The sequence below is a fragment of the Chiroxiphia lanceolata genome, chromosome 5 (genome assembly GCF_009829145.1).
Source record: "Chiroxiphia lanceolata isolate bChiLan1 chromosome 5, bChiLan1.pri, whole genome shotgun sequence".
NCBI lineage: Eukaryota > Metazoa > Chordata > Aves > Passeriformes > Pipridae > Chiroxiphia > Chiroxiphia lanceolata.
Window position 1 is genome coordinate 60,080,750 of NC_045641.1, and position 60,948 is coordinate 60,141,697.

Below are 60,948 nucleotides of genomic sequence, written 5' to 3' on the forward strand. Positions count from 1 at the left end.
ACACTACCCTTGTTAGCTTAAGGGACCACCAAAAAGACTGCCAGGCAGAGTGCTGCAAACTGTGTCTTTGAAAAAACGGTTCAGAACTTTGTCACAACGAGACTGGATGATTATTTGGCAGTGCAGGAATACAAGGTGACAGCACAACTTTTGGAAGAGAGGAAATGCACACATTGAAATGTTGATTGTAAGCTCAGAGCTGTAAAATGTGAAGTCTTTGAAACTGAATTAGTAGGTGAAGAGTACAGATGGAAAGGTCAAGAGAAAACCTTTAGTTTACTCTTTGTTACTGACCTATTCACTCTACACACTATCACATTCAGTGTCATAAAGAATACAAAGTGCAAAGTCACTCTATTATGAGATTTGTAACAACAACCTGTATAGGAGGGCATTTGCTTCAGCGTGGAGAACAACACTCCGTTTTACATATGGAGTTCTTTGGCTCTTTCTTCCTGCAGAGGGCAAGTTTGCATATAAATGCCAATGGGATATCCATTATAACCTGCTCCAAACTGCCAAAAAAAACAAATGAAACAAAATAATCAGAAGTTAACAAACACTTCCAAAACATTTTAACCTTCTACTAATACAGCTTCAAAACCTAAATATATGCTGTCTAAATATTTCTAGGTACACATAACTTCTAAGTTTTATAGTGACTATATCAGATTTTTAATCAGCTTTAATACCTTGTCACAGACATCATACAACCCTACCATGTTACCTCTTTAACACAGTCAAGAGCTAATTTTGCTTCTGCATGCAGTGAAGTCATTGTTCCCCATCAATTCCACCACCATCTCTTGTCTCTCCCTCTGCAAGAAACTTAGGATCCTCGTATTAGTGACCCCCATGGATTATTTTTTAAAGTTAAATTTAAAATATGTTATTACTATTTTTATTATTATGGAGAATATGTTCATGAGGAAGGTTCATCTCTCTTAACTTCTTTACATGTTTACACCCTGACTAGTCGCCCCTGGATCCCTTTATATTAAGAGAGAAATCAAGTCTGTCTGGCTATTCAGACTCTGGATTGGGATGAATGACAGTCCTAGATCTCTACTGAGTACAAAGGGAGTCAGGGCAAATAACTCAGAAGGCAGCACTTACACTGCAGATACCTACATTGTGGTCAAAGAAACAACCCCCTTGGAGCACTGAAAAGAATTTTACAAAGTGTAAAGAGAATCCAAAGTACTTACAAAATATCCATCCTGACTGTAGAGTGTACACCCCACACCTCGTGTCCTGGATCATCTTTTGGAAAAGAGAGATTTCGTGTCATTAAAAACATACTTTTTTCATACTTAAAACCATATTTTACATATTAACATGTAGTACTTAATGATATAAAAATGGAAGGCAGAAATGACTGCCTATATGTTGAAAGAATTCCTCATGCATACACATTATGCAATTCCAGACAGATATCCATATATAGTAGCATAATGAAGCATAACCAGTATCAAGTACAAAAATTGTCATAATCCAGAATACAAAAACTTAAAATCTGACTTATGGTACACTTACTCTTTGATTAGTAATTGCAGGGTATTAACTAGATTAAATCCTGATAACAGAATTGTTTCCTCCCTCCAAAATGGATTAGTGACAAAATATCTTTTCTAGGTTTCTATAATATGTAGTGCCATCTTCTCTTTATGTTTAAGCTTGGTACTGCAGCAAACATCATAAACAATAACATTAACATTAGTGTAACAAATAAAATAATGTAACAAATAAAAAATGACAAATATTTTACCAGTTATGTACGAAAACATGCAATTTCTCTGATACCACCTTTGTTTGCACTAGCTGAATGAATCATTGGCAACAGTAAAAAACAAATATACAGTAATCTATGCTTATATTGGTTACTATTCTTATATAGTCTCCTATCATAACTTACCGAGTCTTGCTGCTAGAAAATAACAAAGCTGCAATGCATGTCGATGGACACATTCCTCCGGGTTCCTTGCTGGAGTTTGGAACATTCCATTAAAAAAAAAAAGCAATGAAAAGCATTTTTTCACCCTTTTGACAAGCACATCTTTACTGTCTTCACTGATACATATATTAAACAATGAACAATATTCTTCAATTCTCTAGCATGATCAGTGACCAACTTGAAATTGATGTTTAGCTGTTCTTTGCATCGTATTTTTGTGGTAATATTTTTCACCGTTTCAAAGCTTGTCATGGGTAAGAGCACAGTGCTGCTTATATGACTTCTGAGGAAGAGGCTGTCAGCTTGTTCAGTATCTTCCTTAATCACTGAATCATCTCCCTTTTTTCAGGAGCTACTGGCCAGTAACAGACTGAAGAAACTGAACCTAGAAAGAAACACTGAAAGTCACTTAAGTGCCACAGAGTTGGGGTGAGACAGCCAATTCACATGTTTTTTGTTTGAAACGGTGGGACAATTTTCTATTGCATTGCAATTCTGTGTATACACTAGTGTCCAATGGCTCTATAGTCACTCACATCTTAATCACTCCCATTCCAATGGGATCTCAATTGAACATAGAACTATTGCAACAACTGCTTTTTCACTTTCCAAATGATCTCCCACAGTTTGCCAATCCTTTCTCAAGCTGGAATCCACACTTGTGAGAGACTATTACATTTTAAAAAAAATGATTACATGACGAAGAAGGGATTTATTGGACTGAGTCACCTATAACATCTTCTGGACATGATGTTTAGAGGGGTCATTTATGAACTTGTTATTCAGGTAGAACTGCAGTTAAAAGAGATTTATTAAAAATGTGTTATATACCTTGAATGAGGAATGTGGTGCAAGCTGTGCATGGTTCCTGGACATGTACACAGTGCAGCCACGCAAAGAAAAGGAAGACATCGAATGATTTGTTGTACAGCATGCAACCCAGATTTGGAGAAACTCAGGGCTACTATTTTGTGGACTTTGTCAGACTCACATATTACAATCCCAGTCTTATTGAACTGAAGAGGAAAAAAAAAAAAAAAGCTTATTTTTCCTCCGCAAATTGGATTTTACAAGTATGCCTGCTTATACAGATTCAAAATACACTATAGGTTTTGCCACATTGTATTACATATAACTGCACTTAGTCCCACAATCTTTAGATCACAACTTCTCTTTATGAAAGTTAATGCAAATGTGGTATGAATTGATTTCTTTCTGTGCTTTAGTTCTCAAAAACTCCAGTGCTGCTCCAATTAGAGAACACATAGAACCAGAACTGCAATCAATCAGAAAGATCAAACTATAGAGTGTTTCTAAAACACTCTCAGAGTAACTGGGGGCTTTAGCCAAATTTCTCCAAAACCATTTATATTCACCCCAACACACACATACATATAGCTGCATTCTTTGTAAATACCACACCAGGTGGTAGGAAAAAAAAAGACAGGGCTATTAAAGTTGATAAATGGTTGTCCAGGTTATTTAAATCTTTTGCACACTAATGCCCACTGTTGCTACAATAGTGCAAAACGTAAATTATACTATCGCTGGTTGCAGCCATCCCTACAAACCTGGCAGAGACACAATGTGGTAACAGAACCTCTGAGTAACTTAGATTTGAAATGAAAACCTGGAGGTTTAATCCACCTTTCTTCAGAAAAGAACAGCAGCTTTGGGATTCATTGACGCCTCTCAATGAGACTGCAAACATGTATTTCCATAAATTTCCCAAAGAATCAGAGCATTAAGCAAAGCAGGAGTGAATAAAGCAGTATCAATGATCTCAAAAGAGATCTGCTGCTGACCATCTGACCAAAAGGTAAAGGGGTTTTTTTAATACTTTAAGCAATCATTGAAGCATTCAAGGATCTTTTGATAATGGTAGACTAACTACTGGAGACAGCAGCTAGAAAAGTAATATGTTGATGATACACCTACAGCTCTGGAAATATTCCAGAGCCTATTTTCATTACAGTAACGAATGAGAAAAGAGGTATTTTACATTTGATTCTAACACAGAAGAAATTACCTTAAATCTGAAAATTGAAAGCTATTTCAATAAAAATTATGTTGATGCGATACATAGAAAAGGATTTTGTAAGAACAGAATTATGCTAATTATTTCAGAAACACATACATCAGCAAATTTTACGGAACTGTAGGAAGTTTCTTGGTAAAACAATCCTAGGACTAAGAGAGTCTGACCTAGTAGAAGAGAAACAAGAGTGAGATATCCTAATGTAAAGGAAAAGTCAGTGAGACCCCTTTGGTTGAAGCAATAGGTCTTATCCAAACCAAAATCAGATAAAAGAAAGGAAGTACAGGCAATATGAAAAATAGCATAAAGGAATAGTATAGCATGTACAGAATAAAATTAGAAAGACTAAATTACTGAAAAAATACAGGCAATTTTACTAGAAATGCATACAGAAGGCAAAAAAAAATGGATAGATACAAATTGCAGAAAGAAAATCAGAGGAAGCATAGTTAAATTATACAGCAGGAAAGGAGAGCAAACAAGAATACAGAAAAGGCTGCACAGCAACGAGATGAAACCAAAACCAAGCAGAGCAAGATCCTGCTTTGGAACAGAAGAAAACAAGCAAATACAATATAGTATATCTTCTAGCTACAAGAGTCAGGACACTACTGTGCTTCAGAGACATTCATATGAAGAATTGTACTCCCTAAGATAATAGCTCCAAGGAACTGTTTATGTGCTCCAAAGAGGATGCTGTCTACTACCATCCTAGATAGGCTGTTGATTTGAACACATGAATATTCTTTTACCAGGGTTCTTCACTGGCTTTGTGCCATCCTAATGGACAATGACAGCTCTGGCTAAATAACTGAAACTATGTGCATCTCTGGATTATCGGGAACAGAAACTGAAACTGGTTCAGCCCTCACACAAAGGACAGAGGGAGGAACTGGCTCACAGACCATTTACTATTTTAAATCACGAGTAAACACAAATAATCTTCACTATAACCCTACATGTACACAACTGCACATCATTGTATCCTCATCTTTCAAGCAGGCAAAGTAAATACAACCCTTGTGCCACTTTTCCATGGCAATCTCCTTCCATTTCATTAGAGGGTTCATTAACAATTAGGGCATCTTGGTATGCCCCAGTGATATCACACAGTGATTGGAAATGAAAAAATTAGTATTAATTGATACTTAGGAATCTAGTATCTTTATATAACTTCATCAGATTACAGTGAAAAACTTAACAGCATTGGTTATTACCAGTAACTTTTAAAACACAGGACTGGAATGGGCCACCTAACACATAAGTCCTCACTGCAGCACAAAAGTGGCAAGACATTTATGTTACAGAAGTTTTGCTTGATGGATATCATTAGATACTTTTAAAAGATAATTCTCAGTAAAACAACCAGCATAAATATTTCCTAGCAATGATAGCCTGTTACATACCTCATCAGATGGGGCGTGACACTCTGGAGACTCCTCCATAGACGAGCTAGAAACATATACAAATCTTTCTTTTCTAAGCGTATGCCTGAACGATTGACTGAAGGACTGACTGAACAGATTACAAATAAGGTCATAATTAGTAGGCAAGTTCAATAGGTTCATGCAACAGAAAGATGCTGCAGATTACTGCACTTTTGATACATGGGAAATGAAGGAAGAGTGTTCGGTTTAAGGAAAACATAGAAATATGTAATTTTTTTTTGTATGTACATGCACATAAAGATTAACTGTCAGAAAATGCAAGTGAGGCAGAGAAAAGTTTGTGGTGTTATCTAATGAGTGCACCACGTATTGCCAAGGAACACTGTGCTAGTTAACAGGCAAAAAGTAATACCATCATCCAAACAACAAATATAAGAAACCCCACAGAAATCAATACCAAAGAACAGCTCTAGGCTGTGGTTAAACTCCTGTTGCTCATTCCATCTACAAAGAAATATCTCAACTTCAGATGAAGTTGTTATATCGTGGTTTTGTATTATTTCCTAAAGCTGAAGAGATGTGCCTGTTTTGGTTGACTATATTGAGATGATTAACCAGAGCAAAGAAATACAAACCAGTTGCCATGCCCTCAACTCCAGGTGTCCTCTTCCAATGAAAAAACAAAAGCCTTCCTTTTAACTTATATTTGAAGTATAGCACTGTAATAAAGAGAATATATGTGTGTGTGTATATAAATTTATATATAAACACACTACATGAGTTTATTCACATTTTAAAAATAATAAACACTCTTCACCTCACGTAAGTGCACACAAAATATAAAGGAAATTCTGGCATCTTGCACTGCCATTCCTCTTGTCTTTTGCCAGAACAACAAATCTTCAGAAGAAACAAAACTAATTTGTACCTTCTCCGTTATTATGCATCTTACCAGTCCCAATGACAAAGTACTTCACAGCACCTGTTCTTGCAAAACACCATTAGCACAAGCATTAGGTATTTACCATTGACAGATAACTCATCACTTCAGGATTCACCTTGTTTTTCTTCTTCATATATTTCCACCAAATCCTGATGTGTTTACCCTCAGTGTGATACAACAGAACAATCTGTACTTCACTTACCTGCAGGTCTGTTACCTGTCTTCACCGATAACAGCTTTCAAAGGGATGAAATGAATGCTTGTATATCTTCCTTCTCTTCTGTGAGTCACAGGCATTGTGGCATTTTGTTTTTGCTTTCAATACTACCTTGAACCCACCCTGTCAAATATTTGTATGCCATGTGAAGATCAGCGTGATGAATTAGAGAAGGTGGTCAGGACAACTGGACAATGACCTGTGACCAATATGCACAGGTAAATGCTTTCCCCTTAACCTAAAGTCAATAAATTAAAGATAGATTTGTATTGGTATCGCTGTTTAGCACTCCTCAAATCTCTATAAAACTCCTCAGGCAGGTGAACAACTGGACAATCTAAACACCTTTTTTATGATGTATATTCCCCTATGAAATACAGTCTGCCAATACTTACCTATGTCAAACATATACAAAGCAGCACTGTCCAATATTGGAAGGGTTTGTTATAAAAACCACCATAATTTCTCTAAATTACTTAATACCTTATTTTCCATATCATTCCTGCTGTTCATACCTTTTTCCTTTTTTAACTACTACAGAATTTCTCTTACTACAGTGCTTTAGGGACACATCAAAATGTACCAAGCAGATGGAATTTCAAAGTTTTTCATTATCTTCTAATACTGTCACTACATGGGAGCAGACTCGTCATTCTGTTAAACTGAAGCAGAAAGTCAGTCAACAGAAAGAGTAGACAGTTCTGAAATTTGATAGAAAATAACTCTTTAAGTGTTCTTTTTCTTGGACTGGTAGTCCCTCTGGGCAACAGGTGACAGATGCAAGCCTTCTCTCTGCAGCCATGCCAGCAGAGGGGATGTAATTCTAAACAATGCAACTGGGAAGAATGAGGAAGCTCATGGGAAAAGAAAGTACATATGAAGACGCTGGATCCACTTTCCTCTTAAATCAGGCCAAGACAGTGCTTTTTTAAAAGGCTCCGCTTTTAAAATTAACAAATTCTGGAGTTTGTAAGTTCTAAAGCTGCAATGTTACTAATTTAAGCATCAGGTATATCCTTTCTGCCAGGCACCCTACTCAAAACTGAGGGCTGGATTTCCAGTGCATGTATTTAAACCTGGAAGTGGGGTGGCTCTGCATTGGCCTGGGCCAGCAGTTCAAGAACCACAGCTGACAGAATACATCATGGTAGTTCAGCTGGTTTAAAACCACCCCCTGTGAGAAGAAACGGTAACAAGTCTCAAGAATCCAGCTATTCTGTAGTTGGGTGGGGAGTTTTTGTTATTTTTAGGTGAGGGGTTTTTTTGCCTTTTTTCTTTTTTCTTGATCAACTTGATATTGGCTTTATTTACAGTGTCATTCAAGATTACAATGGTAATTAACTATAGGGGCTTACTGCTTCTACATCATAGTGTCTTCAGACTATCAAACTGAAATAGGGTAGTACTTTCAGTAGCTCAGCACATCAAGCTATTCATACTAATTTCAGCTTCCAGATCCCACTTATATGCCTGATAATGAGACACCTCTATCCTAATCTCTGTTTCATAAAGAAAAATAAAAATAGTGGAATAATTTCTACCTTAAAAAAAAAAAAAAGCCTTACATATCCTCTTGGCTCTCAGGACCAGTTTCTGCTGCTTGTTAACTTTACCTTGAGAGAAACCATATGGAGGAAAAAGGTGAAGAGAAGGGGAAGTGAAGTTTGTCCACCTAATATACCTGCCTTCTTCCTTAAATGACAGAAGCATTAGAGCAAATTGAAATATACACTTGGGAACACCAGTACACACCCACGTTTGCCTCCAGAGAAAAACAACAGAGCAGATTTGACAGTTCCTTCCTGGCTGCAGGAAATAAACTCCCTGGAATAGAGTAAGTTATGTTTCATATCTGATCTGTTTCCTGCCTTTTTTCAGTAATCTCTAAATGGTGCAGATAACATATATCCACAATTTCAACTTTTTGGGGTTTTTTTTAGGCATTAGGATGCATTTCTAATACATTAGTAAAAGGGTTTTTTTTCTTCTTTTTACAAGTAGAAAACAAAAAGGGGAACTAAGGTAAACACTGGAAAAATTGAGTATTCCTTCTTAGCCTGATCTTGTTCTCGTATACCCTAAAACAGGTATGCTCAGGTAATCAGAAACAGAACTTGTTCAAATGTGAACAAGTAGTAACTAACGTTAAAGCATTTAACATGGCTAGAAAGGGGTGATTTGGAAATGAATAAGAAAAGCAATTTGGAGCAGATATTTAAAAAAAATAAATCACAAACCAAAAGCATCTGTACAGCATTGGAGGTCAGCAAAACCTAGAGGACTTGAATTAAACCTTATGGTGGCTGCTAGCAATGAAGAGGTAAAGGGTGAGAGGCCGTGCAGGAGGTAAACTCAAAGGGAGCTATTGGAGCATGAAAGCACATTCACTAGTTCAAACAGTGACACTTAGTGTAAAACAATGTTCAAGTGGTCTTACACTTTGAAGAATGAATAAGTAGCTTCCTTTTGCAATTATCATTTATTTTTGTTTGGGGTTTTTTTTAAGGTACCAGAAAATTACAGATGGAGGAGTTTCAATAAATGGGAATCGTGTAACTAATCCTGAGACTGTTCTTATTCTGGACAGCATATTCTCAAGAATGGAGCATCATTACTTAAGAGTTGGAAAGAAAAATTACTACATTATAAAATGGCTGCAGCTGTGACAACAGAGAATCTCCCTAAACAACAGGTCATTTCAGCTCTGTGGCTTGAAGACATACTTGAAGATGTTTCTGTCCTGTGCATTACTATGCAGCTCACAAACTGCCCAATACCATCAATTTTTCAAAATGCACCAACAGAGTTCAAATAAAACAGCTGAGGTTATACCAAGAAGAGGTTTTAGATATTCTGCCTTATTCAAAGCACCATTCCTAAGAGGAGCTGCACAAGAAGACAATGAAAAGATCATTGCAGAGTCCAGAGATGGAGATCTTTGGATCTCAAAGGAGGCTTCCCCTCCTTTAACAACCGTGTGTTGGAGGAGAACAGTGGCTGGTTACTCCACAGGAGAACCCACAGCAAGATGAGCAAAATCATCCTCCAACCCAGGACTTCTCACAGCCAAGGTGTGCTCACCTACCAGAGAACCTGTGCCAGTGGGCAAGGACAACCAACCTGCAATCAACCTGTTTGTTCAGAACAGGTTTGCTTTGAAGGAACCTGCAGGAAATTCACAATAAAGGAAAAGAAGGATTAAGCACTAATGAGCTTCTTGGTTATGCACATTGCACCAAAGCTTTCCAGCCTTCATGTGGGAATGCACAGCAAAATCACTTTTGAAGTGTGGTTTTTTTAATTTAGGTGCCCAAGACTTGTGAGTGAACAGCACCACAAGGGCCTCTGGACCAGGAAACACATGAGGGAAGCTGTAGTGCTTTTGCATATAAATAAGACCCTTCAGACGTACAACATACAAAGTTGCACTTCTGAATGGGAGAACAGAAAGTGATTCTACTGCTTATGGCCTAGTCAGCATTTGGGATCATTTCTTCCTCATTTTCTTGTAAAGATGGCATGAAAGACGGAATGAACTTTAAGAGCTGGTAGAATTGCAACATCTACATTTAAAAGTAGAAGTGCTTTACTGCTCCAACACACCTTCCTTCTTTTTCTTACTAGCCACAGCTCCTTACACACGTGGAATCAAATAAGCATGGAATACAATGCCTTGACAGATTCCCTTCCCCTGGTGAGGTTTGAGATTGGGTTGCTTAGGCAGTACAGGTGCATGAGTTGCAGTGCAAGCCCAGATTTGGATTATGTCCAACTGTTTAGTGACTTTTAGAATACACTAATATAGTTGGCTGGCTCAGAGCTTCTTTAGTAAGGGACCCTCAGTCTGATATAGTGCTTTGGGTTTTGAGTGCAGTGTTGCTTTCAAGGATTAGGCCAGAGAGAATTATTTCCTGGTCCATAAATTCCCTAGACAATAGTCTGCAGTCACAGCAGCCACAGGGGAGAGGCCTTAACCCGAGCTTCCTGAATGTGGTAACTCAGCACCATCTCTTTTGTCATCAGCTGGTTTAAAACCACCCAGGCTACGAGAGGAATGGGGAACTTCTAGTAAATTGCAACAAGTCTCAAGAATCCAGCTATTCTATACCTGGGTGGGGAGTTTGTTATTTTTTTTTTAGGTGGGGTTTTTTTGTTTATGTTTCTTTTTCCTTGATCAACTTGATAATGAGACAACTCTATCCTAATCTCTGTTTCATAAAGAAAAAAAAAAGCTGAGTCACTTCTAACTTTAAAAAAGCAGCCTATACATTGTCTTCGCTCTCAGGACCAGTTTCTGTCGCTTTACCTTGAGAGAAACCATATGGAGGAAAAAGGTGAAGAGAAGGGAAAGTAAAGTTCATCCCCTAATATACCTGCCTTGTTTCTTAAACAACAAAGCATTAGAGCAAATTGAAAACATACACTTGGGAACAAACTACATCAGTACACAGCCATGTTTGCCTCCAGAGAAAAACAACAGAGCAGATCTGACAGTTTCTTTCTGGTTGCAGGAAGTAAAATCCCAGGAACAGAATAAGTACTGTTTTATGTCTGATCTCTTTCCTGCCTTTTTTCCCTTATTACCAATGGTGCAGATGCACACATATACCCACTTTTAATAAGTTACTAAAAGGATTTTATTCATTTTACAAATACAAAAGTAAAATAAAGAGAGTCACTTCTTTGCAGACAAGGGTTTTAGTAACATCCATAAATTCTTAAGAAATTCAGTCTGTGCTTCCTTTTGACCAATTCCTAGCAAACCAAACCCTTCCCTAACTCTTTCCAAAGAAACAGCTGGATACAACCACTACTTGCCATGACTGTAAGGTTATCACAACCATCTGAACACTTGGCCAAGGACAAGGATGACCAGAAAAACCAAGTATCCTTCTTAGTCTGGTCTTATTTATCCTATACCCCAAAACAGATATGCTCAGGTAATCAGAAACAGAACTTGTTGAAATGTGAACAAGTAGTAACTAATGTTAAAGCATTTAACACTGGCTACAAAGGTGTGATTTTAAACTGCAAAGTGAAAAGTAATTATTTAAGACAGATATTTAAAAAATCACAAACCAAAATATCTATACGCATTTAGGGTCAGCAAAATCTGGAGGACTTTAATTCAACCATTGTGGCATCTAGCAATGAAGAGGCAAAGGGTGAGAGGCGTGCAGGAGGCAAACTCAAAGGGAGCTACTGGAGCATGAAAGCACATTCACTAATTTAAACAGTGTCAATGAGCACAAACCATATCAATGGTTTTACTTCGAAGAATCAATCATCTGGCTTTCACCTCAAAGCACAGAGTTTGACTTGCAACAAACGCTGACACTGGAGATCTTCAGTAACTACTGAAAACACCAGCTACCCATCACCCTCACAGCTGAAGGATAAAACTGCAGGAAGAAAACCTACTCAAGATAATTCCATTCAAGTTACCAACAGGGCAGGGGCACAACAGATGGGCAAGCTGCTTGTCCTGCTGTAGCCCATAAAGCAGGGACTGAGTCTACTATATACAATCTGGCATCATACAAAGCATTGAGTAAAGGCAGGTTTTACACAAGGTAAACCTTTCTGCTCTGTTTGCTTCAGAATGAGGTTTGAAGCTCACAGACCCTGCCCTTGCCCATCTATTCCACTAAGTGAAATTTTAACCTGACTACTAAACACTGACAAACTCTGTTCACACAGTGATACTGTGTTTTAGTTATAGTAGTACCACACAAAGCTCAGGTACTTGTCAGACATTTACTAATCTGAACTTGGCTACAGTGGTTTTTCCCCTCCATGATCGTGTTTTTCACCGGCGAGCACATTTAATTTATAAGGTAGCTAAAATTTGTGTATTGATGACACAATTATTTCTAGTTTGTATTAAATAAGGTGGACTTGAAGACAATTGTAAAACATCAGACTAACTTTTCAGTTGCTGATCTCATTAGGCTTGTTCCCATGGCTGGCAGTAACAGTGGCATTTAAAGTATTCTAGTTTAATTCCAGAAAACAGCCTCTTTCAAAGCTATCAGCAGTCATGAGCATCCTGTCTACACTACTAGTTATGCAACTCTTCAAGAAGTAAGAATGTAGAATTACATGAGGGTGTAGAAATACAGGTAGAATGGACTCTCAAAGTTCTGCATTAAAGATTATAAACTGTGTTCATTTCTTGGCACTCAAGCATTGAGTCACAAAAAATTGAATTTTTTTTGTGAAAAAGTAAACATACAAAGTCTTAACATTTCAAAAAACAAATTAAAACTGTGAAGAGAAGAAAAGCTACTTACAGCACACAATAACATTTCCTCAAAACAACTCTAATCTCTGGTATAAATATTCCAGTTTCACAGACTTTCTTTCATACTCTCATATATCCAAAATTTGAAGAAGTCGTGGGGACCCCTTCTCCCTGGACAACTTCATTCTTTCTGAAAGAAACACTTATTATCCCATTACAGTTTTGAAAACCATTTTATTTTTTAGTTCTGCCAGAACAAATTTACAGTAGATGGTCCAGGGGCTTGGTCCCAGGGGGGGGAGAGGTGCCCTTGTAACTGATTCAGGGAAATGTATGTGGACACACATACATAGTAATACAGTTGGCATCTCTACTGTGCTGTAAAATAGATACTTCTATCTGTGCATACAACAGCATTGATTAGCAACTCTGAAGCCTTCCATCTGCAAAAGATTACGCAAGTGGAAATTACCGCAAAGCAAAAAGCAGTAAAAACTTAGCATAGGTGTCATTAAATCATTTCTGTAGAAAGACAACAATTAAAATTAATTGAAAACTGAACTTTCAGTTTGGAGCAAAAATAGCTCACTGTCCTCATTTTGAGCAACTTTTATATGATACAAGTAAGTACGGTCTCCACTTGGACCTGATGGTGTTGACTGCAATTCTATGACTGCAACTAACCAGACAGTTCCTTATCCACCAAATCCACGTCTTTCCAATTTAGAGACATGGATGTTGTGTGGGACAGTGTCAAATGCTTTGTGCAAGTCCAGACAGATGACATCAGCTGCTTTTCCCTTGTAACCTTGTTGCAGAAAGCCATCACATTTGTCAGGCACAACTTGCCCTTAGTGGAGCCATGCTGGCTGTCCCCATTCAATTTTCATGTACCTTAGCATAGTATCCAGGAAGATCTGCTCCATGATCTTGCTGGGCACAGAGGCATGACTTCCTTTTTTCTCTTTTTAAAAAGGGGGGCTATATTTTCCCCTTTCCAACCAGTGGGAACTTCACCAGACTACCTTAGCTTCTCATATACGGATAGCGGCTTAGACACTTCATCTGCAAGACCCCCCAGGTTCTGTGGATGCATCTCATCAAATCCCAAGGACTTGTGCACCTTCAGGTTCTTTAGACAGTCTCAAACCCGATCTTCTCCTACAGTAGGTGGTTCTTCATTCTCCTCATCCTTGCCTTGCCTTCTGCAGCTCTGGTGGTGTCACTTGCTAGTGAAGACTGAGGCAAAAAAAATCGTGGAGCACCTCAGCCTTTTCCATATCCCAGGTAACCAGGTGTCCCATTTCCCTTTTGAGAGGGCCCATGTTTCCCCTAATCTTCCTTTTATCACCCATGTGCCTATAGCTGCACACCAATATAGTTTAAGCGTCCTCTTCCCAAATACTCAAGCTACGTAACACAGCTAATAAATTCTGGTAATGCAGCTTATAATTCTAGAGTCCGTAAGCTCTAAAGCTCTGATGTCACTAATTTAAGCATCTGCTACCTGTCCTGCCAGCCACCCTAATACCAGCTGAGGGCCTCATTTCCCACGCAAGCATTTCAGCCTGAAAGCATCATAAATCCCGGTATTTCGGGTTGGGGAAAGGAAAAAAAAAAAAAAAAAAGAAGCGGAGGAGGAGAAGCCAACAACACACGGTGTGTCTGTGTGAATTTTCTTTAATACCGTGAAGGAGAACCACCAGCCAGGCGTTCAAGCCATTCTCGACCATCCAAGGCTCCCTCCGTGCTCACACACCCCCCCCCCCCCCCCCCCGGTCATGACGGTGATCCCACGCCGATTGTTCCATCCCGATTGTCCTGTCCCTGTTACCCCCTCCCGACTGACCCACCCCGGTTACCCCATCCCGGTTGTCCCATCCCGCTTATCCCACCCCGATTGTCCCAGCCTGGTTGTCCCATCCCGCTTATCCCACCCGATTGTCCCAGCCTGGTTGTCCCATCCCGCTTATCCTGCCCCGGTTATCCCACCCCGGTTATCCCATCCCGGTTGTCCCACCCCGCTCATTCCACCCCGGTTAACCCAACATCGATTGTCCCATCCCGCTTATCCCGCCCCGGCTATCCCACCCCGGTTGTCCCATCCCGCTCATTCCACCCCGGTTATCCCATCCCGGTTGTCCCATCCCGCTTATCCCACCCCGGTTCCCAACCCCGTTGTCCCATCCCGCTTATCCCGCCCCAGTTATCCCACCCCGCTCATCCCACCCCGGCTCCCCGCGCGGGGCGGGGCCGGCGCCTGAGGGAGCCCCTCCCCGCGCGTTCCCGGCGTGCCCCGCGCGCGATGGCGGCCCCGGTGGTGGCTCGGCGGTGCGGGCGGGCGGCGGGGCTCTGGGGCGGGCTCCGCCGGGCCCCGCTCCCGCCCCGCCGCCGGGCCCACGAGCAGCCGCGGCGGGCGCGGGGCGCGGGCGGGCTGCTGGCGGCGCAGTGCGAGCGCGGGCTGTTCCAGGAGGTGTTCCCGGCGCAGAGCGCGGAGGAGCAGCTGCCGGCGCTGCTGGCGCCGGGCCGGCCGCCCCTGGCCGCCTACTGCGGGTTCGACCCCACGGCGGACTCGCTGCACGTGGGGCACCTGCTGCCCGTCATGGCGCTGCTGCACTTCCAGCGCGCGGGGCACGACGTCATCGCCGTGGTGGGCGGGGCCACCGCGCGGCTCGGGACCCCAGCGGGCGGGAGCGCGCGCGGGAGCCGCTGCCGGCCGGGCGGTGCGCGCGCACGCCCGGGCCCTGCGCGCGGGGCTGGAGCGGCTCTTCCAGAACCACCGGGAGCTGTTCTGGGACCCGGGGCCGGGCGGCTGGGCCGGGCGGAGCTGCTGGACAACGCCAGCTGGCTCGGCCGCGAGCCGCTGCTGCGGTTCCTGGGCGGGGCCGGCGGCGGCTCCGCATGGGCACGCTGCTGAGCCGGCAGAGCTGCCAGGCGCGACTCCGCAGCGCCGACGGGATGAGCCTGGCGGAATTCCTGTACCCCGCGCTCCAGGCGTACGACTTCCTGCACCTGCACCAGCACCGCGGCTGCCGCATCCAGCTGGGGGGCCACGACCAGATGGGAAACATCATGTCCGGCTACGAGCTCGTCACCAAGTACGGCGGGGCCGGGGGTGGTGCGCGTGGTCTCGGTACCGGGAGACCTGCGTCGGGAATAGTGTGGCCAGCAGGACTGGGGAAGGGATTCTCTCAATGCTTGGCAGTGGTGAGGCCGCAGCTCGAGTGCTTTGTCAGTTCTGGGCCACTCAGTTCTGGAGGGATGTTGAGGTGCTGGAGCAGGTACAAAGAAGGGCAGTGGAGTTCCTGGGGGAAGGGTCTGGAGTGCATGTCCTGTGAGGAGCGGCCGAGGGAGCTGGGGCTGTTTAGCCTGGAGAAAAGGAGGCTCAGGGTGACCCTGTAGCTCCCTACACCTACCTGAAAGGAGGTTGTAGCCGGAGGGGGATCGGCCGCTTCTCGCAGGTAAGAAGTGACAGGACAAGAGGACACACTCTTAAACTGCACCAGAGGAGGTTTAGGTTGGACCTTAGGAAGAAGTTCTTCACAGATGGAGTGATTAGGCATTGGAACGGGCTGCCCAGGGAGGTGGTGGAGTCACCTGGTGGTTTTAAGGAAGGAGTGAATGTGGCACTGAGTGCTATGGTCTAGTAGATGAGGTGGTCATAGGTTGGACTTCATGATCTCAGAGGTGTCTTCCAACCCAGTTGATTCGTGACCAAATGCTGTGCGACTTGGTGCTGACAGTCACTAAAGCACCAGGAGCAGACGTCAGCCCTCAAGAGATTTGGCCTTACATAAAACTGTGATTGGAGAGGAATAATTAATTGGCCTGACCATAAGCCTGACACATATGTACATTTTGGCCAGGGTTTAAGTGTTTTCTATGAATTGTTAATGAATTAACAAAAAGGATGGATTTTTTTTAGTGGATCCAAGAAACAAAATCAATACCCTGAAGCATGGGACAAAATCAGGACAGTCCTCTGCCAGCACGTGGATCCTGGTGTGATCACACTGAAGTAGAGGTAGTTGTGGTATATTGGTCAAGATTGCTCCTTTCCTTCTCAGAAATAAAATGAGATGTGATGACGCGCTTTTTGTTATCCACCAAATTAGTGCAGTTTTAGAAGGTTTGCAGGAGTATAAATCAGTGAGGATGTGGTAATGCTTCTACTTCAGTACGGGCTTGATTATTACAAGACAGAGAATGGGCACAGAGGAAAAGCTTACAAGTGTCCCAGCCACACCAGCAGCTTCATTAGTACTTGGGCAGAAACAGCTGGGCACAATGAATCTGCTAATGCTGTTGCTCATGAAACTACTCGAGTATGTCAACTTCTTTGATACACATAAAAGAACTTAAAAACTTGTTTTTTTCCCTAAAGCACTCTTTTCAGAACATCTGTTCGGGCATCTTTTGCTCCTCACTCCCTGTCTTATTTAACTGCTTTAATTAAGGATAGGACCTTGCAGAATGTTTGTATTTTAGTCAGTTTTACCAATGTTATTTTTTTTTAACATGCGGTGCATCTTTACTTTTTCAGGATGACAGGAACAGATGTGTTTGGAATTACTGTACCTCTTATTACCAGTACTACTGGAGATAAACTGGGAAAGACTGCTGGAAATGCAGTTTGGCTAAACAGAGATAAGACTTCTCCATTTGAGCTGTATCAGTTTTTTGTCAGACAACAAGATAACGTAGTTGAAAAGTAAGTTGTTCTTCATCTTGCTTTTTATTATTGTTTATAAAACCCGATCCTAACTGTTCTCCGTAACTGTTTCATTTGGATATGTGCAACACAAGCTCCATGTAGAAGTATATGTTTTATAACTGTACATTCATTAAACAAACAAGCATAACTGGTTCCTAAGTATAGGATAGTGGAACCCGTCATATGCACAAGAAAATTAGGAGGTGGATGAACAAACAAGTGACAGTGCATTTTGTTTGCCTGTGGGGTGATCTTTCTTACAAGGTGTGTTAGTTTCAGTACTGAGCATCTCAGCATCAATGAAGTCTCTCCTGCTGATTAATAAGCAACTGCACTTAAATATATATTAATTACTACAAGTTTTGACTTAGAATGAGGTATCCAGAAGGACCACATTCTAATTGTGAGAAGCTGCTTAACTAGTTATAAACACACAAGAGTTCAGCTTTTAGAACTGCAACTGCATGACATTCAAATCTGCATATCCTTAAACGGATCTGAATGTTGCCTTGTTAAGAAAAAGCCAAGAAATTAATATTTACGATTGTATTAACTGTAGATCAGTGATCTCCAAACTTTTTGATCACAGGCTCTTATCAGTGAAAGAAATTCTAAGCATTCACTCCCAGTACATGTATATTTTTATTTATTTATAGAAGTGTAGTAGTACTGAACTTCTGATACTTTCTTCCTGTACCCCAGTGGTCTTGCCTACCTCCTAGGCTGCTGTCACCCCACTTTGGAGACCACTGGCCTAGATGAAAACATGCCTAGGAGGCAGTGACACTGGTAGTGTCTTTACTGGCAGTAGTGCAAATAAAAAGGGGAGAAAGCTATACCATTTTAAACTCTTGGCAGAGAGTATACAAGGAATATAAATACAAGTATACAAAGTAGAGGTTTTCAGGCACCAGTTTTGAGTCACTGTTGAAAGCAGTTAAAGCAAAAACTAAAGCAGAGGAGAAAAACGGAATGAACAAAATTCATATACCTGGTTAAATTACTAGTTCCATAAACCTCTTCAAAGCTAGTAGTAGTCATAACTTAGCCCACCTCTGGACAAACATACCATTTATTTCTATTCATGTACCATAACTCACACAATTAAGCATTAATTTAATATGGCATATGGATTTCTTAAATGGATTAAGAATCAGTGAGTTAGCGAAGTTTGAATGACAAAGGCAGGAAATCTGTAATGAAGGCTATACAAACAAATATTTTTTTTCTCTGCTCATAGATACCTGAAACTATTCACTTTCCTACCTCTTGAGGAGATTGCCCACATCATGGAAATGCATGCTAAAGAACCTGAAAAATGGGGCCCTCAGAAACGACTGGCTGCAGAAGTTACCAAGCTTGTCCATGGCAGAGAGGGGCTAGAATCTGCTAAGAGGTGAAGTTGGTTTTGTCAAGCAGTTTTGTTTCAGATTTTTTAAATGGTAATGATTCTCTTTTCAGAGACTATTTAAATGTATTTAGTTGTTGCTTAGATGTTAAAAGAGAAAAATGTAATAATTCTGTAGACTTAAAAATACATTAAGAATATAAAAAAAAATCCAGAGGGCAGTGGGGTACAATAAAAAATGGGGGTGTATTTCAAGTAATTCTCTTAGTTTGTGGACTCAGGAGAAATTGGGGAGAGGAATCTGCTTGTTTGAATAGCACTTTGTGTGGAAATGAGTCTGGCTCTGTATTCTGAATGATCTTTGTTCTCACAGGTGCACTAAGGCCCTTTATTACAGTAGTGTGGAGGCTCTGGAAGAGATGTCTGACCTAGAGTTACAGGAACTTTTTAGACAAGCTCCTTCTGCTGAACTGATGCTTGAACCTGGAATGAGTGTTCTTGACTTGTGTCGCAAAGCCAATGCCATTCCAGATGGACCTAGTGGGTAAGTTCTCACCTGGTGCTCTACTCACCTAAACAGTTGTAGCAGTCTGGGGTCAGAAGTTAAATGATCAGAACAGCCAAATCAAGCAGAAACAGGCTGTGATCTACATAGCAGCACTAAAGAAGAGGTGAGCACACAACCTCATTCTATTTTGAGTATATGCTAACACAGCCTTATGTACCTCAGCTGTAAAATCTACACCTGATCAAGGGACAACCTAAAGCAATAGCCTAGGTTTCCCTACACCTCTCAGACAGAATTGGAGTAGTAGAGGCTAAGGTTAGTTTCACTCACTCTTGACCTGGACTGAAAATGAAGTGCAAGAGAATTAAAATTTACTCAATTATGGATCCAAGAAAAAAAACCCCTTAAGTGGACTTTCAATACTTAATGGCAATAAGTAGTTTCCTTTTGCAATTATCATTTATTTTTGTTTTGGTTTTTTTTTTAAGGTACCAGAAAATTACAGATGGAGGAGTTTCAATAAATGGGAATCGTGTAACTAATCCTGAGACTGTTCTTATTCTTGGACAGCATATTCTCAAGAATGGAGTATCATTACTTAGGGTTGGAAAGAAAAATTACTACATTATAAAATGGCTGCAGCTGTGACAACAGAGTATCTCCCTAAAACAACAGGTCATTTCAGCTCTGTGGCTTGAAGACATACTTGAAGATGTTTCTGTCCTGTGCATTACTATGCAGCTCACAAACTGCCCAATACCATCAATTTTCAAAATGCACCAACAGAGTTCAAATAAAACAGCTGAGGTTATACCAGTGAAGAGGTTTTAGATATTCTGCCTTATTCAAAGCACCATTCCTAAGAGGAGCTGCACAAGAAGACAATGAAAAGATTCATTGCAGAGTCCAGAGATGGAGATCTTTGGATCTCAAAGGAGGCTTCCCCTCCTTTAACAACCGTGTGTTGGAGGAGAACAGTGGCTGGTTACTCCACAGGAGAACCCACAGCAAGATGAGCAAAATCATCCTCCAACCCAGGACTTCTCACAGCCAAGGTGTGCTCACCTACCAGAGAAACCTGTGCCAGTGGGCAAGGACAACCAACCTGCAATCAACCTGTTTGTTCAGAACAGGTTTGCTTTGAAGGAACCTGCAGGAAATTCACAATAAAGGAAAAGAATGATTAAGCACTAATGAGCTTCTTGGTTATGCACATTGCACCAAAGCTTTCCAGCCTTCATGTGGGAATGCATAGCAAAATCACTTTTTGAAATGTGGAAGTATAGAGCCTCTCAAAGCTTAAATCAACCTCATGAATCCCTTTTAAGCCTTCTGTGTGCATAGTATGACTTACCAGGTGAGTGATGCTCATTCTGCTTCTCAGCCCTGCGAATTCCTGGACACATCCCTGCTATCTGCCATCTTTGATAAAAGGTACATCCTGGCACTAATTGGGCTCTACAGTCAGTTGCAATATAATATATTATACCACAAGATCTTAATCTGACCTTCCTGGATGTGGTCACTCAGCACTATCTCTTCTGTTGTCAGAATAAGTCATGGTAGTTCAGCTGGTTTAAAACCACCCAGCCTATGAGAGGAATGGGGAAATTAAAATTATAATGAGACATCTCTGTTTCATAAAGAAAAAAAGTAGCTGAGTCATTTCTAACTTAAAAAAAGCACTCTATACATTGTCTCAGCTCCCAGACCACTTTCTGTTGCTTATTAACTTTGCCTTAAGAGAAAGCATGTGGAGGAGAAAGGTGAGGAGAAGGGAAGGCTAAGTGCATCCACCTAATATACCTGCCTTGTTTCTTAAACAACAGAAGCATTAGTGCAAATCAGAAGCGTATGGGAACAAACTACACCAATAGACAGCCATGTTTGCCTCCAGAGGAAAACAAGAGAGCAGATCTGATAGTTTCTTTCTGGTTACAGGAAATAAAATCCCAAGAATATAGAAATTAAGTAATGATTTGTGTCTGATCTCTTTCCTGCCTTTTTTCCCTAATTACCAAATGGTGCAGATGCACACATATACCCACTTTTAATAAGTTACTAAAAAGATTTTATTCATTTTTACAAATAAAAAGTAAAAAAAGGGAAGTCACTTCTTTGCAGACAAGGTTTTTAGTAACATCCATAAATTCTTAAGAAATTTAGTCTGTGCTTCCTTTTGACCAATTCCTAGCAAACCAAACCCTTCCCTGACTCTTTTCAAAGAAACAGCTGGATACAACCACTACTTGCCATGACTGTACAGGGTTATCACACTTGAACACTTGGGATGACTGGAAAAATCAAGTATCCTTTCTTAGCCTGATCTTATTTATTCTATACCCCAAAACAGATATGCTCAGGTAATCAGAAACAGAACTTGTTCAACTGTGAACATTAGGTAGTACAGAATGTTAAAGCATTTAACATGGCTACAAATCTGTGATTCTAAAGTGCAAAAAGTAGTTTTTTTGGACAGGTAAACTCGAAGCTATCAGAGCATGAAAGCACCTTCAGTGCCACTGAGCACAAAACTATATTCAATGGTTTTACACTTTGAAGAATCAATCATCTGGCTGTCACCTCAAAGCACAGAGTTTGGCTTGCAATAAAAAGCTCACACAGTGGAGATCCTCAGTAACTACTGAAAACACCAGCTACCCATCACCCTCACAGCTGAAGGATAAAACCATAGGAAAAAAAATTACTCAAGATAATTCCATTCAAATTACCAACAGGGCAGGGGCTCAACAGACTGGCAAGTTGTTTGCCCTGCTGTAGTCTATAAAGCATTGAGTAAAAAGGCAGGTTTTACACAAGGTCTGCTCTGTTTACTTCAGAATGAGGTTTGAAGCACAAAGACACCCTCCCCTTGCCCATCTATTCCACTATGTGAAATCTGAACCTGACAACTAAACACTGACAAACTGTTCACATTGGTACACTGTGCTTTAGTTACAGCAGTACCACACAGCTGAGGTACTAATGTCAGACATTTACTAATCTGACCTTGGCTACAGTGATTTTCCCCTCCATGATTCTCTCCCCACTGGAGAGCAAATTATTTTAAGTTAGCTAAAATTTGTGCATTAATGACAAAATTATTTCAACCTTAAATTAAATAAAGTGGGCTAGAAGGCAGCTGCAAACCATCATTTTAACCTGGGAGTTTTTGGTTGCTGACCTCATTAGGCTTTTTTTCTGTAGTTTACTCATTATTTCTTTTAGTGCTGGCAGCAACAGTGGCATTTTAAGTATTTTAGTTCAATTCCAGAAAACAGCTTATTTCAAACCTAGCAACAGCCACAAGCAGCCTGTCTACACTATTACTTATGCAACTATACAAGAAGTCAGAATGTAGACTTGAACAAGAGCAAGTGCAAACTTAAGTATGGCTGTACAAATACAGGCAGTTACACTATTAACTAAGTCCTGTCACTTGAACTACAACTCAGTTCAAAACTATTTCTTGAATAATTCATTTTGTGTATTATCTGTTTATTATATAACAGGATTATTACAGCATGGACTTTCAAAGACTTGCATTAAGGATTACAAATCAAGTTCATTTCTTGGCACTCAAAACATTACCAAATTGAAACTTCTTGTGAAACTTAAAAAAAGTCATAACATTTCAGAAACCAAATTTACACTGTGGGAATTTTACATGACATTACAGAGCCAGGTTATCACTTGCAAGAATTTCTTAAATAAATGAAATTCATTTGCTTTATGCAGCATTTCAAAACTTACAAGTCAGATTACTTCTTCATAAGAGACTGTTGACTGAACTTTGGGAGTTAAAGCTTAGGTAGCAGTTCACTTATGGACGGCACTACCTTGTTGAAAACATACTTCTTATGTGTTGAAAGTAAAAGGTAATAGAGGTGTCAGGTGAATTCCAAACAGAAATGAAATGCTTTTGACAAAACTATTAAAACTTTCCACTGATCACCAAAGCTGATTACAAAAGTGGTTTGCACTTCAGTCATATTTCTTAAATCTGAGAACTACCATCCCTGGACACAATGCAAGAAGTTAAAATTACTTGCTTTGTATTCATTACATGTAATACATACACTGTGACTTTTTAGGCTGTTTAAAAATGCATTATATATTTCTGTGTTCGGCGTGAATTATGTCAGATTATACATAAAGTATCCAAAAGTTGCACCTGCCAGACTTGTGCTTATATTGATGCAAAACTGAAGATTACCATGAGAAAAATGCATTTTTAAACAGCTTCTTGTAAACTGAATTTTTAAATTTTCTATCTTTAGCAGCTTACAAAAGGAATTCCATTTCTAACTGATTAAAGGCAGAAGGAAGTGCATTTGGTAATTAAAAAAACCTCATTATACTGGCCCAGTACCACAAAGCCATGGAGGTTAAGGGAGTGTCCTATTTTCATGCAAGTTGTGTTAAAGATAAAATATCAGCAACACTAGAGTAAACATTTTCACTTTATACAAAAAGAGTGAATCTGCTTGAAAAGTACATGCAAGTGCGCTGGCTGGAGTTTAAATAAATTTTTATTCATAAAAATTAAAATGTTTACTTTATAAAGGCTAGTGTGATCAATAGTTATCTGTAAGAATTATAATCAGAAGAAAAAAAATCAACTTAATTTCCAACCTAAATGTCATTATTTTATGATTGTCCTCCAAAAAAAAAAAAAAAAAAGCGCACTACTTACAGCACAATAAAATTTCCTCAAAAGCAACTCTAATCTCTGGTATAAATATTCCAATTCCACAGACTTTCTTTCATACTGTCATACATTCCAAAATTCAAAGAAGTTGTGGGGATCACCCTTCTCCCTGGCCAACTTAAATCTGTTTTAAAAGAAACACTTATTATCCATTACAGTTTTGAAATCCGTTTTTATTTTTCAGTTCTGCCAGAACAAATTTACTATGGGATGGTCCAGGGGCTTGGTCCCAGAGGGGAGGAAGGGGGGAGATGTGTTTGTACCTGATTATAATCCCCAACATTCATACACAAGCTCCAGTGTACATGAAAACCTTTGCACCCACTTTTAGCAGGCTGCTATTGTTCACAAGCTCCAGGCTATTCTTCCTACATGATACTCATTAAATCAAGTTCAACGTTTTGTCTGCAGTTTAAACATTTGGGGGAAAAAAAATAATGTGGACACACATACATAGTAATACAGTCGACATGTCTACTGTGCTATAAAATTGATACCTCCATCTGTCACAGTGCATGCAATATATTCATGAAAGGAAATACTCGGTGCTTTCTTCTCTTCACAGTATTTAAACTTCTATTGTAAAAGCAGCTTAAAACTATGCCACAAGACTACACCGGCCGTCTTAACCACAGGCAACCTGTTTAGCAAGTCAGGCACTGGAACTTGAACGTTTTTTCCCAAGTTCAAATGAGACTGTCACTGAGACAGAAGACTTGGTCTGCTTTAATTTGCACCAGAAAGCTGGTAAGGAAACATTTAGAGCCATTTATTATGTGGATTAAATACGACTTCTTTTGCAAAATACAGCATATTTTCCTGTTTGCAAATCAAACCAACTGTCTTTACATGAGCAGATTTACACAGTTGCAGTACACAGATAAGAGTTCATAAATAAAAATTCTACTCCGTATACCATGCCTAGCAATTTTCAAGCCAATGGAACCTCCAATGCATATAAATAGTGTGGCTGATACAGTCTTCACCAAAGATGTGTCTCACGAATCTCTGCAATGATCTGGCTGCTCGCTGCAGGGCCTGCACACACAAACACACAGAAGCCAGAGCTAGTTAGTTTTTCTGTAGAGGTTTTCTCAGGGAGGTAACAGCAGCAGTCTAGGAAGTGTAAAGTTAAAAACTGATTTTAAGCTAATCAGTTCATTATGAAATGAGTGGCAACCCATTAAATTTTCAAGAAGGGCAGGCTTTTTCACCACACGCAATTTTAATGTTTTAAACCCTCTTCAAAATAAAAGAGAATCTGCACCTACTTTTTATGACTTTTAACATTCTGTAGCATTCATTGCAGTGTAGTCTGCTAAACTGCAGATTTAAAAACTCATAATACCAGCTAATACTGACATTATTTAAAGTATTACTCAATTTGGAGAATCTGAGCTATGAGTTTGTACAAGTGGTATGCCAGGGTATCTGGTCTCAAATAGGCACTGTCTGACCACACTGCATATGAAAGAGAAGCACCTCTTCAGTGAGCTGAACTGGCAGAGGGACCCTTTTCTATGCAGCTGAATGCAAAGTAGCAGATTTCTGATGCAGGTGATGTGGACACTGACACACCACATAACTGAACGATGAAGAAATGAAGAGTTCACTATCATGGACACGTCACCAGGACTGTCATACAGATGTACACAGAGTCACCATAGGTGAGTGCAAACATTCCCACTGTTACATTATGAGGCACTGTCTAGAGTCACCAGCCATTGGCCATTAGGCTCTGCATGACACACATGAATGGCACTTAACTCTGTAAGCTTAATCCCCCAAAAGAGCACTGCTTAAACTACAAAATTAAATAAAAGCACATTATTAAAACCAAATGTATAATGGAAGATAACACCGGATTTGATCTTCTGCTTTATGCCTAAAATATAGTTTAAGTTACTTCTCCCCAAGTACTCAATCTACATAATACTTTCTGGTCACATATTAGTTTTAATCCCTCTAGCAGAGAGAAGTAATACATTGGCATATTCTTAAAAAAGCAGCGAAGAAAAAAGGAAAGCAAAAGTCTTCCAAAAATCTCACATTTATATAGTGAACTACTGCCATGAACTCCTGATCTCTTCCCTACCTTTAGCATGTCAGCTGCCTCTTTCCTGCGCTGAGCCATGTCCTCTGATTCCGTCAGAAGGTCATCCAACAACAAGGATTTATAGAGCTGGCCTACCAGCTCACTCTGAAGAGTGTCCTTCACGTGGTTCACTAGAAAATGCATCACTGCCTTTGGCACACTGCAAGAACATAAAGATTGTGCCTTTATTCAAAACCAGGTCTGCTCCAGATTGAAGAAGGTACTAACATAGTACTAACACTGCAGAAACATTAAGGTAAACATAGCACTTCCCTGTCATCAAATACTAAAAATTATATTGAGGGTACTAGTTTATTGGGTAGACTAAAACTTCCCATGACCTCTCTAATCTGCTATAAACTCTGGTTTCCAGATTCCTGTATTCCCCTAAATTTTCCATATACATAAAATCTAAATATATACAAACCTAGGTCTTTCCATAAAGATACAAGCAAAGCAAAGTGTTATATCATTCTTTGTTAAAAGAAAGTATGACAATTTTTAAGCAAAATTTTTCTGCTGACAGCAGAAACAACCCTTTATGCTATTTCCATTCTTATAGCCAACTACTGGAAAGCTCAGTCACAGTAGTTCCTATCTGACCTTCCCTTTTGAATGACAGGATGGCAAAGCTAAATTCTGTCAGGGCTAGACAGCACCTAGAGTTCATTGCAATAATTTGCTGCAAATAATCCATCTGAATTGAAGCATCCTCCAGAAGAGCAGGCATCTCCTAAATAATTAAACCTTTTACTTAATATTATACAGAACTGAAACCATTAGAGAAAGCAAGTGTTTTCTTCAAACTTGTTAGTTCAAGTTTTGAGTGAAGGCTCAACTTTTTACTGCTGCTCTCCCTTCTAAAAAATAAATATATTTTCTCTCTTGTTGCTAACATAAAAACAGGATAAAAATAACAAGATTAATATGTATGACTCTTGAGATACCACAATATCTGTACGGCTTCAATATTTCTAGAAAGTTCTGTCTTACCTGTCCTGAATGTTCTTCCTGACAATAAGGAAGTAGGATTTAATAAGTCGTTCAATCACTTCACAATCTCGTTGCTCACGGGCAGAAAGTTTGCGTGCAACAGGTACAGGCTATGTAAAAAAATAAAACCCTCAGATTACCAATTCTGCTCATTTGCTGTGTAAATAAAACTCAAACTGTGGACTAAAATAAACTACTGCTCTTTTAGTCTGATAGTTTGGTAGACATAACCTGTCTTGCAACAAACCTCTAATTCTTCAGAAATAAAACTGGAGATATATTAAAATCCAGATCTGTGAGACAAAGTTAAGAGGGCACCACTACTACATTTTTTTTTAAAGCTCACTAAAGGAACTAAGCTCCAAACATAGGTATCTCCATCTAATTTAAGTTTCATCTTTAATTCATTCTTTTCCTCTAATATAAAAATTGAACTTCAGCAAAGAAGGTGCAGGAATTTGAGATGAGATTTGTTTCTATACAAGAATGATCTAGACAAGGAGTTCATTTGCACAGGATTTGTCAAAGGAAGCCAGTTATCCCAATCATAGGCTGAAATTGGGATGGGCAGGGGGGAGATGAGGGACTGAGCAAGGAGGGAAGCAGAAGAGACTGGCTAGAGATCCCTGTTGCTGTAATGGCAATTATTTTACAAAGATATCACATATTAGTAGCAAAGTTACAAGATCTGGAATTCAGATGTTTTCTTTGCTGAGCCTGAGCTACAAAGAACAGGTACTTGTCTTTCATGACTCACCACATCTAACAGGTTTACAGCATGTCCTTTTTGAGGACTAGCAGGTAGGGCTGCAGCTGGCTTGGATTTTTCCTCTGCTGATACCTCTTCTGCTTTTGAGGGTTTCAGCATTCCTCTCCAGTTGCCTGTCCCAGGCTCCTGAGATGTATCTGCTGCTCCAGGAGCAGCCTGCACAAACAGCACATTGAGAAAAGCATTGGAGAATTAGAACTTGGGCACTGTAAAGCAGTGTCTGATCAAATCACTACAGATAAGACTCAGTAAAAATGAGATTTTCATATGTATATTCCCGCCATTCTGTTCTTCACATTCCCCACCTTTGTTCTCCCTTTGCTGCTTACAGCTGACACAAGGTCCCAGTAAAATGAAAGCTTTTAAAACTCGTATTCTTTCAAATAATGGTATAAAAATGTCTCACATAGAGAAGCTCCCCAGCATTTTAAGGGTCTACAAATAACTTATGAAATACGGAGTGGTCTTCCTAAATCATTTGGCTTTTACCACTTTGACCAAACATCCTTGGAGCAATAAAACTTATACTATCAGGATCATCCTGAAAGTGTGTTTTGAAGATCACCACAGCTCATGCACTACTTAAACTTAAATTCTTTGGTATTTTATTTAAATACAAACTGAAGTTTCTTACAATACGAGCTAGAAAACATGCACATTTTTTATTTCCAAGTACCACAGCTATGAACACATTTGTGCTGCCAGACCTCAATTTACAGAAGGCTTTTTTTTGTACCAAATCAAAAACTAAACAAAAATCTCCATCCTCTGGAAGTGAAGATCAGAGTTTGTGGGAAGTTCCAGAGAAAGAATGACTTGCTGATCTCCTGAGAAAAGGACATATCACCCAGCTCTTAAATATTGAGAATCACTGGGCAAAGAAATATTAGTGGATGGTATCCACCATATGTTAATTAGTATTAAAAAACCCAACAGTTTATTTTTATATGGAACAGGAGCAATTTTATTTCATACCTTTCCATAAGCCTAATATCTGTTCTATTTACTACTGTGCTTTAAAATCTATTGCTGTTTGAAAAACATTCAAGGCTCTGTGCTACTATTTATGTCTTCCTTCAGATATAGGAGGAAAAAAAGCTAAATTTATCTAGTGTTTACAATTAAACACCACAGGCTGATCTTAAATCTAAAAAAAAAAAAAAAAAAGTGAGAAACAAAGCATAGAATATCAAAAAAAAAAAAACCAGAATAGCAACAGTAGCACACTAGGAGGAAGCCCAGCTAAACTGTCCACATCAGAAATTTTATTTAAATTGCACAACTGTTCAGAGGCATTGCAGAATACACTGTAAGAATTCAAATCAAACTCTGTTAATAAGAGAGAACTACTGGCAAGGAAAGCTCCATTGCATTATTTCTGATTGCAAGACAGCTACTCAAAATGACAAAAATCCCTACGCCACTCTCATTCTGTATTACTGTGGAGCCTGGTCTATCTCCAAAGTAGTTTCAGAAACAAAGCTACACAAGAGAAAGCATGAAACCAGCTAATATAGGACAGGTTTTATGGGAAATGCAAACAAATCTGGTAGCTTCCTGCAACTTTTTAAGTCACACCAGTATCTTCACAGTAGCTCTTGATTTCTTTTTAATGTTTTGCAGCATATCAGAACCTCTAAAACACTGATGAAATAATAGTTAAAACTCTACTACTGACTAGATTTTGACTTTAACCACTTTGTTGAAGACAGAAATGGCAGCTTTGCATTAAAAGCTGAATGTGCATATGCAGTGAAGCAGAAAGCCTGAGTCCTCTTGGTACTCCCAATACACAAAGACTTCCCATCTTCTCTGACTGCAAGCGAAGCCATTAGCAAAAAAGCCTTCACAGTAATAATGAGCTGTTATTTTAACACAAAGACATCACACCTGAAGTGTAAAAAAACACTGCAGAACACATTTCACAAATATAAGTAAACCAGGGATTCAACAATTATGAGAAACAACACAAAGGAGGTTCAGTTTGAACAAAGCCTGTAAGGATTCCCTGCAGGAAGCAGGAAACTCACATTTTAGCTTATCTTCTGTCCTCCTTCTTTAACTGTCAACACATTAAAAACATGCAGTTTAACAACCATGCTGAACACTTCTGATTACAATACTGTTGCACCAAACAATCTATTGACAGTTTGAGGCAAATTATGCTGCATTCTTGCACCACAATAATATTGCAACCAAGAGCTCAAACAGAAAGCAGTGACTTTGCCACCTAATGGCACATCTTTACCTGCCACTGCACGTGCTGAAATCAGCAGTGCCAAGTAGTCCATAGTGGGGAGGGTAACTTGTGTCAGTGACAAAGCACTAAATCCAAACTGCTTTCCTTTCTGCGGGGCACCACAACAGAAACGTGCATGCAGTGCTTAGAGGAGAAATCAAGACAGACCTTGCCATCAGCCTCAGCAGAAGCAGCAGTAACAGTCTCCTGGGAAGCAGGTGGCAATGCACCTGGAGCCTTAGTAGACTAAGGAAGGTAAAAAATGCAGGGAGGGGGGGAAAAAAAAAATTCAACTGAAGACCACCAAATCTACCTAGCGAATTTCATACACTTTTACCTACTAGCGTCTTTCAAAATCCAGAAAAGAAATATTTTGAATTTGCAAGAATAACTGTTATATAAGCAGAAAAAAAGCAAAAAAAGGACATCTTCAAGACAGTTAAGAGACTTTTGAATTATGTGACTTTCAATTTCATTTCAGCTCCTACACTGATGATATAAAGATGAAGTCAATAAAAAGAAGGATCAAAGAGCACTGAACGCAATCTCTAGATAGTTACCCTAAATTCCCAGTTCATCCATCAGTTGTCTTATCCTGAATAAAGGCAGTAGTATTAGACCCATTCTGGAACTTGGTCTCACTTTTAAAGCTAACAACCTTAATGAACCAATTTCTATCAGCTGTAGAAACTCCTGTTACAACCTTGTGAGGAGTTTAAACTATGCTCTGTATCTTTGAATTCTAACTACTTCACATAATGTTAAATAACTGTCTAAAATTCCAGCTTATTGTCAGACCACTCTTCTACAGCCAGGCAACATTTTCCATGACACTTGGTTGGTTCTTCCACCCATGTATGTACCTGTCATTGCACTAATCCAAAACCTGGTAAAATTAAGCAAGCTCCAGAGACAGAATACAGAATACTGAAAATGTCACCTCCACCAGCTTCTCTCAGAGAAAGCAGGACTGCAATAACTTGCAGTTTTAAGAGTGACTTAAAAAAAAAAAAAATCAAAAAGCAACCACGAAGTCATTATGCTGGCACACTGGATACTTTCAATCATCTGTTAATCTTTAGAAATCAGTGTGTGTCAGCTATAAATTTAAGCGTGCAAGTTCTGACTCCATCTTTAACATCTGCAGGCATTTTACACCTTACCTCAGATGACATTCAAGTAGTAAGTGTAACATTAAATTTATAGACAAGTCTTCAGAAATGCCAGATTTAAAACCTCCCCAAAAAATCGCATCTTTATAAGAAAATGACATTCTGCTTTTATCTTATGAAATTGAAGGAAAAAAGTCAATACTTGGAAGCTCCCAAGACTGTTACTAGGGTAGCATATCAAAGTTTCCAATACTTAGATTGGATCAAGGAGAATGCATTAAACTTTAAATGAATAAATAAAAAAATCCAACATTTACTTACCTTGTCTCGTGGCACAGCAGAAGGCAATTCCCGAGCTAACCTGTTACGCCTCTGTTCCTTTAAAAACAATCCAGCAAGACCTCAATTATGTATTACTCTGTATCAACACATAGGCAAGATTCATATTTTACAGACTTAACATTTTAGAGACAAAAACTAGTAATTTCATCTCAGCCAGTGTCATGCAATTATACTATGGTCCTATGAAACCTTGGTTATTTGGATAAAACTACTTTAATTACCTGGTCGAAATGAAATTCTCATTATAAAAAGTTTTGCAAAAATTTTTGCAACAGGCTCCATAATCAAAACCTGAGCCTTTAAAAAACAACATCAAAGCTACACAATTTGGCTCAGCATAAATACCCCTACAGCTCTCACTAAACATTAAATATTCAAAGTAATCTAAAAGATTTGATTCCGTGGCCAGCACATGATTAGCCCAAGGGAAGAAGGAGGCAAAATTCGCTTTATAGCAAAACAGGATTTGAAGCAACCAGGACAAAAAGATCTCATTTTTCTTGAAATTAAGAATTGATTGTCCAGTAAATAAGGTTAGGGTGTTTTACATGGTTTGGTTCTTCAAAAATTCCAATGTCCTGTTCAGAAAAATGTTAGGAAAGAACTAGTTTAAGTAACACACGATAATACAATAATTTTCTAGTTCAACTTCACAAAGTCTTCACATTTGTACTCACAGCAGTTTCCATACACATTGTTTCAGAACTAGATTAAAGAGCAGTCTGTCAAGGCAAATTCAACTGCATACCCAGTTAAAACAAGATTTATGCAGAGAAGAAAGTAAAAGATTAAAAATAAAGAGTTTAAATTTTAACAAACATTTAAAAACAGAACACTACAAGAGCATGTAGTGACAGAACAAGAGGGAAAGGCTTCAAACTGAAAGAGAGTAAGTTAAAATTATATATTAGGAAGAAATTCTTTACTGTGAGGGTGGTGAGGCCCTGGCAGAGGTTGCCCAGAGAAGCTGTGGATGCCCATCCCTGGAAGTCTTCAAGGCCAGTTGGATGGGGCTCTGAACAACCTGGTCTAGTGGAAAGTGTCCCTGCCCATGGCAGGGGGGTTGGAACTAAATGATTTTCAAGGTCCCTTCCAACCATTTTATGATTTTGTGATATGAAAACAACATGTTGGATAAACACAGAGTATTAGTGAGCTCTTAGCCAGATGGATGACATACTGCAACAAAACCAGATTGGAAGAATCCATTCAGCAGAACAGTTCTAGAACTGCTTGTACAGGATGATGACAGCAACAAGTATTATTAATCAAAGCTGGGCTTGAAAAACAGAAAAACTACTGATGAGAGACTGATGGAGAAAATGTCTTAGGGAGACTGAATTTTTGTAACACAGAGATTCAAGAACAATGCCAAGAGCAAGCAGAAATTATAATCTGAACAAACAAAACAATACTTGTATTATCCTTTCAAGAATGAAAGGAACATTATAATTATTGATACATTGTGTCAGAGACAAAATGCAGTTACTTCAACATTATGTGGTAGTTCACAACTACAGTTTTAAATTTCCTCTTACAAAAATTTCATTTAATAGCCAGTACTCAATTAGGTGCCTATCTTATTTTCCAGACTGAAAAACAGGCAGAATTCTTTCAATTAAATATCAACCACTGTTCCTCAATGTAATAAGCAATAGAAATATAACAAATCCACAGATCACAAGAGTATACACCATATTTGTAATGTATCACATTTTTATACCTCAAAATGTAGAAATGTGCTTCAATGAAAGAACTTGAAACATTTGTTATTTTATCAATTTTACTTTCATTTAAAGGAGTCAAAAAAATGTTTTTTCTTACCTCTATGTTGTTATTCATTAAACCACAGGCATCAGCAAAGTCTGGATGTTTGGTATTGATATAAGCTAACTCAATGGCCACGAGATTATGAACCTGCAATGCAATGACATTCACAGTCCAAAAATTCAGTTGGCAAATCTAATGCTAGGGAGGAGTAAAGATCTACAGTGCTGGGAAGTGTGGTCTAACTGTCCATAGCAAAAGCCATTCTCACTGCCCAAGGACACTTAAATTCTGATCCAGAAGGCAAGAAGAGAATTCATTTATTCATCACAATTCAGTCCTTCAGCCACTTGGGATGTTACATCAGTTTAACTTGTTACCTTCATCAAGCTAACTCCCCTCCAGCAATAAAAAAACCAAAACTCAACAATCTAATGAGTGTAAACTATATAAAAACCACAGATAACATGTGAACCAGTGGGAGATGGCTCACTATGGGGGATAGTGAGCATACAAAGCAAATTTTGCTTTTCACATCAGAGTCAATAACTGAAACACTTTGTTTCCTTCTCAACAAGCAGCCCAAATCAGACTTTTATATTAAAACATATTTCCTCAAAGCTAGAGGTTGAATTTCTAGTTCTCACTAGCTAAAGGGCACTACAAGTCCCTAAAACACACAGAATAAGGTTTATCATTTAATTTTCATCACTGCATCCCAAACTTCACAGTTAATGCACAGCTTCTGTTACAAGGGAGGGAAATACACTATATCAGAGAGACCAGGAAGTGTAGAATTGAAGTTTTAGTAAAATTCTTTTTGGGAAATTGTCAAAGGGGACAATAAGCTGAAGAGGAATCCCCCCCACCCCTTTGCTTTTCTAAATCAATATTCTAATATAGAAGTTGTTTCAAATCATGTAGATGTTAAATAACTAGCTATTTAACAAATATAAGTTAAGATTCCTTTAAAGACCTGGGTTCCTGACACTACAAACAAAAGCAACAAGGCTCCAAAAACCACACATTTTTACCAGCAAAATTAGAGTAGATGGAAAATTACCATTTCATTTGTGACAGGAAGTCTTCTACGCAAAAGACAGGTTACTACTTCAACTATGGCATCGTGCAATTTAGGAAACCTCAGTAATTCCTGAAAACAAACCAAAGATTTACTGATATGACTTCCTGAAGTTCTTAAGCAAGTGGGGGGACAAATCAACGAGTACAAACCTAATTCTAAAGCGTGCATTTTTACCTGGGTACTGTAATTACTACAATGCTGGATAATCCTCTGCATTTCTTCATGAACCAGCTCCACACAGCGCAGGCTGGGCTCTTCTAAACGTTTGATTTGCCTTTTTACCAGCAACTCAAATGAAACTTCAGGAACAAACAAGGCAGGACGGGGACCCTGGTTGAAAAGGAGGGAAAAAGCTGCTAAACTGTGAATTAAAACAAGATGCATTTCTAAGCAGCATCTGATGAAGCCCAGAATAAATCAGGTCACAGTGCTCACACCCAACACTCAGAACAGGTCTCAAGATCTGTTACAAGAATAATTAAAAATAAAAGCTATAAAGTTGTTATCTTTAAGACAAACTCTGTGTTAAACAATGATTAACAAGCATCCTTACAGAATCTTGGGAGATTTCCAGCTACTCCTGTCACCCTAGGCTTACAACTCTGAACAATTCTTTTCACATTTGTGGATCCAAGTTTAACTGAAATTTATTATAAAGGCAAAGACATTTTCTTATTAATTTTGGAGAGAAATATTGCCATTATTTATTTGACACTCCTGGGCATACAATACCACACCAACAAGATAGGTGGGTTTCAGTGTCACTGATTTACAGTGTTTGGGATAATTTCATTTATGACCATCCAGATTAATGTTTAGCTACACACAAAACATTTTTTATCTGAATTTCTTTTTTTTTTTAATTAAATAAGCTTAAGAAACACAAAGACGTTATATGTCACATAAAAACATGACTTCTTTCCTGTTACTAAACACTATTTTTTAATTTTACATTTATAAAAGGATAGAACATGCACACAGATCACTGTTGCAGAGTACCCCACAAGCTCCAAGACCATGCAGAAACCTGACTGTCTGTCCACACCCAAGAGGACACAGTACAAAAGTAGACTGACATGTCTGACACACAGAGTCAAGCTCTAAGGAGTGAACATTCTATACATAATATTCTACAAAATTTAAAAGTGAGCTTACTGTGTTAATTCTTAGCAATACCAATTCCCATATTCTCAAGAAACCAAATCTGTCATGCAAACACTGAACCATTGCAAAGTTGTGTGCCTTATACAGAATTAAAATATCTGACTGTGCTAGCCCATACATTTCAGACTGAGTTGTCCTAACTAACAGAAGTGCTAAATGCAGTATAAGACCAGAGGCAGTCTTCCATCACCATTTCTGTAATATATAACAGCTTCAGCACAGAGTTGCCAAAGCTGGGCCTGTGCTTTATTTCAGCCTGTAAATAACAGCGAGAAGATGTAACCATTCACATTAAACTCATTCCATATAGAATAATGTCTCCAAATTTGGATATTGTAATTTTTCCACTTAAAGTACTAAAAAAATCAGGATTCAGCCTCTTTATATTAACTCATCCAGCTGAGATCGTTAATTCACAGGACTGAAGCAGCACAAATTTGTTGAAACCTTATCTTCCTATCCAACATACAGCCACAACACTTAGATATACAGAAGAACACTCACAGTAGCATTTCTAATGGCAGTCAGAATATCAATTGTATTAAGGCCACCCAGCGGGTCGACAGATTCCAAAGTTCTTCCAAAGGTCTCATGAAAAATATAGCAGATTCTGGCTCCACCACATCTGAAAGAGTAAAATAGCAACTGAAGCAGCAAACAAGAAAAAAGCTCTAATTGCAAGCATTTTTTACAGTTGCTTGGATTCAAAATATGTTTGAGATTGTTATGCTCCAGTGTAATACTATTGCCAACAAAAGCCAGTAACAGCCACTGGGTCAGTCTAACTACTCAGTCAGTGTTCTAGGAAAACATTTGGTACTTACAGCTCTGAAGTCTCTATGTACTTTGCTGTTCCTTCAATAGTGTTACAATATTCTGTGGCAAATTTGGTAATAAGCTGCAATAAAGTAGCACTTTTGTCTTCAACGGGTTCCCCGTAGCTGTTCAGTAGAGACTGGTACTGAGCAGCTAAAACATTAATTCTGGTTTTCAGTTCTGGCAAGCAATCCCTGATATGATGCATCAGTAGTCTAAAAATAGAAAACAGTCCCTCATTAGCAGGAAGGAAAGGTTTCAGTATTATTATCTCCATCAGAACAGAGAAGAGACAAAAATAATCACCAAAGGAAAACATTTACTCAGAAAAATTACAGTAAATTTAAAAACTCAGAGAATCAGAGTTTGGAATCAGAGTTTTCCTCAATGTTCTACAGCACCAAAAGAGAAACTAAAGGTAAAAAGAAAGGTCTGCACATATTTCTAACATATCAGTTTACAGGTTAGAGTAATACCTGTTCAATGTTCTAGCAAGATACTTGGTTCCGTTTCGGTTGGCTAGGGAAGGGTACTTCTTCTGGAGAAAACCATACTCATCACGAATGGAATCAGCCACACTCTTCTTGTTGTTAATGTCCAACTGACTCCTGAAGGGAAAAAGCAGAGTTGCACACCAGTGAACAGATGCAAAGTAAAAAAAAAAAATAAAAAATCACACTTCTGCTTGTCTGGACAGGACATCTAACAACTGATTTTTTTGCTTTACATACATAACTAACATTCTTTAGACTTCAAAAGGTTTTATTTCTTGTTCCATGCAGCATAGTCAACAAATCAGTATGGGGAGCAGTTGTACACAGACTAAGCAATGCTTTTACCAAAACCACATGAGATTTGGCCTTGCTAAAGCAAAAACTGAAGTGAGCAGTGCTGTAGCCATATGCAGTTAGCACTAATGTACATGGGATCTGTACTGGATCAGTGCTAATTAAACAGCTGAGCAGAAGAATTCCTCAAGCTGAAGAACAACACTGGAAAGAAGTGGTGACACTACAGTTCTTTTGGAAGAAGTGTTTCTACTCCTTTCCAAATTAGCAGCTGGTTCAAGGGAAGAACAAAGGCTTTTGAGAAGTGAGCAACAAGATCCTTGCTTGCTTATTCAGTTTATTTCAACACTCTCACCTTATTCTTAAAACTATGTTCATGGTTAAAAAGGCTGAAAGCATTACTTCATAGTAACACAGTTTTAAAAATAGCATCAACATGCCCAGACAGACCTATTCACTACTCCAATGATGCCAAGTTTGACTGGAATCACTCTTCCCATGAGGACATCCATAGCATCAGTGCCAGCATCCATGAGATCCAGCTTTGTGATAACAGCAAGGGTTCTTCGACCTACCAAAGGGAAAAAACACTCACAGGGATGCTTTGTTTTGATCAGAGTAACTAAAACACATAATACAGCAAAGTAAAGAAAAAAGTGACCTCAGTTCATTAGACAGGTAAATACTGCACATCTAAACCAGGAAGGAGGCTAATATGCACAGGATTTGTCTGGGACCTTAATATTTCCTGAGCTCTCGGGTTGAAAAAAAGTGCCGAGAACTTTTTCATTAAAATATAACGCACTTTTTGAGTGTAAAAAAAATAAATGAACATCTCAGCAAAATCAGTAAGTTCTTGGGTCTTGAAACTTTCATGTTTTACTTCAGTAATTAATTACTTTAGTAATTCAAGTTCTCCTTACATACCACTACTCCTACTGAACCTGCAACGTGATCTGCCACTCCAGACCTTTAAGTTTCAGAATTCTGGGAAGTGATCCAAAAGACACAGTCAATAATCTTTACAGGGATAAATTAAAAGAAGTCTGCTACCTTGAACTAGGAAAATTTGACTAAGCAGACTGTCAGAAGAGATTATGTGGCAGACAAGCCAAAGCAGATTTGGAATTTGAAAAATTCGAGGGTAAAGCATAACACTAAATTTTAGCCTAATTTCTGTATATCTATTTTCCAAGTGTTCTATTCCATATTCTTTCAAATCACACAGTGCCATTTGTTAGCCAGTGGTGCTGACAGCACTTTCCAAAACCAAAAAGCAGGCATCTAGCAGCTTCAGACCTGTTCCAAAGTAATTAGGAAGTAAATATAAAATGATAATCCTCTTTTTAGATTAAATCAAATCAGTCAGTTCTGTCACATAAATGCAGGGCATAAAAATGGATACTAACAGTATATATTAATCTTAATCTTACTAAAGTCACTTAACTAACAGCTAGACAGTCAATTGCTAGCTGCAGAACAGGATGGTGTATTTTCTCTACTAAAATAAACAACACTGAACAATAAAACAGGAAATTGCCCTAACAGACCTCTGTAAACTACTAAAACTCTGAAAACCCCCAATATTCTGTAATATCATTTGCTGCAGTGAAAACAGAAGTAGCTCTTATGACTACATGTTCATAAGCCAGAAATCTGTCAGATATTAATTCATCCCAGCATTTCCCGAGTTGCAGGCACTGCAGCAAAAGGCCTTTAAGAAAATATAAAAATCGTATTTTCTAGGAAACGTGGTGACATTTGCTTTTCTTACTACATTTTGCCCAAACAACTTCAGTTTTACTTTAGGATCTAATTTAAAGAATAAGTTGAGTTACAGCATCCAGTTTTGCTGCTTACCATCTGGATCCACCTCACGTGCTATTTTAAGTGCTTCTGAGGTGGCCATGTCCGTGTTAGCGGCTGTGACTGCCAGAATAATCGAGTTTGGGTTGCTGATGAACTGAAGGATTAGCTCTCTTATTTGAAGTTCAATGTCCTTAGGCTGATCACCAACAGGCACCTAGAGAAAAGCAAAACAGAACTGTTCAAAATTGTGTGTTTATGCCTGTGTGAGACTTGGTGTCCAAGAACCACCTGCACAACTGGCAGAGTGGGGGGTGTGTGCATGGGCAGGGAAAGTAGTCATCTTGTCACCTTCATGTCACAGAATATGATTCCATATAAAATCTGAACAAACAGGACCTCAACATTTCCTAGAGTGTATCCTCACTATGTACAACTTCTTACACAAAACACACATGGCAACTTCTGGAGGAGCAATGTGGAAAACATTTTCAAACTTGCCAAATGCTCATCTACCTGCAGGAACAGCTCTGAGACTCGGAGTGCTACCTCTTCTCTGAAAAGGAACGTGCAGCCCACACAACGCTTCCAATGGGTTGCATATAGAAAGAGGAAGACCTTAAGCAACTCTACATCCTACATCAGCAAAGAGCATCACAAACCCAAATCTCACACCAGAAGATAGTGACATGTTGAATTTATATAACACTATTTAAACCTGGGGAAAGCTGTCTATCTAACAATACAGGATAATGCCAAAGAGTGAACATGCACACCTTGTTCAAAAATACCACTCACAGTGAGCCAGAAAAGAAGGATTCTGCACCTTACCTTTGTCATTCCAGGTAAATCCACAAGAGTCAGATTCACAACATTAGCTGAAAAAATCTTAAGATGAATAGGTTCAGGACTGATCCCCTAGAAATATATTAATAATAAAAAAATAATTACTGTACTGGGTTATTTAAATGCATCACTGAGAAAACCAAAAGCTGTAGTTACATACTAGAAAACTTTCTTTCATCAGACACCTACATGGTAAGGAAAAGAAGCCAGAAACATCTGTCAACTAATTTCTTTGTATTTGGCAGCAGCCCTGTTTCCTCCATCATAAAATGCAAAAAAGCTTTTATATGTGAGCGATTATATAGATATGCAAGAATAGAATACTCAATTTTATAATTACACATTAAGCCATACATGTGGAAAAATGAAAGCAAGTTTAACTAAAAGTTCATTTTTTGCACTATTATCACACAAGTTTGAAGTAAATTAACAATTCTCTGTCTTTTATCTGAAGTCATTTATCTCATGGACACAGTGAAAAAACGTCAAGACAGCAAGCAGCATTGCTTGCAGCATTGCGTTGTTAAATGCTTTTCACTTCTAGCTGCCAAAATTGTTTAAAAAAGGTTTAAATAGAGGTTTAAACAGCAAGAGAATTTATAGAAAGACAAAGATGGACAGTACATTTACCTTATTATTTCCTGAAATCCTCTCCGTTTCATTTTCTATTTCCTGACGAATTTCATCAAAATCTGTATAGATCTGAAGTAAGGAAGAAACAAAATGTTTAAAAATCAAAGATAGCATCCAGTTACCTAATTGCAAAACAATGCTCTCTTCTCCAAGAGACAGCGAAAAACTCTCTTAAGTATACAGAATATGAGAAAATATAAGAATTACTATTAGTCCTTAAGCTGATGTTAACAGGAATCATCAGAGCTAAAAATTACAGAAATTGGAATCTGTTAAACAGTATTTACTCTGTTGACTAAAACTGTGAGATGGTAGTTGTTAGTACTTTGATGCATCAATGTCAGACACATTATTAACTAGCATTCACCTAAAGAGAATGCAAACACTTAATTCCACTTAGAACCTAATTGCAATCCTTTTAAGTTAAAAAAAAATGTAGCCTGAACCCCTTCTCATCTTGAAGAGAAGAGAATAAGGGCAGAGTTTCATTTTCACATTTTTCTGCTCTTGTCAGAACTGTTCTCCTTCCACCAATCCAAAATAAGTTAGCACAGAGCTACCCTTGCACAGGTTCCCTCTGCAATCCTCTCTAGCTTTCCTTTCATTCCTAGTACTGTTTAAAGTAATAAACACTTATGTAATTCATCTGCCAACAAGAATATGACTTTCTTCAAGCAAAGAATTAAGCTTTGACTCTCTTATTTAAGTCCTTGGTCATCTCAGCTTCTGCTCCTCGACCCTGATGCACATTCCTTCTTTTTCATAGCTTTCTAACAATCTCTGAAGTTGCCAATTCTTCAGTGGACTGAAATGACTTGTGATTATACATATCCTTGTCTCTGCCATGTCCATTCTAATTTTACCAATGCATAAAATAGAATAATCAACAAAATAACACATAAGGTAAATAACTCAGCAGAATCAATGACCTGCACAACAGGTATTTTGTGTTTCCAAAAATTTTCTACTCATAAAAAGTAAACCACAAAATCCTCAGTACTCTGCCATATAGTATAACAGGCAGAATAATCTCCTTTTTGGGAAAGTCAAGGAAAGATATAATAGAATTACATATATATACGTTAACATATTTATGACAGTGCTACTCCATCATCAGAGTAAACATACCTTATTTTTGGTATGAAGAAATTTACCCCATTCTGCAGCATCTACCTCTGAAAACAAAGAATTGATACATGAGGAAGAGGAAGTAGATATTTCAATAACATTTTTCCAAGAGCCTGACTGTTGAAAGCTACAATGTGATTTTATTTTTTTAAAGCAGTAAAAGAAAAATTAGTTAGCTTTCTACAGTTAGATGTTAAATAGCTCAGTATAAATAAGTTTATGATTCTGCCTATTGAAATCTCATTACTATGTTTAATTTGTCTCTCTTACATGAGGTCCACCTTCCTAATTGTGACTGAGCCAATCAGCTATCCTACAATCTTTCAGAAATGGTCTAGTTCAGCAAATATCAGCTTGTAACAGAAAACAAAAGAATTATTAGCAATAGCTTAAAAAACCTGGGAAAAAAAAATGATGGCTTGTAGCTTCTTTTCTTTTACCATGCAAGCGAGATCAAATTTCAGCTGAAAGAAAAAGTTAGAAAAACCTGTGGGACCAAAACCAAGCAAACAGAAAATACATAAGAATTCTGCATAACAAAGAAGCCTTAGGAGAACGTGTCTCTTCCCAAATCTGTCAAGGACCAAACATCTTCACTCTTGTCAGTCACCACGTTAAGTCCAGAATTATTTGGGGGCTGTGCAAGAGCAGTCCCAGAAACAGCAAAGGAGGTTTTGTCAATTCTTGCTTCATAGCACAGGCAGCAATTTCAGTCACACTGTGAGATATTCACACTGTCACAATTAGGTTTCCAAGTACTAGTGGTAAACTCTATTTCCAATTTTTAGTTTGTGGTCGTTTCCTCTCTGCTCCCTGACACAGCAATCTGCTCTAGAAGAATACTCTACTAGAAATCTGGCCATTTGGCAAACACACAGTTTAACTACAATCAAGTCATCCTTTGAAACATTCTTTTCACTTAAGTTGAAATTCAAGATACTGATCAACAAAGATTTTTTTAAAGGATTTGGGAATTCAAAGTGCAGGAAGCTCTATGAAGCAGAAGCAGCACAGAAGAAAAGCAAAAATCATCTCATTTTAATGCAACAAGGTCAGAAAACTAAAAATCAATCAGATCACAAGACTCAGCAAAATAATCAATCAACACAGGAGCTGAAGTGTAAAAGGAAAAGTGTAATCAACAATAAGGTGGCATGAAATGTATGTGGTTAGTGTATATAAGCATGCATTTTATGTGTAGGGAGAAAAAGCAAGTGGATAAAGGCAACCTTTAGAAAGGTGTCTTGGATTTTTCCATGTAGCAGGGTCTGCAGTTAAAAAGAAACAGCATTGAATGGTATTTAACATTTTTTACATCATATTTAATATAGCATTTTATTAACTTTCAGTACCAGATTCTATTAGGAAGATCACAAATGCATGCAGACAGATGTACATGCTGTTCTACTACTGATGAGAGCATGTAACATATTAACACTATGCACACAAATAAGATCTTAACTAAACACAGATCTTGACTAAACACAGATAAACAATGCATATCAGATACTCTACACAACAAGTTTACTTGATGATAACTACTATTGCCATTCCCCTAATTCCAACAGCTCACAACATATTTTATCTCAGCATAGAAAACAGGACCATTAGGGCTCCACAAAGCTGAACTTCTTTGGTGAAATGTTTCTTAACACTTACTCATGGCAAGAACCAGAAAGAGTAAGAAAATATTTGTAATGTCCTGGAAGTAAGATTATTGTATGGGAAAGAAATCTGAGGGTTTGCATCAATATTTCTAAGACTCCGTTAAACAATTACATCAGTTCTGAGACAGATTTAAGAAGAGACAACATAGATATGACCCTTCTCAACCTTTAATTTTCTCAAACTATTTATGGAAATCTCATTACAAAAAAAAAATTATTGAAGGGTTGTTGATGAATTTACAACTCTATTTTTATGTCATGTCTGCACAATTGCACGAAAGTGCAAGAATCAAAACAAACTGGTGAAGATATTTTTGGTTTGTGCCTGGTTGGTACAAAATACAAGCAGCACAGCAACAATCACCTCATCCATTTGGAAAGCTCAGAACATCTGGAGAGTTATTTTAATGTCTTGCTCAGATGAGTAAGTCAAAGGCATGTGTATCATCAATGGAAATATGCTGACTCTGATGGACTGCATCCATCAAGGAAAAACTTTTAAACCCCAAACTTTTATCCTGATGTTCCGCAGGCACGTGAGCTACAAGAAACCATCATTAGGAGGAAGCTTTTGTTTGTCTTGGTTGATAAAGAGGCAAAATTACATCTCAGTCTCCAAAGTGAGTGCAAAATGAAAGGGTTCCTTTGTTACAGGTTATTGTACAGGTTTAGCTTATTTAGCGTTCAGAGGAAATAAAGCAAAATGCACATATAGGAAGAAACTACAGTATCTTCAGGATTGCATTGCTCGTCTCCTCTTAAAAATTAAATCCAAGAGAGTAAAGAGAGGCATAAAGCCAGGAAGAAAAATATACAGCAATATAATGCCACTGTTCCATTAGGAAGATATGGACCAAGTACTCTCCTGTTCTGTCCCTCCTCAGGAGATGATGTCCTTCTCAGACACACTGTTTTAGTCTTAAATTATTGGTTTTGTAGGAGTATAGGAATTTGCAGCTAGGTACTAGGCTTGGTTCTACGTATAAATAAATGAGCTTTTTCAGTATAATCTATCAACTTCTTAAAATATCTTCAAAGGGACAGAACAGTATAGAGAGTGCAATATAGAGAGTGCAGTATATTGAATATCTCTTTTGTACTTGGCTTTTTAGAAGCACAGGAGAAAAAGTTTGCAATCCTGTTGGCGTCAAGGATAGAAAAAAATGGTCCAAGATGCATTCAAGTCAGAGACAGTGCATTTTAACTTGCTAACAACTACAGAAAAATTTCCCAATTGATCTAATTTAACACAAAGGATTTGCATTACTCTAAATGAAAGGATGCTCAAGGCAAGGAGAAAATATTTTAATTAGCCTACATTCGACAGCTCAGTGTTCTGGTTTACATGCAGAACATTTTTTTTATCACTAGTTTAACTGGTAAATCAGTCTTCCCCCAGTTACGTTACTTTCTGGAAGCTTTTCAGGCAAAACCTTGAGGTGAATTAATCATCTGATTACATCCAAGATTCAATGCTAGATAAAAGTGTGACATTTTGGTCATTATAAGAATCAGCACTAGAGATTTTAAGAAATTAAGACAGCGGCTGTTAAGAATAAACAGATTCTGCCTTTCAAAAAACAAACATAAACAAACAAAACAAACAACATAAAAACAACAAAAAGAAAAAAAACCCACAAGAACAAACAACAACAAAAAACCCCACCATATCTTCCAAATAAAGCAAGCGTCTTTATTTTTCTGGCTTTTCATATCTTGGAGTAAGACCTGAAAACCTTAATTAACACACAGGAAAACTAGACATATTACAGTATTTTTCTCAGGACTGCCATCCACCAAATTGTACTTTTTATGTCCTACACTACAATACTCCTTTAAGAAGCTCAAATACAGTACAAAGCTTAGTAACTTTTATTATTCATTTATCTCTTCTCCCTTTCCAAAGCAGCAGAAATGTTATTCATACACAATGGGAACACAGAGAAACTGTTCAGGGTCATAAAAAGCCACCACCACAGAAGATTTCTTGCAGCATGAGAACTTCCCAATTTCTAAATTCCTAGCTTTCTAGTTTCCGTATCTTCACAGCTTCTGGATCCAGAAGGTGACCATCTGAACTCTCTTTCTTCCCTTACCCCATCACCTCATCCTTTCCTAGCTCTATTCCTCTAAATTAAAAATAAAAAGCCAACTTGTGAAAAAAACATGCACGTATCTTCCAATGCCTTCTGCATGTTGGACCATTTTTTCCATCCCTGACACCAAGTGGATTGCAAACTTTTTCTCCTGTGCTTCTGCAAAGCCAAGTACAACAAAGCAGATCACAGCTGCAGCTGTTCTGCAGCTGGGGCTAAGAGATTCCTCTTTGATGTACAGAGCAAAAAAGCTGACAAAACAATGCTGATTTGTCAAGCACCAGATCTGTATTAATTATTCCTGTGTTCCATATCAACTCTATCTGTCCAGAATTTGAACAACGTTCAGTTTCCTATCTTAGGACCAAAAAAAGTCCAAAACCTATAAACACTTAACTAATTTATCACTGATATGTTCCCTCTTTTTTTTCCATTTCTGAACTAGTGGGTCAACTACCAGAATAGGTTTTGCTACAAGACCAATCTATTAATTCACAAGACCAGGCCCAGTTCTCTGATTAAGTCCTGTTTCTCTTGCAGTTGGATCAGAACACCCCAGTGTGGTATCACCACATCAAACACACCATTTGTGCTGAATCACTGGAGCCTAACAATAAACAGCAAAAGCACACTGAGAACATTTCCTTCAGGCCAGATCACACACATCTCTGTGGAATATATATATCAGTCTGAAATATCATGTTATGAAAATAGAGAACTTTGTATTTAATTGAAAAATTATCTCTGTTATTTTCTGACTGTCTTGATTTATTGCAGTGACCACAGTACAAAGGTCTCACATTGCTCACCACTGACTCTGAGGAAAAAGCAAGGACGATCTTTAGTGCTGCATATTAAAAAATTAAAGCTAGTCCCAATGTCTGGCTGCAATTTTTCTCAACAATCTTTCCAATGTGCTCCCAAGAATCAAAAAAATAAATTTTAAAAAATCCAAAAGCAAAACCAAAAAACTTCCCAACCAACCCAACAAAAACCCTAAATTCATATGAACTGATAGTCTTTGACAGCTCACATGCATCAGATGTCCAAATTAAGCCACTGGAGAGACACATTTTTTTTCCTCATAGCCAAGGCAATTGTCCATGCTTAAATGAATAGCACAGCAGTCAGAAGAGCTTTGTGTTAAAAACAGGGAAGATGCAACCACTCCAACAATGGTAAAATTTAAACTTGTAAAAATCACAGACTAGTACCTATTTCTAAATGGTTGTGTTAATATATAATACTAGTAGATATGTAGAGCAAGCATTAGGATGGATAAAGATGACAACCACAAAGCAGAAGTCACAAACAGAGACAGTTGTATAAAAGTATCTGTACATACAGAGAGTTCAACACCAGCATTCAGAAAGCAGCATGGCAAGACTGTTAGTCTCTTGTCCAATATTCAATTTGTAAAGAAGAAAACCCTCATCTGGACAAAATCCTTTTCTGCAAGACTATTTCCCTCTGGGAAATCCCAAACACATATTCAACCCTATCTCAACATCCATCTCATACAAAGAAAATTATGACTTCTAATGGCATAGTGACTTATTAAGATGTCAGGCAGCACAGCCAGGATAAGAGGTTGTCATCTTTTTTCTTTCCAAGCTAATTGATCCCATCTTCTCAGATCTAACAGGACAATCTGAACGTACAGATCAGTGAAAAACCATTTAGACCATGATTTGCCTGAATTTTGGAGAGAAGAGGCATTTCAAACTCAACTGGTAAATCATAAAGGTTTCTCTGTTCTTACTAAACAAGCCCACATCTCTCTCACAGGAACAACAAGATGAGATTATAACACATACATCTTGCATATTGATTTTTTTTCCCCAAAAAAAAATCTAAATGGGCCTCTTAAATAATAATTTAGTCCAACATCCTTATGCAGTATCCTCAGATCAAATGCAACCTACAACAGAAAGGCTCTGCCTTGACTCAGAATACTTTAATTACAAAACCATCTTTTATACCTGTAATGTTGCAGAGCAGAACGAAGTAATATTTTACCCTACAACTCAGAATCAAAGCATTATGAAAAGTACTAGAAACTATACACTGCACAATGCAAGCAATGTCAAACCACATTTAGAGAGAGCAAATCTGCCATTTCTAAAAGGTTGCCCTGAGATTCTGAATTCTCCACCCTTGGCAGTTTTCAATACCCAGCTGGATAAAGACCCAAGTAAACTGCTGTTGAGTTCACGGCTGGCCCTTTTTTGTGGAACAGATTGGAGTAGAGACCTTCTGAGATAACTTCCTACAATTGTCCTACAATCTCTCCCATGGATTGCACACTAAAAGTTCTTAATTATTATGAACCCTAATTGCGTTCTCTGCTTGTTTCAATAACAAGCAGAGCTAGAGCTTAAACCTTTAAAAGGGCACAGTGTTAGTAACTGTCCTTCAGAAATCACACGCTATAAATATTGCAGGAAAACAAATACTGTACAGAACTTCTGACACCTTGACTTATTGTCACTAGAAATAAATTCAGAAAAATTTGAACACAATGAGAATTAATAATTATAGCCCCAAGTTCATCACACCAACAAAACCTGTGCCCTTTTCAGAGTCTACATCAAGGAGCTAAGAGTTATCTTACAATCAGAAGGTCAATATGCCCCTGCTGCTCTTTCCTAAAATCAAGAGCACTAGTTGGTATAGAATGAGCACTGAGGAATAACTGAGATCACTTTCTTGATCTGATGAAGGATAATATAGAAACACTACAGAAGACAAGCTTCAAACTGGACAGCCTCAGAACATTTAAAGTGCTGTTCTTGATGCCTTGGAATCCCAGTGTGGCCCAGTGAGGTGGCATCTGTAAGCTACAGAACATGCCTATTAAATCCTGTTTGCATCTACTACAAGTTTGTTTTCATTCCTCCTTCTTCTGCTCCATTCAGAAATTATCTCATTCCTAACCTCCTTCTAAAAAGTCACTCATCCTCTGAATGAAACACCTTATTTATACAGAAAAAGAGGAGGAGAAGAAAAACATACAAAAAATCATATTCTCTACACTCTACACAGTTAGCTTAACAACTGAAATGCTTTCTTTGGCCTATTTTTCTCAAAAGCATTTCCTAAGAACAGAAAAGCTTAAAACACTAAGGCAACTCCGAATGTCGTAAAGATTTTGACTTCATGACATTTGCTAAATGGACAAAACAGATGTGACAACAGCTGTGTTTTCTTCCAAGCAAATTTTAAAAAATACACTTGACTTTTAAGATCACAGCAACTGCTTTTTCAGTTAAAGGAACAAGAAAGATTTTAAGTTGCTTTCCAACATGGCAAAACAGGCTGTTGGATCACACTCACCATTTTCATCTCCAGCTCCTTTCCGACCATCCTCTGGGGAAACGTGCACCAGCTGCAGAATAAGGGGTCTCCGGGTGACAACTCCAGTACCTCGGGGGAGCAGATCCCTTCCCACAAGACTTTCCAACACAGAACTCTTTCCACTGCTCTGAAAATTGGAATACAGCTGCATTATTTTCTTAAACATAAAAATGCTGTGATATTTTAGTTTTAGTTTGCTGTCATCTAACCTGCAAACAGGCACTGAAGGATACAGGTCTGCTACAAATCAGTAACTGTCTAAACCCACTCAGGATATTTAAAAACAATGGGACACCTAAAAACCATGTAGATAGATATATTTTCTCTCTCTTAAGGCTAAACTACATATGTAACAGTTTTTTTTCAGAAAAATTAATATCCTATTTAGCATTTTCTACCACAAATATTGAACTCTCCAGATACAAAACAGAATTTCCTTCCGACCATTATAAAGAAAGCAAAATACATTATGCAACTTTCTAATGTCTTGCAGTAAAACTTTATAAACCAAAGAATTTAACCCTCTGTTAGTATTTGTTAAAATTAACATGGGCTGACCCTGTTAATACCAACAGCAGCATTACACAGATATTAACTATGTATACTTGAGTATAATAAGCTGTTAACAGTCTTATATCCCTTTCAGTTTGAGGTTTGATTTTGTGGTTTTGTTTTTGTTTGGGTTTTTTTGTATAACATATTGTATCAGTTTCGGAAGTGTAGACATTGTTTTATACTCTAAACACAGAAACAAACATTGTTTTGTGCCCTCCTACACTCTCTGTGTATGTATTTAAGTATTTATAACTTAATTGACTGCAAATATCTGTCTGTATAACAACAAAATGTAAGAAGTTGTGAAATACTTAAAGGCTGTGAAATTACAAATAGGCTTTAACTGTCTACATTTAAAATGTGCTCCTTTAGCACTGTTGTATAAAATGCAGAATTGGTCCAACAAGCAGTTGTGAATACACGGGTTTTAAAAGCGATTCAAGACCAGTACCATATTAAAACTAACAATAAATTACAGACCCAGCAATGTCAACATAATACTTTGAAAGTTTGATTGAGAAGATTTTGTCTTTTTAATAGAACTGTATTAAACTCTTCCAGTTTTCTGAAGGAGGAAAGTCAAAACCTGCTCTGACAGTCACTGCCACCAGCTATGAAATGTTTCTATATTAATGCTACTACCAAGCAATTCTGTTGTTAAAAAAAAAAAAAACCAAACAACGACCAACCAAAACAAAACAACTGGAAAAAACCCACCCCACAAACCAACAGCTGGGATGTGCATTACTGCTATACAACCTCCACTCAGCCTGCCAGTTCTGAAATAACCGACTTGAGATTTCAAGTACTGAGTATATAACCTCACATACGATCATAGAAAAGCAGGGATGAATATCTTTAAATCTCACACATTCAGTGGCATTTTCTAAAAATTAAAAATAAAACAGAGTTCAAGCAACACATCACTATCAGACAGGACATTTCTACTAGTGCAGTAAGATATATATGAGAGCCTTATAACCGATTGAAATAGAGCTTGTATGCAGAAATAAGAAATACATACTAAAATACAAGGCCAAATCTGTAGAAAATTTGAACAACAACAAATTAAAGCCTTCTTTGATTCTATCACCTTATTGTATATGCTTTATGGAACAGAAAAAAAAGCTATTTTATCAAAAATATCATTTGTCTCAACAGGTGAACAACAAACCAATGTGGATTATGTATATTTTTCAGTTTTCCAAATTTGAGTGCAGTGAGGTCACTGGTCTAGGAGGACCAGGGAGAAGGGCAGGGTCAGATGAAAGAGAAATATAGCCTTGTAGGATTTTTTTTCCTTTTAAAAGTCTCTCCTAGAAAGTAATTAATCATTTTCTTCTTCAACTGACCTTCTCCAAATCAACTTCAGATACTTTCTCTGTAAGGAGCTTTCAACAGACCATTGGGCACTGAAGTCTTACCAAAAAGTAACTTAAGAACAACCTGACCAAAGCATGAATTAGCTCTGGAAACCTCCATGAGAGAGCTCCTGTCTGGCACACTTGTGAAGAATTACAGGTATTACAGACTGTGAAAAAACAAACTTCACAGTGACAAATAACAAACCACTTCTTAACTTCTTTAAAACAAGTGCAATGCCTGGTCAAAAAGATGAGAGATTATAAAGGTTCATCAGCTGCATTGAAAAAGCCCACCAAAACCCACCATGGTTTCATTTATTAAAAACATTTTGAACATCAAGATGGATATGGCACTTGGGGATATGGTTTAGGGGTGATTACAGTGGTGCTGCACTGATGCTTGGACTAGAGGATCTTGAAGGTCTCTACCAACCTCAATGATTCCATGATCTCTTCAGCAAGATTTCTTACACATGGGTAAAATGATCGCTCAGTCTCAAAGGGCTGGAGGTGAGATTTAGAGGAAGTGGCTTCTCCTGAACATATAATCCAAGCACATAATGGATAGTAATAAATAGCTTGAGTCCTTATCAAGAACCTCATCAAGACAGGAAACCAAAATCCACGGGAGAAGCTGCTGCACTGCTCATTGGTCTTTCCAAAGAGCAGGAATGCAGGAAGCTAAAATTGGCAAATTATACAAACCATGTATAGAACTAACATACTGTGTCTTACACCACTCCCACAGTTATCTTTGGACAGAGAAGGAACGATCTGGATCCTTTGCAAATGTGAAGTCATACACTAAATGCAACATTACAGTTCTCCACACACCAGGAAATTTACTTCAAATTGCATTACATTCCCAACTAAAGCAATTTGCTGTTGGAATACGATACACTATCTGATGACGCACTCCTTCATCTGGGTTCCATCTACATCCATTACCAAGAATTGTCTGGGAACACAATTAGGAAAGCAGCAAACATGAAGCTCATCTTTTCTGCCAGCAGGAGGAAGTGAGGGATGTTAACAATACAAACTCAGTTCAGCCAGTCCCTCATACAACAGGTGAAGACAGAGACTAATACTGACGACCAAGGGTACCACAGAATTTTTGGGGATGAGTCTGCAGAAGCATCGTGCTTGTTTTGGCATCTCATTGCAATGCTCATCATGATTTTAAGCGTGGACAGAAATCCATAAATTCATTTCATGATGGGTCCAGAAAAGCATTAACAAACTCTAACCTTTCACAGCAGATCAGTCAGATTTTTCCTTAATATCTGATCTTAATTTGAAATATCTATCAGCTGTGATATCTAGAGAAACTTTATATAGACTGCTCAGAAAACAAATGGGCAAATACAAGAACATCTTGTGTCACTTTTTTAACTCCTGTGTCAAACCTGCACTGCTGAGTGTTTAATACTCTGCTGAGTTAACCAGCATCAGTCTCACAGATAAGCACCTGAGTTTGATGGATGGTAAAACCATTTCCCCCAGAAATACTAAGATAAGATGAGATGATGCACACAGGACTTAAATACTTTATTTACATCATATATACTGTCAGAGTGTGTTGAAATCTTATCAGCTTTCTCACTGCTTCCTTAACATCTGTATGTTCATTTTTGTCAACATGATCTTCAGGTTAATCTAAAGCAATTAAAGATGAAGGGCAGAATCACTGGGACACAACTGTGCACTTACCCTCACAAATTAAGAAGCTGCAAACTGTAAGAACTGTGATCCACTCCAAAAAGTCAGCATCTCTACTATTAACAGTTCTCATGAGTTTGCTTTTGCCTCCCCATCCTTCTTTTCTTCTTTACTTGTCCCTGTATATTTCAATTCTGTGCACTTCAGTATCAAAAGGCATTTGCTCCCATCCATTACACTAATTCTTATGAGAAAATGTGGGTTGCAATCTGCTGTATTACTGACCACATTTTTCAGGAATTCAGAAGCAGCAGACAGCAGTGGATGACTTCAGAATTGTCCAGCTTCATTAATAGCAAGAGATCACTTTCAGAAACACTTTAGGGTTGTTGATAAGCCAAATGGAAGAGACTATTGAAAATTTTCAAGTAACACTATCAGCAGCCATTCCCATTCATCTCAAACATTTACTTCACTGGCTTTCTTACTCTAGTTCCATGTCCTCATTAACATTCCTATTTTAGGAGACTTGTACCCTATACCCCACAGCATGCAAAGATGTTTTCTCCATACCAAGAAGAGAACCCTGGCCCAATCCTCTTGCACCACTGATAGTTACCATCCACTTTGAAGCCCACCTATAGGTAAAAAGGCCTAGAAGACCCTGATGGTGAAGACCAGGACAAAGAAAGTATCGAATACCTCAGCCTCACCCATATTTGCTGTCGCTAAATCTCCTGTCACAGTCAGCAGCAAGTCTGTATTTCCCTCATTTCTTTTTTTTCTTTTTTAACTGATACAGTTAAAAGATACAGCTGATAAAGCTGGAAGTTCCCGTTGCCTTTCCCTTTCCAGTCACGTTGGTTTTCTTACTACATCTCCACATATGTTGGCAGTATTTTTATACCCTTGAGTGAGCTTGTCCTCACTTCTACCTCCTGCATGAGTCTTCTGTGTTGAAGCTCAGTCATGAGTTCCCCTCACACTGCTCTCCTTACACCTCTGCTCATTTTCCCCAAGCAAGTTTATGGACTACTGTTTCGTGCTCCAGTGAGGTTGTCCTTAGAGGTATATGCCAGGTCTCTTGAGCTTGGCTGTCCTGGGTCCCACCAATTTGCTCAGTAAATAAGCCAAGTCTACTCCTATTCTTACAAAGTCCATACAGCAAGAAGGCAATAAACACAAGACTCACCTGGAGTCTCACTCATGCACAAGAACCATGAGATGACAGAGTGAAGAGTTGACTGTTGGATATTTCAAATATTATTAAATATTATTAAAATTATAATGGACTTGTATCAGCTGCAACAAATTTTTAAGCCATCTCCTATCTCCAAGAATCTCCTATCTTCCTTTGTCTACCTTTAGACTTCATAATCTCTTTGTGAAGCCAATGCACAATATATAACCTGTGGAAAAAAACCTTTGTAAGGAAACACGTCCAATAAAGTACTGGGAAACTTCCAAAATGAAAATTAGTTGAAAGGGATCTGAAAATTTGCTCATTACTTTTGCTAGGATAAACTGATAACTTTTGTATTATCTCATCAAATAGGAAACAAAGGCAAAGAACTCCTACAACACAATAGAGATTTACTGCAGGACAGCACTATAAAATAAATGGGCAGTGATATCAGTATTTTCTATGACTATTCAGAGGCACTATGATGACAAACATTTGAGAATGACAGTAAGGAACTGTGAAGTAGGAGAGATTTCTCAGTGAGACCTAATAATTACTGAAGAATTCTATTAAGAAAAGCAGTGCATCTGCTTTGACACCCAAGGTGGAATGGTGGCAATTTTGCAGTTTGTATCATATAAGAACTGTAAAAGTTCTCCTGGCTACATCACGCTCTTAGCAATATACATGTAAACAATTTACTAAATTTTCATTCTATTATTGGGAAATATAAGCTAATGCATTCTTGCTGGGATCTCATCCACCCACTCAGGTGCTTTGAAAAGAAGTTACTTGCAGTAGCTACCCTGGAAGAGGTCAGCATGCTATACCTAAAGAGCAGCAATATTTTTGTTTCTTCTCTTATTTGCAAACATGAATTACTCTGAAATAAAAGGAAATGCATGCATTTCCAGAGTAGTTCCACAAGGGAACTGCTTTGCCTGGAACAGCTATTATGACAAAATTTTCCTAAAAGATGCAGAAGAATTAACAGGGTAATCTCAACCTGAGAAAGCAGTAAAACCAGCACAACCCACTGCTCATTGTTGCAAAACACATTTCAGTTTGAAAGACCTTGTGTGAATGACAAGACTGTTGTTCCTTCAGGCCATTCCCCATTTACTTGAATAGTGAGCCTTGAATAGAGAGCCTTCCTGAATCAATCAGGAAGAAACTGAAGTCACAGGAACTACCTCCACATAAAACAGCTCATGTACTAGTAGTAAGGAATGCCAGAATTGGCACAGTTCAGCCAAAATTCTTCAGAAATTCTGTATTTACACCACATCTAACTATAGACACGTGCCAAACAAGAGCAAACAGAGAAATAATTAGCAGATGTATTCTTTCTCCATATATCAATTCCCAAAGGCTCCCCAGTAATTCATTTAAGAAAAAAAATACCTCACCTACTCAGAAACAAGGAGAGACTCCAAGTTAGATCATGGAACTGTAGTATTTGAAGATTCACATTTCAAAGCCAGATAAACTGACTTTATTCTACTAAATTCCTGACTTGCAGTAAAATGAACTAAAATAAAGTCAATTTGTATCTTCCAATTAAAAAGTTCTAAACAACAGAGATCTGGGGATTTTTCAAGAACTCCACAGCCATTTTCTCCCCAGATTCTGCAAAACATTTTCCTGGGCTGTCTGCTTTAATATTCTTGCCCTTCATTCTCCTGAAAACATTGTTTCTTTTGCACTGTCCCTGCTGGACAACATACAGGATCCATCTGGTTTAATTAAATACAGGTTTTCTAACAAAGATAATTGCCAATCAGAAGATGAACTTGACCCTGGTAGCAAGCATCAAAACTAGTGGGGAAAAAGAAACTAAAAAAAATAAAAACAAACAGGGGAGAGAGAGAAATGAACAATAATGAAACAAAAAAAAATAGAATCACAAACAACTTCATTTACATCCTTCTACAACTGTGTATTCTGTGCACTCTTCCAAAATATCTGTGCATTTGCAAACAATAAAATTAATATCTTCATTTAAACTACATTTATTATTGCTTTCATATTAAAAATCTGTAGAGCTAAAATGCAGGATCAGAATTATTAGACCTGTCATTTTATTTTAATTCATATGAAGTCTGCACATAGACCCAGTGAAAATGCACTTCCAAACATAGAAGCCTTCAGGATCTGAAAGGTACAGCTGTTCAGAACCACAAAGAGCCCATCAAAGAAAAGGAACAGCACAAAACTAAATGTTGTTTGCACTGTATAGTATTACCAGCAAAACTTATATTATGTCTGGTAAATGTAAACAGCTAATTAATGTCAGCCTCACTTTGCTGCTTGCCTGAAACACACACCAGAACAGTCAGGGCATGATTTGACACGAGCAAAGGATGGCAAAAAGGCAAACAGTTACGCCCAAAACCAGATTCAGTAAATGTCAGATATCAAAGCAAACAGAAAAAAAAACCCCAAACCAAACCCAGAAGTTTGCAAAACACTTGGGAGAAAAACAAGCTCTCCCCAGCCAGTGCTGATGTTATGCTCTAGTTACATCCCCTTTTACAAATGTAGGTAGAAACGTCTTTTCGCATCTGCTTGAAATCTCAGGGGGAAAAAAAAAAAAGAGAAAGAATTTCCCAAGTTGAACTTAGCCTGGGGTTTTCCTGATTGCTTGGTACTGAGCCTGAGTCTCCACCTAAAACTGGTTTTTTTGACAACATAGTGTAGGCTACATCGAATGAACTGAAGTAGCTTAAATTTCTGTTCCCCTGACAGAGAAAGGTCAGGGAAGCTCTGTACAGTGCCTGACATTGAAGATCAAGAGGCCAGTGTCAAACTGGATGCTTTGCATCCACTGGATTCTTCTCCTTATCCCAGGACTGTTACAGGAGCTTCTCATTGCTGTGAACTTCTTAACAGATAAGTTATCATCCTCACTGTTTAGCTTAACAGAATATACACTTATACATATTCAAGTGTATCTGCTATCTCAGATCGAGAAACCTTCCTCCTCGGCAACAAAAAGAGCTTTAGTCTTGAAATATCGAACATGATACTTATTCCAAATGGGAAAAAAAGAAATAAATGTAACATTCATCTGTGAGCTAATCCCAGGGAATCATCCAACAGAACAGCCTAGGTTAAATATTGTAAACTACACCTCCCCATTTAAAGTCCCAAAACTGTATTAACTGAAGACTGAGCAAAAGTACTCCATAAATGCACACCTGAAGGTTCATTTAAAAATCTCACTGTGAATTTCATTAGTTGTTAGATCCATTTCCCCACAATGTCTCAACTTCAATTAACAGTACCAGATACAAATAAAGCCCAGAGAGTGTTTTTATAATGTCAGTATTGGAAGAATTTTGCTACAGATCTGACACTAAAGTTTGGATATAATTAGGTTGATGACTCCTAAAAAACCAACAGATATTCCAAGAATTAATGACCTCCCCTGAAAAAAGGCAGACAATTCATTTTTACATAACTCCAGGCAGATATTTTGTTGTCTGGTTGGTTTTTTGAAATTTATTCTAAATCTCATGGCCACCTTTGTAGTGTAGACATTTAATTTTTGTGATATATACCCTTAAAATACAAAAGGTGATAACTAACCAAACTGTTTTTCTTCCTTTTGCTTTCTTTTACTATAGTTTTAATGTGTTTGAGGTTAATGGTTGAGGCACTTCAATACCACCTTGTTGTCCCTTACAAATACAGACCACAAAGCATTTGTATAAAACACGTCAGAACACTGAGTATTACAGCATTATTGAACAAATACTGTTTATATAATATTCCCAGAATGGAGAGGGGTTTTTTGCACTTTAGTAATACAGCTCTAAAAATAGAACTAAAATACTGAATTGGGGAAAAAATAGAACACCTCTCTTGGAATGGCAGAACAACCCTGAAACAGTGAAGAAAAATTGGCAGCCTGAAGGTGTCCTCTGAGCTCTATCACCAGTAGAGACCTGAATTTTCTTAACAGATCCTGCATTAGGATACAGAAATAACTTACACAATATTTATGGGGAGAACGAGAAGGAATTCTTATATGGCCAAGTCCTGGGAAAACAACTAGAAGTGCAAGAGGTCATTTGAACGTGTAAAATTTACTGAGAAATATTTTGTAATTAGTACCAAAAAATATCTGGAAAGAGGAAAAATTAAAACATTACAATTGCTCAGAACACAAGAGCAGTAGGAAATCAATCCCAAAAGAGAGGAGGGGTAAAGGGAACGTGGGAAACAGGAAAACATTCAAAGCTAAATTAAGGCTTATAAGTAGTTTCTAGTTGTACATATTCTAGAAAAGAAAGAACTAACTTAAGGCACAGAAGTAAAAATAAATGAGAACTGGAGAAAGGCACAAGCACAAAATAATACAGGAGTAAAGAAGAAAGACAGAAGACACGTGATAAAAATAAACAGCAAACACTACTCAAAAAACCATTTTTCTTCTCCTTGCTGAATATATAAAAAGGTCATTTAAGAAAAGCAACTGGCAAATTGGAAGGAAAAAAGCAGAGCTCAATTAACAGAGTTACAAAAATCCTAACTGGCAGCATTTCTTTCCCACAAAGAAAGATGGAGGTGCAAAATTTAGAGCTGCTTATTGTGATTATTATCCAAAGAAGAAAAAGTAAGGATAGCATATGCCAGTAGGCTACAAACAAATCGTGTGAACAAACTTAAAGGCCGAGGCCATGTAGCATTTAACCAAAAATATCTCAAGAAACAAGATTGTCTCAAGGCACATTTTAAAAAACCAAGGCAGCAAGCTTCCAGCAGCAAAACTATCAGCTCTAGGGCCACATTTGAGACATCTCCAGAAGTCTGGTCTACAATAAACTAACTTCAAATGAATAAATGAATAAAACTTTATTTAAATTAAAACTAATTGCATAAAATAACCATCTGTGGAATTACCATGTGAGTAAAGACTTATTTGTCCCAACAACCCTGACTAAACACAAAAAAACCCCAAGATACAGCTTGCTAGAGATTTTTGTATAAATTTTTCTGGAGTCTATAAAGGATTTGGTTTTGGCATAGTAAGAAATTTTATATTAATTCAAGGGGGGTTAGGAATATACTGAATACAGCACTAAACAGACATTGATACTGACAGGTAGACTACTTAAGTCAAACACATGTCAATACCATCCTAGCTCTCAGTATTTACTTATAAATGTATTTACACTTAGGAAAAGGTACCTAGGAACAAGTTGTTTAAAAGTACTTTTTAAAAATGCCACTTCAATGCATTTCATTAAGTGAAACCGCAAAAAATACTTTCTTAATCTTACAGAGAAAATGCCACACCCTTGCACTGCACTTTCTGTTGCAGATCTAAACTGAAACACAGAAACAAATTTAAAAAAAAAAAAAAAAAAACACAAAAAACCACAGCTTGATTGTATAATTTTTAATGTAATGAAGACTAAATGTCTTCATAAAGCGACTGACTCAAATCAGCCACAACACCAGCCAATATCTAACACAGCTTATCAATGCAGAGGGTCTCCCACCCAATCCAAGTATTTTAGATCTACTCTATTAAGTGGATGACATAAAGTCAGTGAACCTACCTGATGTATACTGGGAAAAGAGAATGACTGCTGGTTGCCTCACAACCAGTTTGACACTGTAACTGGTTTTGAGCGAAGCTATTCCACGCTTCAGCAACGAGCAAGCTTTAAAACATATAATTCATGTTTTAGGCCATATAATGAAACCCATGACTGCAGAGTAGTTGGTATTAATATCTTTGGTAGGCAAGCCATTGTTTAGCAGCACAGCACACTCAATAGATGCTGTTAATGTCACAGGAACCAGAGACCAATTGGCCTCAAGTTTTAGCTCTGTTTAACGTTTCATTTCCTATTCCCTTGTGCCTGCTGCAGTTCTGGTCAGGCATATTCAGCTGCCAAAAGTTCTGCTGGAGAACAGCAGGCCATTTGAACAGATACGAAAGGGTCTGAGCTATCTCCGAGCCCAGCGGCAGCACCACAGGGCTGAGACACACACGTTGCAACTGTTGCAGCCGACAGCAACCGGCCTCGCCTCTCACCTTAACTCCCCATCACCGGCTAAGACAAAGAGGTCCCAACGGCACCTCGGAAGCAAAGGGAACTCGGAGCAAAGGGAAACGATCCACGCCTGCAAGATGCCGTTCCGCTACCACATCCCTTTTATTCAGCCCTGGCTTCCCGGCGGCTGTCGGCGAAGGGAAGCCCCGGCCCGAGCGGTGGTGGCGGTCCCGCTGACGCACCGGGGCGGCCGCCGCTCCCCGGGTCCCCCAGCGCCACCCACACCCCCGGTGCGGGGAGCCGGAGCCACGGGAGAAGGGGGCCCAGCCCTCTCCGGAGCTCCTCGGTCGAGAAGCACCCAGGGGCGGGCGGGCGGTGGAAGAGGCGCTGCTTCTCCACACTGTGCGACCGGTGGGGAGGCAGCGGAGCCCGGGGAGGGAGCGCGGGGGGGACGCGGCCACCGAGGGCGTCCCGCCCGCCCTTTCCTGCCGCGTCCCCCCGTGCCCTTGGCAGGGGTAGCCGCGGGGCTGCAGCGGCGGGGGCGCGATGGACGCCCCGACTTTGCCCTCGGGGCGGTGAACGCGTCTGCCCCGGCCCGGCCCGGCCCGGTCCGCCTCACCTGCGTGCCCACCACCACGATCTGCGGCAGCTGGATGATGTCGGCCCCCACCGTGTTGAACACGTCCTGCAGCTTGTTAATGACGGGGATCAGCGCCTCCATGGCGGCGCGGGGGGAGACGAGCCCGGCAGAGGCGGCGGCGGACGGACACGACGGGCCCCGGCGGCTCCCTCAGCCGCCCCCTGCGCCTGCCGCCATCGGCGCCGGCCCCCGCGCACGGCACGGCCCCCGGCAGCCCCCGCGCGCCCGCCGCGCGCAGCCGCGCCGCCGCCCGGCATCATGGGAGGTGTAGTCCGGAACGGAGGGCGGGGGCTTCTCCCTCCGCCCTGCCGGGACACCCAGCAGGGTGGCCGTGGGCGCGCATCACGAGCCTGATCCTCTACAGGGATCACCAGTAGCAGAGCAACTCACAAGTTCACAGACTCACAGAATCAACCGGGTTGGAAAAGACCTCTGAGATCATCGAGTCCAATTTATGACCCAACACTACCCTGTCAATTAGACCACGGCACTCAGTGCCACGTTCAGTCTTTCCTCAAACACCTCCAGGGACGGTGACTCCACCACCTCCCTGGGCAGCCCATTCCAACGTCAAATGACCCTTTCACCTTTTTCAATTTCTACCCTTGCACAGAAATTCTTCCTGATATCCACCCTAAATCTCCCCTGGCGCAGCTTGAGCCTACGTCCTCTTTTCCTGTCGCTGGTTACCCGGAAGAAGAGACCTACCCCCAGCTGGCTACAACCTCCTCTCAGGGAGGTGTAGAGGGTGATAAGGTCACCCCTG

At 38.9% G+C, this 60,948-nt stretch overlaps 2 protein-coding genes across 5 annotated transcripts; one reads left to right on the forward strand and one right to left on the reverse strand.

Annotated features, from left to right (window-relative positions):
• Positions 1–15,035: 15,035 nt before the first annotated feature.
• YARS2 (tyrosyl-tRNA synthetase 2) lies at positions 15,036–20,548 on the forward strand (the record flags this gene model as incomplete). The annotated part of the gene is given in 9 exon segments (XM_032688963.1): positions 15,036–15,456; positions 15,459–15,500; positions 15,503–15,592; positions 15,595–15,675; positions 15,678–15,882; positions 17,328–17,495; positions 18,739–18,894; positions 19,220–19,390; positions 19,843–20,548. Coding segments are annotated over 9 exon segments (1,494 nt in total), but the record flags the coding sequence as incomplete, so codon positions are not given.
• Positions 20,549–22,819: 2,271 nt separating this feature from the next.
• Positions 22,820–60,385, reverse strand: DNM1L (dynamin 1 like). 4 transcript variants are annotated; one of them, XM_032689231.1, is made up of 20 exons: positions 60,162–60,385; positions 48,747–48,894; positions 42,877–42,915; positions 41,648–41,694; positions 40,517–40,588; positions 39,872–39,958; positions 39,095–39,257; positions 37,685–37,805; positions 36,923–37,054; positions 36,455–36,661; positions 36,135–36,255; positions 34,641–34,796; positions 34,446–34,535; positions 33,440–33,532; positions 31,595–31,651; positions 30,330–30,407; positions 27,911–28,078; positions 27,154–27,263; positions 26,161–26,320; positions 22,820–25,103 (listed from the first exon to the last, which is right to left on the reverse strand). In XM_032689231.1, the coding sequence occupies exons 1-20, from the start codon at positions 60,261–60,263 to the stop codon at positions 24,987–24,989; spliced, it is 2,268 nt and encodes a 755-aa protein (XP_032545122.1). In that variant the 5' UTR covers positions 60,264–60,385; the 3' UTR covers positions 22,820–24,986. The 4 variants fall into 4 exon arrangements, with proteins under 4 accessions (XP_032545122.1, XP_032545123.1, XP_032545124.1 ...); XM_032689232.1 differs by lacking the exon at positions 42,877–42,915; XM_032689233.1 differs by lacking the exon at positions 30,330–30,407.
• Positions 60,386–60,948: the final 563 nt, after the last annotated feature.

Excerpts from the sequence above, each read along its gene's own strand:
- DNM1L (XM_032689231.1), bottom strand. The coding sequence starts at position 60,263 with ATGGAGGCGCTGATCCCCGTCATTAACAAGCTGCAGGACGTGTTCAAC. Across the intron at positions 42,916-48,746 it reads AGGAGCTGGAGATGAAAATG|ACCCTGCTACATGGAAAAAT; the intron begins GTGAGTGTGATC and ends TTTTAACTGCAG. Across the intron at positions 40,589-41,647 it reads TTCTTCATACCAAAAATAAG|ATCTATACAGATTTTGATGA; the intron begins GTATGTTTACTC and ends TCCTTACTTCAG.